This window comes from Furipterus horrens, unplaced genomic scaffold, assembly GCF_987537825.1.
Source record: "Furipterus horrens unplaced genomic scaffold, mFurHor1.1.pri manual_scaffold_5, whole genome shotgun sequence".
NCBI lineage: Eukaryota > Metazoa > Chordata > Mammalia > Chiroptera > Furipteridae > Furipterus > Furipterus horrens.
Genome location: NW_028327175.1, coordinates 96,487,661 through 96,558,015, shown reverse-complemented (window position 1 = coordinate 96,558,015; position 70,355 = coordinate 96,487,661). Strand labels below are relative to the sequence as shown.

Sequence of the window (70,355 nt, the reverse complement as noted above, 5' to 3'; positions counted from 1 at the left end):
GCCTCCAGACTGTGAGAAAATGAGCGTCTGTTGTCTAAGCTACTGAGTCTATAGTATTTTGTAATGACAGTGCATTCAAATACTTGTACATAAATGTTCTTTTCTAAAATATTTTTTAAAGATTTTATTTATTTATTTTTAGAGAGAAAGGAAGCGAGGGAGAAAGAGAGGAAGAAAAACACTGATGTGTGAGAGAAACATTCGGTTGCCTCTCATGGGCTGGTCTGCAACATAGAAACATGCCCCAACTGGGAATCAAACTGGTGACCTTCTGTTATACAGGCCGACACTCAATCCACTGAGCCACATCAGCCAGGGTGTTCACATGGATTTTTCTTAGCAGTACTATTCACAATAGCCAAAAAGTGGAAACAACCCAAATATTTATCATCTGCTGAAGGAATAAACAAAATGTGGTATACCCATACAATAGAATATTATTAAGTCATCAAAAAGAATGAAGTCCTTAACAAGCAAAATAGAGACAGACTCATAGACAGAGAGCAGGCTGACAGCTCTGGGTTGGGGAGGGGCAGCGGATATGGAGGGATTGAGAAAAAAGAGAAAGAACTTATGGATACAAGGAACAATGTGCTGATTTGTGGGGGTGGTAGAGGTGGCAGAGTGTATAGGGGGGATAAGTGGCAATGGAAAAAATATAATAAAAATTTTAAAATGGAAGAAAAAAAATGAAGTTCTGATACATGCTACCACATGGATAAACCTTAAAAACATTATGCCAAGTGAAAGAAGCCAGGTATAAAAGGACATGTGTTATATGATTCCATTTATATGAAATATCTAGAAGAGGAAAACTCACAGAGACAGAAAGTAAAAATAGAGATTACCAGGTGCTGACAGTATTGAGAAATGAGGAATTATTGCTTAATGGATACAGAGTTTCTGTTTAAGATGAAGAAAAAGTTTTAGAAATAATGGTGATGATTGTACAACATTGTGAATTTAATTAATACCACTAAATTGTATACTTAAAATGCTTAAAATGAACATTTTTATTATTTATATGTATATAAATAATATATACACATATAAATAATGTATATTATTCATATATAAATATATATTTACCACAATAGAGAGAAAGAGAGAGAGGGTGGGAAAGAGAAAGAATGGGAAGAAGAGGGGGAAGGAAGGAGTAAGGGGAGGGGAGAGGAAGTGGGGGAGAGATTGTGGGTGGGGGGAAAGAGAAGGAGGAAAAGAGAGAATATAATGAAAAACCTACAGCTAAGAATAACACTCACAGACATTAAAAATACTCACAGGAGAGGGACCATCGTGGGGCATAAGCACTGAGAACACAGGTGAGCAATGGGCCAATCTGACGCGTCCACGATGCCCTGCCTAGACCCCTCAGCCCACCTGAGTCCACCTGCTGCTGGAGAGCCCCTGGCATGAGGAGGGCTTCCCACCTGCACTTTTTACTTCTATCTTTCTTCTCTGCCCGGGGTTCTCTGACACCAGAGAACTTGCTGGGTGTCACCCCGAAATGCAGGGGACTTGATGACCCCAGGCACAGTCTCCCATTAGAGAATAAGTGCCCTGGCCTCCCAGGAAATACCCTACAGTTAATTAAAAGTAAATAAAAGTAGGAACTCATTTATTCAGTTGCCATAGCCACATTTCTAGTACCCAGTAGCCCACACTTGGCAGCAGCTAGCATATTGGACACGGTAGATTTAGAATACCCCCTTCATTGCAGAATATTCTATTGGGGTCCCCAGGAAATTAGGTCCCAGCTGCCTGCTATAAGCACACCTTTTGTTGGCTTTTCTCTCTCCCCTGCCCTCCTCTCCCCACAACCTTTCCTGTGCTTCTTGGGGTCTCCTCCCAAATAAAAGACCTACACCCAAGTCATTGTTTCAAGATCTGCTTTCAAGGAACTTAAATCAATGAATTGGAGACGTTGGTAAGAAGGCAGTGGGGGCGATTTAGCCTCCGCCACCTGAGAGCCCCTGAAGTAGCTGAGGGACAGTGTTCCTGAACCGTCCTGACCTCTCCAAAGGTGATGGGGGAGGAACACCCAGAGGCCAATAAAGAGGGAGATCGGGGCGCAAGCAGCCTAGTCCCTCAGTCTCTGAGTAATGACAGTCGGGACCAGAGCCCCTGTTTGCCCCTTTCTCTCTCCCACGCAAAGGTCCTAACCCTGACTACAGCCAGGCATTCGGGAACTTCCATGTTCCCAGTGAGGACCCATAGGCTCAGAAAGGTTAGGCAATTCCTCAAAGACCACACAGCTGCTGAAGAACTGAGCTGGCTCCCGAGGCCAGGTCTCCTGATACCCAGGCCCTCACTGTGCCCGACTTCCAGGGAAGATGTGGGGACCTTAGGAATTTGGGGAAATGCAGGTTCAAGCCTGTCTAAGCCAGAGGGGCTGGCATCTCTCAGCTGGGGGTCCTCTGGAGGGCCTCAGGCCCCTCTGGGAGTGAGCACAGAGCAGCTGGCCCCCCTTCCCTGGTGAGTAGCCTTCATTTGGCTAAAAGGAACATGCCTCTACCATTCCAGAGAGGCCGCTTCATGGAGGGAGCAGTCAGCACAGTGACAGGGAGTGGGGGGCCGTCCTGGGACAGAGGGTTCTGGCCACTTCACCCTTTGCCCCTACATTCCCTCATTCCCTGGAGTCTCCCTAAGTGGGCCTGGACCAGCTGGCAGTCAGAGAGCTCAGAGCTATGAGCGTTGTCCCAGGGCACTGTCAAAATTAAATTAACATTTTTTCCATTTCCCCTTTATTGCAAGCATATTGAATGCTGTTGCATAAACTCCATTTCTCTGCTGGCTCTTTCACCCCCTGGTTTCTCGGCCTGGGCTTCCAGGGCAGGCCTGGCAATGGGCGGGGGGACAGGTCTCATGCCACTTCCCCAGCTAAACCTTCAAAGGCCCTGTTGCCCCAGAGATGGAGCCAAGTGCCAGCTCCAGGCACGGGCGACACTCTGATCACCAACTCTCCTCCCCTGCCTGCCGGCCCTCCTGGCTCCCAGGCCCCCACTCCTCTTTGCCCCTCTCTCATAGTGTTAGAAACCCCAAAGGAAAAAAAGTTCCCACACGCACCAACCCCGGGGCAAAAATGCTCAGAATCAAACATCAGGGCCCAGAGCTGGGAGTGCAGCTGGGGTTCTGCCTGCATCATGTCAGCAGAGTCCCCAAAGAGAGCTAAGGCTCTGCTAGGGTCATTCATTTATTCAGTCAGTCAGGAGGTTCATGTTGAGCACTCCCCCTGCTTCGGGCCCATGGAGACATCCAGAAGGAACATGGGAAGAGTTCACCCTGAAGGGGAGGTGCAGCAAGGCATTGATGGCATGCAGCATGGTAAGAACAGGGTCCTGGAGGCCATCACCAAGGAGGAGACCAAGGAATTGGGCAGGTAGTTGGTTGAGTTGAGAGAAAGAAGTGCATTCCAGGCCAAAAGCATGGCTGGTAAAAAAGTAGAAGCAAGAATCAGTATGGTGTGATCGGGGGTGACGAACAGTTGCAGGTGAACAGAATATAAGGTGATGGTGTTGGACCTGGGTCAGGCTCCAGGGGAGGGAGGTCAAGGGCCTGGCCACAGAGGGCTCTGAGGATTCAGAGTGGGGAGCCAAGGGAGGATATTGGGCTGGGGAGTGGCAAAGTCAGGTTTGCATTTGAAGGAGTTCCCTGTCTCCCCGTGGGCCCACTGCTGGGGCAGAGACCAGTGATGTGGATGTTGCGATAGTCCTGGCCAGCTAGGATGAGCTCAGAATAAAGGCAACAGCAGTGAGGAGAGAATAAAGTCAAGAGATCTCATGGATCGGCCTTGGTCGACCAACGGCACCAAGGGTAAGGGTGAGGGTAAAGGGGAGGGAAGAGCCCAGGTGCTGCCCACATCTGTCCCCAGGAATCAAGTAGGTGTTGCGGCCCCTCCCTGAAAGGGGGAGCACTTGGAGGAGCGGGGCCAGGGAAGCACAAGCAGCTGAGTGTGAGGATCTGTGGGCCACCCCACTGGGCTTATCAACTTAATTCCAGACAAGCACCCCTGGAGCGTGTGGAGAGCAGGGCTGGTCATCCCTTCTGGGAACTGCCGGGACAGTCCTCAGCCAGTGTTTGGAGATCAGCCACTGGCCTGGGAAGAGGATGGTGAGAAGGGAAGAGGGCCTGGAACAACCACCAGCACAGGGAGGGGCTTAGGGGCAGGCTAGGGGCAGCAGAGGTGCAGGGGCGCAGGGCAGGAAGAGACCAGCACCAGCAGGTGGGTCTGAGACAGCAGGCTTTGGGGGCAGCAGGGAGGAGCAATCACACTTAGTGACAATAGCTCCAGCACCTATCCCTCCACCTGTGGGGGACTGGGGACAGAAACTGGCTTAGAGAGGGTTCCGGAGAGAGTGGATAGTGAGAAAGTAGGGAATGCGACATGTAAACAACTCTGAAGAAACTTGGCTATGGACAGATGGAGAAAGCTGGGGCAGGGGACCAAGAAAGATCATTTTCAGTTTAAGAAGAGAGGGAGTTGAGTATAGTGGTGTGCTAAGGGCTAGGAAATGTTTGCAGATGGGAGAGCAGAGGCAACTGCTGGGTAAGGTCTCTGTGTCCAGAGGACTTTAGCACTCAGTGGACAGCTTTTGGATGAGTGAGTGAGCAGGTACAGATGGTGGGAACAGGCTCAAGCGTCATACAGGCCCCTTCATGTTGGGGACAGAAGGGAATGGAAGGCCAGCTGAGCAGGGGGATTTTGTAGACAAGGACAAGACAGGGCAGGAGTTTCCACAGGGCAGCTTATGTGCTTGAAGTAAATGGGGAGCAGAAGGAGGTCCCCTACCACCTGTACCCCCGATGCTTTCTCCCTCTCCATCATCCAATAGCACATGGAATGTTGGGAGCAGGCTAGAACAGACACTGCTGGCTGCACGGGGCCGGGCAGGAGTGCAGGGCTGCAAAAGGCCTCAGAAGGAAGGCCAGAGCCTGGGCCCTGCCCGGCCCTACCTTTGACTCTGCATGTGACCAGAAGCAGACCACCTTGGAGCACCCATTCCCCACCTGCAGAATGAGGATTTGGTGTCAATGTGCGATCAGAGGAGTGCGATGTGGCATTCCATGAATCTTGTATTTCAGACCTGTGGAATTCCAAGAAGTCAATACTGTATAATTCCAGACTCCTAAAATTCTGTAACATAATTTCTGTATTGCCACCAGGGATGGGTCCAGCAGACATCTCTTCCCTCAAAATTGCTCTGTCTGCCCATCCTAGCTGCCAGCTCTCCTTTCCTCCCTTCTCCCCTTCAACTCTGGGCACGGCCAGCCTCGAACACAGCCCAAGTGAGCACTTGGCAGGCGGGGCCGTGATTCATGCCCCTCCAGCAGGCTTCGTGGCTAGCCCGCCCGCCAGAGTATGCAAGACATTCTTGGCCTCGCCTAGCTCCCAGGATTAGAGGAGCGGGGGCGGCTGGGGCTGGGGGAGACAGTGTTCTCTGTCCTCAGCCAGGCACGGGGCATCCAGGCACGAGCAAGTCTTAAGTGGCCGCCAAGCTGGCCAGGGGGGAACATCATCCCATAAACCAAGGCCACGTCTGAGACCCAGACATCAGGGTTGGGTGGGGACATTCAAGAAAGGCCGCCACCTGCTCCATGTCCAGGGAATGAAGAAGGGCCAGGAGTCTGGGGCAGGCAAGGCTGCTCACCCCAACCCCGTGCCCTATTTTCCTTCCTGCCTGTGGGAGCCTGGCCCACCCCACCCCCACTGTCCGGATCCCAAGCTTGGCTAAGAACATGAAACCTACTGCTGGACAGTCCAGGTTCAGAAGAGCTCGTGCACCTCCAATTTCTCTCCAGGTCCTCCCCATGCTTCTCCCCAGGGACGTGCCTCCACCCTCAGACCATCATTTCAGAGCAAGATATATCTCCCTAAAAGCAAGCCTCCCAAGTCACAGCTCTGTACACACACACACATACACACACACAGACACACCAGGTACACAGAGACACACACCAGGTACACACAGACACATCTGCACATTGAAACCAGTATCCCAGGACAAGGCCTTGCCCCCTCAGACCATCATCCTAGAGGAGGGCTATATCTCCCCCATCAGACTAGAGCCCCCAGGTCTAGTCTTTCCCTGAGGGGTGATAGGAGTGGGTGGCGTGGGGACCTTGCACAGCCCTGAGAACAGAGATAGAGGAGGGTGCCAAGTGCAGGCTCTCCTGGTCCCTGGAGGAATCTATGTGCCAAGGACAGGTATAAACAGTTTCCGACTCAGGGCAAGGGGCCTGGGCTAGACCCGTCACTAAGGGTAGCTTCCTGGTGAGGTGACTTTGAAGAAGGGTCTCTGGGCCTGGGGCAGGGAAGGCCAAACCTGAGCAGCCGGCAGCAGTTTTGCATCCAGTGGGGGTTCTTCCACACACACACCAGCCTATGGCTGAACCCTTTGAAATGCCTCCTGCACCCTCTCCAGGCCTTGACAGTGCTGCCTCCCAGGCAGTCTTCACCCCAGACCTGGGGCTCTGAGGCTCTGCGGGGACAGAGGAAAAGGGCTCAAGCTTTCGGTCAGACCACCTGAATTTAACTCCTGACACCCCCCACCACCACCACCACCACTACCATGCTATTCAACCTTTCTGAGGCAGGTTTTGCTTACCTAATTTATGGAGAACAGGGACAGTAACCCTATGTTGGGGGTCCCTGTGGTCAGCGAGATTGCATTTGTGAAGACCTCTGGCAAACAGGTGGCATGAAATCCACAGCATGTTCTTTCCCTTGATTGGCCACAGGTAACCCCAGGTAACAACAGGGTCAAGACACAAGAACAACTAAAGCAAGTCCAGCCTGTCCCTCGTTTCATGTCCAGCACCAAGTCCTCCGGGAAGTCACTGAGACAATGCAGACTGGTGGGGTGGAAAGAGAGATGGCTGGCCTCAGGTGGGATAACCTCAGTGGCCCTTGGGGGAGGACAGGGCCCCCTCCACCAGTAACTGGAATCCCTGGCACCTCGAGACTTCCTCAGGAGTTCGTTTTCTTCCCAGAGACTCAGGGTGGGCAGTCCAAAACAGAAACCCTGAGTTCCTGGCCCCAAGCCCCTGCTGGAGAGGGGAAGGGGTCCTCAGCCCCTCCCAAGAGGGGATGAAGAAGGGACAGAGGCCAGACCAGATGTGGCATGCTTTCAGCCCCAGTTCATTTCTGATCTAAGCACTGAGACCTCTCCCCAAGGGGGCACCCAGCCAAGCCCCTCCGAGACTGGGCCAAATCCGGAGGAGAGCTCGGCCCAGGGACAGGGCTTGCTCCCTGTTCAGTCCTTAAAAGTCCATTGAACCGAATGCTTCTCCCTCGGTGGAGGGGCCTGCATGTGCAGGGGCTGCATTCCCAACGTGCCATGGAGGGGGAGCCGATCAGAGGTGTCCCCAGAAAACACCTGGCTCCAGGCCAGGTGCTGGGAAAAGACCAGAGCACTACATCCTCAAGTGGGGGTGAGCGGGGTTGGGAGGAGGGGCTGTGCAGTTAGAATGGGACTTAATAAGAGAGAGGAGGACAGTGAGGCAAATGGGGCTCAGAGAGAAGGAAAGAGACTTATTGGGCTTACTGAAGGGGAGGGGAGGTCTCAATGAGAGGCCTCAGAGAAGGGGTTCACGTGAAGCTTGCTTGGCAGGAGACTCTGGCCCTGCCTCCCTCCCTCTCATCGGGCTTCCTCTTGCCCAGCTCTGCCACACAGCTCTCACTGGTCGCTGTCCCTAGGCCACACCCTCTGGCCTCCTGCCTGCCTGGGCCTGACCATACTACCTTGTCCCTCTCCATCCAGGGCTTCAGTGACATCCAGGACAGATGGCCCAAGGTTGGAGCCCTCTTTGAGGACATCTTGGAAAGACCTGGGTGGTCAAGCAAGTGGGATTTGGGCTCCAGGCCCAGTTTGGGCTCTGGTGCCAGGCCATTAGGCACAGGGACCTTTCCCTAGAATTGCCCTGGGGAGAGAAGGGACACAAGCTGATCCCTACACACACGGAGACCCAAGCTTACTGTGGTTCAGCTCTGGGTGTAAGCCAGCTCTGGGGGCAGTGGCCCGCTCCCTCTGGCAGCCCAAAGAAACCTGCCTGACCACCAGGCTGGGCTTGAAGGAGGAGGGGGCCAGGTAAAGAGGCCTGACCAGGGGGCGCTGTCCAGGGGCAAGTGTGTGGCAGGTGTGGCAGGGAGAAGGACTCGGTAGGGCTGAAGAAGTGGATGGGCGCTGTCACTCACAGCCTGGCGAGTGTTAGGATTTCACCTAAGAAGTAGTAACAGGGAACACACAGAGGTGTGTCGGCAGGGGAGGGACTGCCTGGGAGAGGGTCCCCAGTGCTGATATTCTCCCTGAAGAGCAGGACAAGAAAGAGGGGGCTGTTGGGGGCTGTTCACCCCAAGGTTGCCCCTCTGTCTCCTCAGGCTGAGGGAGCTTCTGGAATCTGCCCCCCGCCCCTGCCCCCCACACAGTTCGTCCATGGAGGATGCACTGTGAAGGAGGGATGGGTGGCTCGTGCACCATCCTCAGGCTCCCTGGAGATGGAGGTGAGATGGGCTCCCAGGCTCCGAGCCCATAAACCCGCAGGGTCCCTGGGTCACAACAGCACCCGTGCCTCCCCACCCTTCTCACCACCCACCACCCAGGAATGCACGTTGCCCTGGAAATACTGTTTAGGTACAAACACTTCTTCAGGAGCTATTCTGGGGGGAATGGGGAGGAACAGGCCTTGTGGGGAGAGGCCAGGCAGTGGGGGGCCCTGGTCCCTGGGGAAGGGCAGGCCAGGGATAAATCTGCCTTTCCCATGGCCCAAAGGGAGAGCTAGGGGTGGAAGGAGTAGTGACAGAAAAGGGAGAAAAGGCAAAGGAGAGCCCTGGACCAGGGTCCAAAGGACAGGATGGCACACCTTCTCTGCCTCAGCTTCTCTGTCTGTAAAATGACCACAGGGTCCCCATGGCTTCTTTGACTGGTTTTCCACCTCTCATGCTATCTGCTGCTGTCAAGACCTCACCTAAGGGGAGAGGGATCAGGGGCCCTTCCTGCTCAGCCCCTTGCAAAAGCCCCTCTCTGCTACCCACTTCTGTCTTCCTTGTAGCCCGTGTGAGAAGGAGCAGCTGGGTGGGTATATGGGGATGCCACCAGGGGGCCAGAGCTGAGAAAACAGCCTGGAAGGGCAGGGCGGAGAGGATTTGGAAATTTTTAGAACCTTGACAGCTGGAGCCCCGTGAGTCAGTGGGGCAGATGGAAGTGATTAGGGACTGGCAGGAGGAGCTGCTGGGTGGAGCCAGAAACCAAGTGCGGGGAACTTGGAGCTCAGAGTCCTGCGGGTGGCTTCCCCCCAGACTCGAAGTCCCAGGGACCTGGGGCTGCTGTGCCGGTTTGGAGGCACGAGGCCAGGCTGTGCGACCAGGCTGACAGGCTGGGAGACCGGGAGGCTAGAGGTGGGAGCCCAGGGAAGAGAGAGGACCCTAGGCAGGAGAGAGACATGGGACCCAGGGCCACGCCTCCTGCTCTCGGCTCCATCCATCGTGCTTTCTGTCTGCCCTTCATGTCTACTTCCCCTTCCAGAAGGTTCTAGGACCACCCCCAATGATAACGCAGACAGTCCTCCAACAGTCCAATCAGATACCCCACCCTTGGGAAGCTACTCTGTGTCCCTCAAATGATATCTCATCTCTGGGGCAGAGGAAAGCGAAGAGTGAGCCATTTCCCAAAGAATTCCATTTTAAGCCATTTATCAAGCCCCTTCTAGGCAAGGCCCATGGTAGGTTCTGAGGATTTTGAGAAAAGCCCACTGAGTCCCTGCCCTTGAGAAGTATCCAGTCAAGCAGGAGATACTGTTCATTACACATGGCCATGGAGAATCAGGGTGCCTGAGAATGACCCAGCAGAGCGTGTGTGGCAGCTCACAGTGTGGGGGTGGGGGGTGGGGGCTAGGAGGTGGGTGCTGCAGAGGACAGGGTCTGGGCCTGGAGAAGCTGAGGAGGAGGGTCCTTGAGGTGGAAGAGAAGCCAAGAGGAAGCAGGAGGGCACTGCTTCTCATGGCTCAGTCATTCAGATTGATGAACGGGGAAGCCCCTGTCTCCATGAAGCAGTGGGATGGGAGCTAAATCAGAGTGGACGGAAGGGCCAGGACAAGAAGCGAAAGTGAAGGTGACTGGAGCCCATCTACAGGAATGGGGCATACCTGACAGACGTAAGTCCTGAGAGGGAATGGTTCAGAAGGCAGGGGACACACATGCACAGCCCGGTCCAGGGCCCAGGGCCCAACCCATGCAATCACAACCCCATCAGCCAACTGCAGATCCTCCCCACAGACCAGCCAGCAATTCTGCAAACCTGCGAATCCTCACGGTGCTCAATGTGAACGTGGCTGTGGGCACCACACCTAGCTTTTTCCAGAGCATCTCATGGTTCCATTTCTCCTCAGCCGCCCCACCTATCCTCTTGGGGTTCAGCAGCCAACATTTACTGATGGACATTCTATTCCAGGCCCTGTTGGGCTCTGTGGCACAAAGATTCTGGCCTTTGGAGGGAGACAGAGGGTTCTGGGAGCCATGGCTGGTATCTAGAAGGAGGGATCACTCAACTGAGGAAGGGGGGACCCTATGGTGAAGAAGTGGCTGTGAAGGTGAGTCTGCTACAAGGAGAAAGAGTTTGCCATGCAGGCTGGGGTGAGATGCTGCAAGGGCACAGAGATGGGTGACTACAGGGGGCCTCACAGAGGGTGCAAGGCAGGCCCATGGAGCAAGCAGGGGTGGACAATGTCAGAGCATCAGCACTGAGGACCTGGAGGCTACAGGGGTTATCAAAAGGTTTTAAGCAGAGAAGGTCTGTGTTGTAGAGAGATCACCCTAGTGAACTGTGAGCAGTCCAGCATAAACCCTAAACTTACTAGCCATACCTGAACAAGAGGAGACAGACACAAGAGGGGCTTAGGAGGTAAAACATGTAGGATTTGGTAACAGCATACAGGGAGCCGAGGGAGGTAGAAGAAGGCATCTGGAAAACGGGGAGGACAGAGGTGCTGCAGGTGGGGAGGGAGGCAGTGGAGAAGGAGCTGATTTGGTAGCATCGCTGAGCCTCCCTAGAATCTGGCAGCTTTGCAGCATCTGGGACATCTCAGTCAGTGATGATATCCACCAGGACCATCGGCACAGAGCTAGAAACAGAAGTCTTTACTGAGGATGAAGGATGTTAAACAAAAGGCCAGAGAGCTCATAATGTTCTCATGGATACAATGGGAAGCCACTGGAGGCTCTAAGCAGGAATGTGACTCAATAAACTTTAGGGAATCATTTGGGCAGCAGGGAAGAGGCTGGGGCAGAAAAAGATTAGAGGCAGGGAGACCTAGGATGAGGGTGAAATGTCCCCCTAGAGGCCAGGCTCGCAACAGCAGCCAGGGTAGGAGCAGGGGTCATAGAGCAGGCCCTGGGAAGCAACTGGCCTAGGCTTACGGGTCACAATGAGTGTATCTCACTTTGTACATAAGTGGTGTGTTGACAAGGTGGGTCAGAAATTATGCGGATGCTGGTGCTTTATGTCAAATCCTATTTTAAATGACTCAATCCAAAACTGAAATGAAGAAAAGAATTTCATGTACAATTAACATTTTTTAAAAAATACAATACTTAGGAATAAACTTAACAAAAAAAGTACATCCCTGGCTGGTGTGGCTCAGTGGATTGAGTGCCGGCCTGCAAACCAAAGTATCACCGGTTCAATTCCCAGTCAGGGCACATGCCTGAGTTGCGGGCCAGGCCCCCAATTGTGGACACATGAGAGGCAACCACACATTAATGTTTCTCTCCCTCTCCTTCTCTCTCCCTTCCTCTCTCTCTAAGAATAAATAAATAAAATCTTTTAAAAATATAAGTGCAAACCTTATACAACAAAAGCTTCACATCATTGAAAGAAATTAAAGATATAAATAAATGAAGGCATCCCATGTTCATGAATTGGAAGACTTAATATCGTTAAGATGACAGTGCCACCAAAATCAGATTCAACGTAATCCCTAGCAAAATCCCAATGGTATTCTTTGCAGAAATAGAAAAACTCACCTTAAATTTATATGGAATTTCAAAGGGCCTCGAATAACCAAAACAATCTTGAAAAAGAAAAACAAAATCAGGGAATTCACACTCCCTAATTTTAATACTTATTACAAAGCTACGGTAATCAAGACAGTGTGACACTGGCATAATGATAGACATATTGCTCAGTGGAACAGAATAGAAAAATAAATCATTACATTTATGGTCATTCAATGGGGAGAGAAGAGTCTTTTCCATAAATGGTGCTGGAACAGCCTGGATACTCACATGCAAAAGGGTGAAGTTCGACCCCTGCCTCACACCATATACAAAAATAACTTAATTTAAGATAAACTTGAAGACCTAAATGTAAGAGCTAAACTATAAAACTCTTAGAGGAAAACACAGGGGTAAATCTTCATGACCTCAGATTTGACAATGGTTTCTTAGACAAGACACCAAAATCACAAGTGAAAAAAGAAAAAATAGATACATTTGACTTCATCAAAATTAAAAACTTTTGTTTTAAAGGACACTATCCAGAAAGTGAAAAGACAACTCATAAAATGTTTGTAAACATATTTCAAATGACTGAAGAGAATATGTTGTGTAAAAGACTCCTCTTGTAAACTCCATAGTGGGCGTGGAAGGGCAGCCCTCCTACCCTGCCCTTTATGGAGTAAGTTTGCCCAAAGGGAATCTGCCCATATAGGAAATTAGGAAAATGAGAATTAGGGGAGGGTGGGAAGAAGCGGGGACCCTTGCCCCCAGGGCAGTCACAGTTCCCTGGGAACTTGCTCCCAAATTCCCCAAATTCTCCCATATTAATTTTAGAACAAGTCCTCGAAATCCCGAGGAGTCTGGGGGATGACCTGGCGCCAGTTCGGGCAGCTCTCAGAAAGGGGACAGTGAGAAGGAGAGGCTGTCTAGCCTGGCCTCCTGTCCCAGCCAGGCCTCGTCTATGGGAAGGTCACGAGAGGCACGAGCCAGGGCCAAGCCCCATGCAGGGCGTGGGCCCAGGCAACCAGCCAGAAGGTCCTGGGGCCTGAGGTCTCAGTTCCCACTGACATCAGTGCAAGGTGTCAGGGGGCCTGAATCATCACGGCCGGGGCCCGGGGCCAGCCCTCTCCCAGAGGGAAAGCATAGCAGAGGTATGAGGCAGCCCCAGCCAGGCAGGCGGCCCTAGGCTGGGCTGGACACCGTGACTGTTTTATAGAATTAGCAAGTGGGACCTGCCACAGGGGGAGGTGGAGATGTCATGGTCCTGGATTCCAAAAGGCACCCCCCACCCCCCACCCCCTGTGGCCCAACCACTTCTGATTCACAAAATTAATTCCAACAGCTAGAGAGAGGGGCCTGTCAACAGGGCCAGAGGGTCATAAACACAAAGAATATTAATAGCTCCAGCCAGGCTGCCTGGGGGGCTGGGGGGCCTGCCAGAGGGACTGACTTATTTAGTCTCGTCATTAATGATGTGGAAAGAAGAGAGTTTACCCAAGCCTAGGGCGGATGCTGACCTACATCAAGGCAGGGATTGCCCAAGCTGAGGACAGACTCCAGGGGTCCATTCAGAGCTCCCTTTTGCCCAGAGAGGATTCCTCTTTGTATTACTAGTGTGCCCTTGGCCCCACGGCCCAGCCGGGTGTGAGTAGGTACACCAATGAGTACCTTAGCTGCTGAGGATGGCTCTTCTTTCTGCACAGGGAACCCAAATGTGACTCGTGTGCGTGCACATGAACACACACACACACACATACACACATACATTTCTGACAACAGGACAAGCTGTACCTCCCCTCTCTCCAGCTAGTTGGGCCCGACCTGGGCGTCTGGGACCAAGTTGGGATACAGAGTGTCTAGCCACTTGCAGAGGTACATGCTGACCAGGTGAGGATAGGCTCCTTCCTGAACAAGGCCCCCAGCCTTTCTTTCCAACCTCATCATGCAATTAATCAAGTCTAAGCGTACTCTGAACTGGGACCACAAGAAAACCCTGTTTGTACACATGTGTGCACATGCATACACACACAGTTTGCTACATCTCTGCACCCAGTCCCCCACACACTTTCCCTTTAGAGGGATGGGCCCACTCTGTGCATAGCACATCCCTCTAAAGGGAACAGAAATCAGTGCAGTTGGCGCACTCGGCCCCCTTCAAGACCCTAGATCCTAAGAACATTATTCCAAATAGAACTCAGGGCCCTAGTATCAGGGGTCATGGGCAAAGGAGTCTGTGAAGAGAGGCAGCTAGGGGAGGGTTTGCAGAGAAGGGGTTCAGAGTCATGCCCAGAGCCCACTGCAGATGGACTGGGAGAACCAGCCCCCCTACCCCAGGGACACCTTCAGGTTCCCAGCCGCATGGTTCCTAGCTGCCAGCGCAGGGACAGACACAGACTGGCTGGGACTGGCAGCATCTGGGACTGGGAGCCTGCCGAGTCCAGAGTTGGAATGAAGGAGAAACCTGTCCAGCGATGAGATCAAGGAGATGGCACCAGTGTCTCCCCAGGGAGCTGAGCTCCGCGTCCCAGGACATTCCAAACTCTGTGAACAAAACATGGGGTGGGAGGCCCGCCAGGTTGGGTCAGTGCCAGGTGGCCCCCCACCCTTCCCATCAGCAGGGGGGCCTGCCCAGCAGTGGGACCGGCTGGGAACATAGCATGAGCTGCCGGGAATGCTGCCCACACAAGTCGCCTGGGGACGCGGCGTCCAGACACCTGCCACGCTCCCTCGGCAGGGTGCCACCAGTGGTTATCTGCCCAGTCTCCTCTGAGCCGGGCCCGGCGTGGGGCTCTGTGAGCCGAGGCAGCACATCCACCTGCACGGAGCTGTTCCGCTTAGCAAACACCTTCAAAGCGACAGTGCACTTAACAACCCCTGGGGGAAAGCCAGGCCTGGCAGGTTTCCCCCATTCTGTAGGAACTGGGGCCCAGAGTGGAATTTGTTTGAGGCTGCACAGTTATTGGGAGGGTGACACAGCTTCTCACCCAGGACTGCTGCCTCCCACTCCCAAGATCTTTCAGCTCCACTTTGCTCAGGCAGAGGGAGACCACTGAGCCCCGGGGTTCAGTCTCCCTGACTGAACCCTAATTCCACAGCAAAGCCTGAAAAATCAGCAAGGTCAATACCTTTGCTCTACAAATAGGTAAACTGGTGGGGGTGGAGGGGACGGCAATCAGGCTTGCCCAAATTCAGAGGGCACTAGAGGTAAAGGTGAAATTCTGGTGATGAAGCTCACAGGAACAATGCCAGGAAGCTGACTGCAAGAGAGCTGAACAGTGACCAGTGTCCATGGCTCAGAGGGCTGGAGAAGGGGGGAGAAATCATGATGGCTTCCTGGAAGAGGTTTTCTCTCCAATAATCCACTCAGATGACCCAAGGTAGAGACAGTGAACAAATGAAAAATTGCAAAGGAGAATCAGAACCCACTAGGGTGAGCTGTAACTGCCTGTGTGACCTTGGGACTTGCCCTTCCCTTCTTCAGGCCCCCTCACCTACTCCAGGTCTCATCAATACAATGGGGGCAAAGGATACTGGCTCCCACAGCCACTTGTCAGCACTGACACTCATGGTGCAGTGTTCTGAGGGCCAGCCCAGGGCTGCCCAGATAGTAACCATCACTTAGGAGACCTCAAGTTTTGATATGGTGCCCGGGAAAGGCAGGGCAAGTCGCCCCTAGATTAGCTGGGATGTGAGGCCTGGGGAAGAGCTGGATAGAGGCTCAAAGATATGAGTAGTGCTGGCAGAAGCTAGGGAAGCAGTGAATGAACAAGAAATAGAAAGCATGGGCATGGGTGGCCAGGATTTGCAGCTTGGACCATATTCCATAAATGATAGGAAACCAAAAAAATTAAGTAAGACAAGGTCATGGTCACGTTGACCTTGGCGTGAGGGACACAGGCCCAGGGGAGGACTCATCCATATAGCCCAGCAGTGGCCTGGAGGCTGCAGCAGAAGTCAAAAAGACTCAGAGGTCGAGTCTTTCTCTCCCCATCCATTCTGGACTATGGGCCTCTCAAAAATAAGAGAAGGGTCTGGTCCCCAGGGCAGGCATCAGGAGGCAGGACAGGCCTGATGGCTGTGTTCTGACCCTCAGGAAGCCTTGTCATCACAGTCCTCTGCAAGGAGGGGCCACCCCAATGCTGAACCAGGTCATGTTGACCGAAGGTACAACTGACATCTGGCTCCCCAGGCTCCTCTCAGCAGCCACAGCTGGTGATACAGAGTGGTTTCCAGAAATTATGGTTCAAATGTCACATGAACAAAGATGGAGCCTCAAGGAAGAATGAGTCATCCATCCTGACCCAGCGAAGTCTCACTGAAGACCTACTATGTGCCAGGCCTAGGGCTGGTGTGGGGACAGAAATTAGGAAGGCACGTTCTGAGGCATCGGAGGGAGGGGTACGCAGAGATCCATAAGCCATGGAGCCCCAGGGAGACTGGTCAGTGGGCACCTGCTGGGGGAAGAACCCAGAAAATCAGGGCTTTGGCTGGTGGAGAGGAGATGGGAGGAGGAGAAGGGGCAGGAGGGCCAGGGGCAGGAACTGCCAGGGATAGCAGGAGAGCGTGGACTCAGAAATCTACAAGTGGATCTGAGTCAGGGAAGAGGGGAGGGGGCTCCATGTAGGGAGGGGGCTCGGAAGTACAGTCCAACTCTGGACTAGGACAGGACCCCAGAGCCCACCTTCCCCCAAACTGCCAGTCTCGCCGGTTTGGGTGGAGACACAGAAGCAGGGTTATGGGCCATTTTCACCTTTTAAAAACCACTGACATCCGATGCTGGACACCAGAGCCAAATTTCTGGGAGAGACAGAGGCCCTGTGGGCACTTCCCCTGACGTAAATCGGGGCTTCTCTTTTGTGTCTGCGGCTTTGACAGCAGGAGGCCAGATTAGGGGGCTGAGCTGTGAGCAAGAGAAGGGCCAGAGGCCAAGCATGGCCCCTATCCTTCTGTCCTGTCCTCCCTGTGCAAAGCCCTGGTCAGGGCACACGTCAACTACTGGACAGAGGCTGGGGGCATCTGAAGTCAGTGCCAGAACCAGGACACCTCACCCAGCCTCATGCCTGAACCCTGACATTAAAGCCACAGCCCATGCAGTCTGGAAGGCTCCCTTTTACTACAGAGGTGGCCCCATCAGCCACTAAGGGACCATGGATGTCCCCTCAGCTGCAGACTCTCCCCCAGAGGGCTCACCGGAAGGTCTGTGGTGCCTGCCCTTCCTTCCTCCCCCTGCCCAGAGCAGGCTCTCTCCCCAGGCCAGAGCCTTGGCAGAGCTGCCCTCACTGCCAGGGCCAGGGTTTTGCAGCAGAGCCCGACTCTCCAACACTGAGCTTTTTCAACAGGGAGACTGGAGCCCAGAGTACGCTGTGCACCCTGTGTCCCCAGTATCAGCACAGTCATTGGGACACATTTTTCTGAAGAGGGAGCTGGACTGAAGTGCCCTCTCCACCCACCAAGCCCAACTCCAGCCCTCAGTTCTGCCTTTGGGTCCCCTTATGTGTCTGCAGGAGTCAGGGACCACCTGGTTGAACAGCCAGAGAGAGAGAGACAGTGGGGAATGGGAGAGGGATCACTTTTAACACATACCTGCCTCGATCAGCCCCACACAAGGGTTCTGTCCCAGTAGACATTAAGTGTCTACTTTGACACCAGTTGGAACCTTGACCTCAAACACAGAGTGACCCCAAGTGAACGTGACCCCAAATTGAATCCCAGCTCCACTCTCAGACTGAACTCCAACCTGACACACAGGCCCACCCTGAGCTCAAATCAGACAGCTCTCACCCTAATCCCAGTGCCAGATTAAACCCTGATCCTGACCCCAACCCCAGATTGAATCTTGACCCGACTCCAAGGCAGAGTCCTGGCCCAGCAAAAACAGCCTGGGAAAGGCTCTCACAATGCCAGGGCATGAGCCCCAAGTTCATCTGAATGTTGGGGCTACCCAGGTATGGGAAAGGGAAAGATGTCCAGGCCACGGACGTATTGTGTCACTCTGGCCAGCACCACCCTCCCCGGCCTCGAGTTCATCAAATCGTTGAGCATGCCTGTCTCTGTGCAAGGTGACTCTGGTGGGACAAAAGGAGGCCTGGGGAGGGTTGTCCTGGAGGGAACACTGGACTCATACACCCCCCTGCATACAGGTCTTTCAGGAATAGTGGCTGGACCCTGGGGGCGGTCCTGTTCCAGCAGGGGCTGAGCTCTGGCATTGAGCCTTCCTCCCTAAGATGCTGACCATGCCTGGGCCAGTAGGACCAGGACTACAGTCTGCAGAGGGTATAACCAGAGTGGCTATGCATGAGGCTAGAGCACAGGGGCCAGGGTTTCAGAGTGCAGGAGCCCCTATCTCTGGGCCTCACCTAACAGCAGGAGATTCAGATGGGACAGAAGGCGGTCTAGGTTCTCAGGGCTGGCTGGGTACTGGGGAGCCCCTGGCCTAGCGGGGCACTCCTCTCTCCCCCCAGGTGCCCTCTGGTCCATGAATTCAGGGTCAGGACCCTGGCAAGGCCCACCTAAGCCCCCTTCCACATTGCCCCAGTCCCCAGCCTGTTTCCCGCCTCACTGTGAGAACATGCTCTTGCACCGCAAAGAGATCAGCATGAAGGAATGTGCTGTCCAGGGGCCAGCGGACAGGATGGGCCCTCTGGAGAGGGAGCGAGCAAGCGGGAAGATCGGAGCTGGGAAGAAAAACAGAGATGTGCCTAGGCAACGGGCCAGGCAGCACCGGCCCAGCCATTGTTCCCAGCCCCACAGGTCAGGTGCACTGGGCCCTCTGCCAAACCCCAGCCTCTGCTCAGTGTGGCCCCAGACTTCCCTAGGCTTGTCTGCTTCCCCCTGTCCCAGACCCTGACCTCTGGGGCTGGGCACAGCCTAGGAAGGAGACAAACCTCATCCTCCATGCCCCAATCAGCTCTGCAGACCCCTGTCCTCTGGCATACCTCCCCTCCCCTCACTGAGGTCCAGATCCTTCCCCACGCCTCACTCTGTCCAGATCTCCCTGGGGGAGGATGCTTCTGGTTTCAACGGTCTGCTAAGCTAGTCCATATGTGGGCATTAATAGCTGATAATGACTTAGACCTGTGCTCTCAACGTGTGGTCCCCAGACCAGTGGCAAAACGTCACCTGGAAACTTGTTAGAAATGCGAATTATTGGGCCCCATCCCAGACTTACTAAATCAGCAGTCTGTGTTTTAACAAGCCCTGCAGGGGCTTATGACACATACTCAGGTTTGGGAACCACAGACCTAGAGTGCGACCACAGTCGACTCCACAAATGTTGACAGAAATAATAAGTAATTGAATGAATGAACAACTGAGTGAATAAGTTTCAATGGGTCTGGTCTTGTCCCCAGGCTTGAGTAGAATGGTTCCTTCTTGCTGTCTTGTGTCCAATCCCCAGGGACAGTTGAAACCTGCAGACTGAACCAGGGGAGCACTGTCCAGCTGGACTCCCTCTGAGATGAAACAAGCTCTCAGACAGTGTCACCTACCAACGGCCCACGCAGCGAGTCAGGCCTGAGGCCCAGGCCTACTCAAAGGAGACCAACCAGAGAAAATGGGAGGAGGGAGTCCAGGAGGTCAATGGGATGTAGTGGCAGAGTCTGGGACCTGGAAACCAGTCAGGAAGGCAGAGTTATGGAAATCCAGAAGCAGGTAAGAGGATCCCCAGCACATGGTTGGGGTCCAGGACTCTAATCCTGTGGAAGAAATGACAAGAGGGACCCTGGGAACAAAACTGAGCCTCCATTATTAGAACCGGGACACAAGATTGGATGTCGGTCTCCTGAGCATTGAAGTTGGCTCCTTCAGAAATCCCCTACCTAAAGCCAGGCTGGGCTGCAGAGTCTGGGGCAGAGCTGAGACTGCCAGTGGGGTCCAGAAACTCCAATGATGGGGAAGGGACAGGGAGTTGTAGGGTGAAAACCCAGCATGTTCCAAGTCTTGGTAACATCCCAAAAACTGGTCTTGGGGTCAGATCTCTCTTGATGTTGGGATTGCCCTTTCCAGAACTTCACATCAGCTTGATGAGTGAAGTCCTTTCCCAGTTGCCTGGGTATTGCCCAACCTTGGCCATGGTTGACTGAATCATGGCTAATATTTTCAGAATAAGTTAGAGAGATGGACAAGATTTGGCCTGACCTACTTGTTCTGTCCACCTGCCAGCTCATCTCTCATCAGTGCCAAGGAAGAGAGGACGAATCCTGTGGCAAGATCTCCACACTGACACCAAGGAAGCTCCCACGGCCAACTTCATCCAATGTTGAAAGGGTAATTTTCCACTCGACATAAAGAGAGAAGCAGCTTCACTCACAGCTGCCATCTCTCCCAGAGGTGTCCTCTAAACCTGTGTGTCCCACATGTTCTGAAAGGCTCCATGGGGAAAATACTGCACACCAGGGCCCCTTCTTAGAAGACCAAAGTCCCTATTAACAATTAAAGGCTCTGAGAAGTCCTGCAAGAGAGAAGTCTGTCTGAATTTGTAGAATCTAGTACTTCCCCAGCTTATTGGACCCAGAACATTTTCTTTCTCTCCCAACACAATACCCCATGAAACACCATTTGGGTAACACATCCAAAATGCAAAGCAGCACCGGCCACTGCCACCTTGACACAAGTGAGCTTCTTTCTGGTGTTCCAGGGAGGGAAGGAGAAGTAAGGGTAGTGTCTTGTTAAAAAGCCCTGAGACAGAGATAGCAGGGATTCTGGAGAGTCACAAAGGCTTAGCATGGACATCCCTCTCTCAACCTCCAGAAGACCCCAGCTCCAGAGCCACTGCCCCAGAAAAGGTGTCATCTAGCCAATACCTCAGAGGAGGGGCACACTTAGTTGAGAGGGCAGGTTGGGTGTCTGCTGCTCATGGAAAAGGGGCATCATCAACAGGCTGGAGTGCCCAGCCAGAAGATGGATAACTGGCAGCTCCCAGCATCCCTGAAGACAAGTATCACCTCATCCTTTGGCTGGACTTGAACCAAAGACCAATTCATATCTCCCCCTGACTACCCAACACTACCCAGCTGAGCTCCCCATTCTGTCTTCTCCCAGTTCCTCTGCATCCCCCAGGACCTGAGACAGCCTCCCAACCCCCACCTGTGAGCTTTGAGGCTCCTGTTCTCTTTGAGGTGAAGGGGAGCAAAATCCTGCGACAGCTCCCTCCCTCCCGCCTAGACTCTTGGCTGCCTTCTGAAGCCAGACAATACAGGGAAATGTGTGCACCCAAACAACCCCGCTGCTTCAGGAACTGCCTGACCCTGCCCAGGAAAGCAAACTCCTGCAGCTCCACCCTGCTGCCCCCTCAGTCTGGGACCAGAGACCAAAGCTGGAGGGGTGGCCCAGCAGAGAGGTCACCAGAGCAAAAGAGATCTTAGACCTCCCCAATGCAGTGATAGAGGAGCTCAGGGGTTGACTCTCTCTGGGGACGGGAGCTCTGTCCCTGTCTGTGGGTTACACAAAAGCCAGATTGTCAACATTTATCTGGAGAGCGTGGCTCTGGATTAATATGGCCTAAAGATAATGGAAATAGCACTTTGATGTAATTTGAGACGTATATTAATTCATCCAACAAGCATTTGCTGCTCTTGGGTTCTGGGTCAAGCCCTGTGCCAGGCACTGTGGATCCAGGGGTGGATCAGTCCCCAGTCTAGGGGAAGAGATGGACACCCAAAATGGTGTAGGAGGGCAGGAAGGGGGACATGCTCTGACCCGGCTACAGTTCCTCCTGAGAAACGCCAGCCTGGTGTTGGCTAAAGTATGGGCTTGGGGGATCGATGCACGTGTGGGTGGGCTGGGCTGGGGTGCCATCACCAAATGCACCCGCAGCCATGACTCGGTAAGCCACAGGGTCAGTGCAGTTTGTAAAAGCAGAGGTCTCTCTCCCTGAGTTTGATAAAGACTGAAATGCCCTCTGGTGGCTCCCCTCCCAGCAGCCCTTCCCCGATCCCCTGGCCAACCCCAACACAGCCCTGAGGTGAAGAACTCCAGGTGCCAGCCAGCAAACGCTGTGAAAAGCAACAAGAAGAAAAAAGCAGACTGGCTTCTCCTTGATTGTTGCCACAGATGCATCTGCACGTGACACTGCCATGGGGTAACCTCCGGGCATTCCTGTGCACAGAACTTCGAGGCACGTCAGCTTCTTGTTCCCAGCAGCAGGGGGTGGAGGGGAGAGAGTCAATGATCCCAGGCCCCAAAGTGGACCCCACTAGCACATCGGCCTGCCCCTTCTTACTACCTGTGAGAAAACAGGCTGAGAGCAAAGGAGCAGGGAACATGGGGGGCAGGCTGCTGGGGACAACTCAGGTCAAGGCAGCCAGCCTGCTTGTCACAGCCCCTCACGCCCACCTCGACCAAGTGCCAGAGACTGCGTGTTTTTGTCTTTCTTGTGGGGGGAGGGGTGCGGCTCAGAGCCTTGAGTGATGAGTTAAGTGACAATGAATTTGAACCACATGGAGCCCGGGCTTAAGGGGAAAGTGTTTTGGTGAAATGCAGCTGGGATTTCATCAGTCCCCACCCCCCAGACAGTACAAAAATAGTGCGGGCCAGGCAGGCTCTGACCCACAGGCCTGGCCCAATTTCGCCACCCCCTGTGCTGGAGAGGCTCAGAGTGGCCTCTTTCCCTGAATCTGGATTTCGTAATCTTTCCTTGTTGTTTTGGTTGCCTGTTTGTTGACTGGCCTGGTTTGTCTGGGAGAATTTGCTCCCTGACAAGCTTTCCACTGCTTGGCCCTGAAGAGAGGGGAAGGCAGGAAGACCCTCTCTCACTGTCGGTAATAAGGCCCATGGGGGGGCCTATGGGAGAGGCCAGAGCTGGGCTGTCTGGGAGCCTGCCCAGGAGAGACTGTCACAGTCACAGCCTGGGGACTGGTCAGGGAGCCCCGGTGCCTTGGGAGTACGGGTGGAAGACGGGCACTGGACACTGGGGCGAGAGGCGGGCTTCACCCATGCGAGAGCTGGAAGGTCCCTCAACACCGCAAGTCCATCCCCACTCCTCAGAGGGGGAAACTGAGGCCAGAGGCAGGATATGAGTGATCTAAGGCACCTGGTGAAGAGCACAACCAGAAGTCACCCCAAGAAGGACTTCTGTTTCCCAGGCCAAGCCTAGCTCCAGAGTGTTTGCGGATTGAAAGAAGGATCAAAGCCCTTCACCTCCAATCCTTCGCTCAGAGGACGGAAATAGCGGGGAACTGGGTCCCCGGACAGACCTAGAAGAAGGTCCACCCTGAGCATCTATTAGTAATAATCTTCCTCCAGATGTGAATGGTGAGAGCTGCTCCTGAGGGCCCTCCTGGGTGTGGGGTGGAAGAGGGAACAGCAGCTCCCAGAGGGCACGAAATGTGCCCACAGTGAGGCCAGAGGCTATTGGCAGAGAGCGAGAGGGCAGCACCCCAGGTGAGGGGCTCCGGGCAGAACTCTCAGCCACAGCATCCCTCAGATGGAGCGGCTGACCTCACAGTCCAGAGTCACATCTGGAAATCTCAGCTCAACCGGACGCCTAGACCAGGGCTGAACCCTGCCATCCTGGGGGTCAGGGTAATGAGTGATGGCCCTGAGTGAGCACAGTGGCAGGGCCACAGGTGTCTAAAGGCCACTTTGAGAACCAGTGTCCTATCCCAGGCTCAGGCAGGACACGTCCTCTCAGGTTACTGACCAGAGCACTGAGTACCAGAGAGACCCGGTCCTGAGGACCAGAATGAACACAGAGCAAACGATCTGGGCTCTTCCCCCAGCTACTAGCTGGTCATAGCTGCCCCATGTATAATTCAAATAACATAATGAACATCAAAAGACAGCACTAGGGGCAGTGAGGTGGGGCATGAAAGGCCAGGAAGGGCCACAGGAAGGTCAGCTGGAGAGACCATAGGGACAGTCAGGGCGGCCAGGGGTCAAGCCAGGGACTTCTTCGTGGTCTGAGGCTGGGGCACTGAGCCTGCCTGCCCCCTCCCAGCACTCCCGGCCTGCTGGGCGAGGGGATGCAGAAAAGTTGCTGTCAGGGCTGCACCAACAGCTTCCTACTCTTGCCAAACTCAGCAGTGTAAAGTCAACTTAATCTGGGTCTTCCCAGAACCTTCCTCCACTTCCTCCTCAGGCTGGGGCCCCCCCCAGGGAGAGCCAAGACCCCTAGCACCACAACACAGGGCCTGTGTCAGTCCTTCCTGCCTCAGTCTCCCCATGCAGGGTCAGGCCATAGTACCTCAATCACACACAGGAAGAGTGGCCTGAACATCCCCTCCCCCAATGCTGCCCCTTGCCCTGTGGGCCCAGGGACCCAGCCTGATTCGAAGAAATCCTTGCTGGCCTGTCCTCTCTCCCCTTCACTTCAGAGAACATTTCTGCTCCTTTCACTTGCATTGTTCTCCCCCTTGGCCCTGAGCCAGCCCCCAGCCCCAAGGCCAGGCTGAGCCCCATTGAAGCCAGCCAGCTAGGGAATGGGGGCGTCAGGCTGGAGCTCTGGGAAGTCTGGCCCTACCCCAGGAGTTTGGGGATACAGGGTTTCTTCTCAGCCCTCTTGGCAGGGATGGGAATTAGGGGCTCAGTGAAGGGGGTTCAGCTGTGTGGACCAGTGATTTCCCTCTCTGAGCCTCGGTTTCTTCATAAAATGAAGATGACAATGACAGCTTCCTGTCACAGCTGTGGGATGAGATATTATTCCATCATGGCAAAGTCCTCACCAAGTTGCCAGGAATGAAGGAAGTATCCAGTGAGGGTGGCTGCCGTGTTCGTACTGGGAGGGGTGGGGAGGAGGGCGGCGGCTCTGAGTGGTGGGAAGGCACCTGTGGGACCAGGAAGGTCAGTCAGAACAGTCCAGAGATGATACCAATAGCCCCCAGAACGCCCTCTCCTCCTTCTGTCCACTTCGTTCCTCGGGCAGATCACATGGCAACAGAAGCAGAGGGAAGCCCCCCCAACCCCAACTGACACACACCTCTAACCCTGGAAACCCTGAGCAACACTCCAGACAGTGTCTCAGCCTCGGGGCCAGGTGTTGCCCAGGAGCCTGGGCACAGAGCAGATGTGCCTCACAGCCCCCAACAGCTCCATACTCCTGCCTTCCAGCAGAGCCGGGGGAACCAGCTCTGTCTCTGGTCAGTGAGACTCAGACAATGCAACGCCTATTTCCTTTGGAATGCTTGACAAGATGAGGGACTACACTTGGATGACTGGACATCTCATCTGAAGGCCTGGAGGACAGGACAGGGTGGCCCCTGTAACTCAATCAATTCTGCTTTACCTCTTGGGCTTGGGACAGCAGTATCACTTGTCAAGGGCTGAGGCCCATCTCTGTCTCTGCCTCGCTCTGCGTATCTCTCTCTCTGCTCTCTGTCTCCCCCATACACCCTGCTTGCAGAGAGGTGATGAGGAGCAATGGTTAAGGACACAGATTTTGGAGGCAGACTGCCTGGTTTGAATTCCAGCTCTGCCACCTAATGGCTGAGTGGACCTTAAGCCTCATGTTCCCCATCTGTAAAATGGGTTTGTGTTAACAACGGTACCTCCCTCATAGGGAGGCTGGAATGAGTTAATACAAGTAAAGCCCTCAGAAGGTATCCGAACCACAGTGAATACTCAATAAATACCGGCCCTCATTATTTTTTATTTGTGTCTCCATCTTGCATGTTTGTTGACTCATATTTTCCATGGGCAAGGGGGTGCAGAAGGAGGCATGAAGTCTGTGGTTTAAAGTGCCTGTTGCTCCAGGGAGTCCAGGCTGGAGGCTACAGCAATAAAGGATTCCTTTCAATCAGGGCCAGTGATGCTCTGATAAAGCTTGACCACAGATGCAGAACAGTGGGCTCTGTGCTCCCGCTCCAGGCCTTGGAGGCTGGGCCAGCACCAGAGCTGAAGCCATTCTGGGCAAGGAGGCAGCAAGTTTCGCAGCCCCAGGCCATAAGCTGGTGACACTTCTCTGGGTTCCCACTGCCCCTCTCCCCCTGCTCCCTTCACCATCCTACACACTAAATATGTGGCCTCCACCCTGTGGATCTTTGTACCTCCTGTCACAAGAGGTTCAGGGTCTAAGAAGGCAACTTCTCAGAATCCTTGAATCTTGGCATTGTAGGGCTTGCGTGTAGTGCTAGAAGGTTGTCTAACACAGCTTTGGGCTCCTTGTGAGACTAGCCTCAGCTGTCTTCCTGATGGTAAACAGCCCTACCAACTTTGATTCCCCTCATGATGGGGAGCTCACTACCATAATCACAGTGACTTAAGACTCTCATGTGATTTCACTCATTAAGGCCCCATATTGCCAGTGAGGTCAGAAGGGCAAGGTCTCTAACCCCATTGGGGAGGAATCAGTCCAGGCCACTGCTGGGCAGTTCTCTCAGCTCAAAAGTTTCCTCCAGCCCAGACCTGCCTTCTCCCTTTGTTGGCCCATGGTGTGTATCTGCCCCAGCAGTCCCTTGTCCCTAGGTGGTCTTTCCCATAGGTCAGCCCCAGTTCCCTTGGACACCTTGCTTTTCCAGGTTCTCTTCTCTGAGTCTGGGGCCTCAGAGGAGATAGCTAGCCCCCATTCTACTAAACACATGTATTGGTAGAGAAAGAGGGAGAAGGAAAGTGACTTCATGACAGGGACCCAATGCAGTCCCCTCACAGCTGGTGGCATACCCTGTAGAACACTCAGCATCTCAGCAAGGGGTGGGAAGGCAAACAATGCTGAGGTCCCCCCAGAGGCTATTTCAAGCAATGCCAAGGGACTGCTGGGTGAGTTGGTGCAGAGTGGCAGCTGTCACAACTCCTGGCAAGGCACATGTGTCTACGTTATGTCAAACTAAGCTATTCCCAAGGCAGCCCCTGAGAGAAGCCCTAAGAGCTGTGTCATCCAGAAAGGAAGAGTGGGCCCTCTGCACACAGAACCCCCTCCTCAGGGTAGGGAACCCCTGGCAGCATTGACTCCACACCCAGCAGGGCAGAGGGTGAGGCAGGGCAGCCAGAGGGCTTCAGCCATCCAGATGTGCAGCCAGCATTCCGCTGTGGAGACAGTCAGAGCAGCAGCCAGGGGCCCAGATGGGCCGCATTAACCTGGGAGCAGGCTCTTTGGGGCCCAGATGCTCTGTGTTTAGTCGGCTAGCCGGCTTTGGGCTCCAGATGTGGGCCCGGGTGGGGGTGGGACACAGCTCCAGATGTGTGCAGTCTGAGCAGGAGTGGCTGCAAGGCTCAGCTACAGCACCGGGGCTCAGGAGGGCTGGGCCAAGGAACCTTTCCACTCATCCCCTTTCCAGCACCCCAACCCCGGCCCACAGGCCCCATGGCCAAAAAGGGTTCAAAAAAACTTTGACTCAGGAACTGCAAAGTCCAAAGGCTTATACTTCATTGCATGAGCAGGAACAAAGCCTAGGTACCCGCCCAGGGTCACACAGCCAGGGCAGACAGGAGCCCCAATAGAGGGCCTGTGGTCCCTTAAACCATAGGCAACTTGTGGGGGGCACTTGGGGGCAGATGCCCTCAGCCACGCACAATTAGGGAACCTCAATATCCTTGGCTGAGCAGTGGAAGAGGCACTACCCTGACCTTCAAGGCAGGGTCCAGGAGATGGGGGACAACCCCCAGAGAATCTCAGAGGATGCAGTCTTGCCCTGGCCACCCCTTAGCATCTCTCTAATCCAGACAGTGCTTCTCCACTTGGGAAATGGAGAGGCAGGAGCCCAGCTACAAAGGGCCCAGGCTGACGCCCCAACCCCAGGTGCTCAGCTGCCAAGCTGTGGTGGTAAAAGAGGCACTACTACTCATTGGGCACCCTTACCTGCCACATCAGTTCCCCACAGCTCCTGTGTGGGATGTGGTGTCCCCATCTCATACATGGGCAGCTCCCAGAAGAGCCAGTCTGTTAAGGCCACCCAGCCAGGCCAGGCAGGGCCAGGCAGGACTAGGGACCTGCCCCTTACCTGGGCTTTGTCTGGGGGCTCTGCTGGCTAATTGTTCAACATGGTGTTGGGGGAAAGCATTCACAAGGGGACCCAGAGGAGGTGCCCTCCCGAGGGCCAAGCCCTTCTGTCTCCATAGAGCACATCTGTCCCATATGGTGTGACAGATTAGAGAAGCCCAGAGACCCCTGCACTAGCCCTGGCAGTCCTGATATGGCAGCAGCCCCTCCCACCACCCAGGGAGCCTACAACCCAAAGAACTGGAAATCTCCTAACAGCCCCCTCCTCAATGTCACCACCCCATGCCCCCTTTCCACCCCCTTCCACCAGACTTAGAAGTGTCGCTGAGAGGTCAGGAATGAGGGCAAAGAGAAAGCCCCTCCTCCTCTACACTTCAGTCCCCATGTCTGCACAGTGGCCCCAGCTCTAGACTCTGAGCCAGGAGGGCATGGTGGCTACAGTGGGCAGAGGTCAGAGGTCAGGCCCGCAGGGACCACGAGGCAGCTGCCAGCAGCCTAAAAGAGGCCTCTGGGTGGATAGCATCCCTCAGGCCCCAACAGAGGGCAGAGGTGAACAGGCACCATTACCCCCTAGGGTGGCTGGGCATCCTGCAGCCTCCTTCTAACCTTGTCTTGGCAAAGCAGCCCAGGAGAGGGACAGCAGGACCAGCACAGTCTGGTCTGGGCGGGGAAGCTGGCTGGGGGAGCAGGCTGAGGCGAGAAGCACTAATAGGTTATGTCAGGCGAGCGCTCTGGGGAGGGGGCCGCGCCTCTCAGCTCTGGCAGCCCCACCTGGGGCCTGCGCCCAAGAGTTGGGGCCTGGAGAGAGATGCTGGCTTGCTTCTGAGTGCAGAGTGAGAGCTGGAGAAGGGGCTGCTGAGCCCCGAGCAAGGAACCCTCATTTAGCCATGGTGGCCAGGAAGGCAAGACAGGGATAAGCCCCCACCCAGCCAGGCCCCTGTTGAGTGATAAACACAGGGACCACCTCCATGGCCTGGAGGGTCCCATGGGGAGGAAGCTACAGGTTCTGTCCTCCATGTAGCTTGGCTTGGTGGGGAGCAGAGCCCAGGGACAGCCCCTAAGCCTCAGGAGGGCCCTCTCATGTCCTCTCCCTTCACTCCTGCCCAGACTCCACCCCAAGGCTCCAGGATCCCATGCCCAAGTCAGGGGACTCTGATTTCTCACACCTGCCCATAGTTTCCCCAGCAGTCCCCACCCTGCACCCTGCACCCTGCACAGTGGCCGTCCCTAACTCTGCCGTCTCTCCTGGGGCTGGGATGGGGTCAGAACCTAAGGGATTGGGAGAGGCTTAAAAAGGAGCCTCTCTCACCCAGGACTGTGGGCTCAGAGCATGAACAGGAGCTCAAAAAAGCAGAGGGGGGCTCAATGCAAAGGAGGGTCAGTGAAAGGCCAGGGACTTAGGCCTGGGACTGAGGAGGGGGCCATTCACAGTCATCTAAGGGCAGCCAGGGCCCTGTGTGTCTTGGCCCAGCAGGACCCCTGGGCCGCCAGGTATGTAACAATTCCAGCCATTTCCTGCCCTATTAATGAGAAAGGGGCTGATATAAATACATGCTCAGCATAAATAAATACAGGCCAGGCCCTGGACTGCATAGCAGACAGATTGCGTGGAGCTGCTGGCCAGCCCTTCAGCCAGTCCCCCCCACCCTGCTCGCGTCCCCCACCCCCACCCCCAGCAGTCCAGGGCCCCTTCACACTCAAAGGCCTGAGACAGATAGACTGACCACTCTCACCCTTGACCTCAGAACAGGGTCCCCATAGCCGCTGGGGAGGTGGCAAGCCCAGGAGAGGGAGCTGGGGTTCCCAGCACCTCCCACACCAGGCCTGGAGCAGGTACTGCTCTGCACAGACCTGGCAACAGCCCCTGACACCCCAGATGCTGTGATTGTGCCTGTTCACAGGTTGGGGAACTGAGGCTCCCAAGGTCACACAGCCAGGGGGCAGTGGGTGCAGGATTTAGACGCTGAGGCCTTCTGATCCCGAGGCCTCTGACCTGCCTGCGGTGCACAATGGACAGCCAAGGGTAGATTCTCACCCTCCTCCCCTCCTCCCAAGCCCCAGCCCCAGGACACAAGGTCCTTGGGAGGCCTCAGAGAACTGACATTCAGGGCCTGGAAGCATATGTTTCATGGAGCCAGATCTCAGCTCCTCTAAGGGTCCCACAGACCCGCACATGCAGGCCCGGCTCCTTCCAGCCCCAGACCACCTCCCACCTGGGGCATTAAGGACAGTGGGGTCTGTCAAATGCTGACTCATCAGGGATACCTGGTCACCCTACATTGGAAACTGAGGGCCAGAGGGGGCAGAGCCTCATCTAAGATCACAAAGAGAGATAGGGCAGAGCCATGGAGCCCAAGCACCTGTCCACAGCCCAGGCCTTCTCCTCTGGCCACTGGCTCAGGGAGGGAAGGGCCGAGTCCTCTCACTAGCATCTCCTACTCAGTGCTTTCCCCTCTCCCCAGCCTGCACAGTTCAAGACTTATAGGTCTCTCAGCGGGGCCTAGCTTGTGGTCGGGCTACAATTCCCGAAACCACGCAGGGTGGTCCCCTACAGGGATTGACTTGGAAGTGGGTAGGTGGTATATTGTCAAATGCAAAAAAGCAATTCGCCTGAAGATATGTGTAGTATGATAGGATCTCCACCACACAATCGACAGGTATATTATATGAGCAGGCATGTGGGTTTGCATATATGCAAAGAATCATGGCTGGAAGAATATGCAGGACACAGCTGACCCCGTTTAAGAACCAGGAAGAAGGAAACATTTTGACCTTAACATCTCTGTATTTTTGGTAATTTTTAAAATATGTTTACTGATTTGAGAGAGAGAAAGAAGAGAGAGAGAAACATTGATGTGAGAAACACTGATTGGTTGCCTCCCATACACGCCCCAACTGGGGAGTGAATCTGCAACCTATGCATGTGCCCTGATGGGGAATCGTACCCCAAACTTTTGGTGTATGGATGACACTCCAACCAACTGAGCCATACCAGCAAGGGCTTTTTTTGGTAATTTTTTTTTTTTTTAATTTAGTAGAAGGAGAAGCTACCAGTATCATATACACAGCCTGGCCTCTAGTCCCACTACCCAGAACCTCCCCGCTGGTCCTGGCCTCAGCCTATCCCCCAGCTTTGTCCTGGCTCCTGTCCTCTCTCTCCATGCACAGCTATTTGCCACCACCCTTCCTCACCCCTCTGAGGTCCTCCTCCACTTGCCCCCTCCTTCCATCCCTCAGGCCCTGCAGGCCCCAGCCTTGTCAAACACCAGTGTGGTCCCTTGGCTGCTCAAGGTCCATCCAGCTCCACATGCTGCTCTGGGGTTTCCTTCCCATCCCCACAGGCCCCATACTTCTGCATCAGCTTTCCCTGTAAGCTGGGTGTGTGCTCTACCCCTTCACCAGGGTCTTACAGGTCCCTCCCCAGCAGGTATTCTGCCTCGTTGGCCACATGGGAATCCTTCACAAGTCTCCCCCCAGGGGCAGGCTGGGTCTGCTCCTCAAACTTGGAAGACGGGCCTGGAAGTTCACCCCACACCCACCCTGGGCCATCAGCAGGTGCATATGTGATGCAGGGCAGGAATCTGGCCCTGACTTGCCTGGAAAGCAGAATGGAGAAGGGGAAAGCAGGGCAGAGCTCTTTGGAATGTCTTCCCACACTCACACCACCCTCAGGCTTGGGAGTGAGTGGAAACTGATTTCTAACTCTCAGGAAACCACCCCTAACCCCCTAACAGTATCACTCACCTAAGCAGTGTCTTGAGATCTGACCACTGCAACCTGAACCATCCCTCAGCAGGACTGGGCAGCTAAGGGTGAATGCTGAGATACTAGAGGTTTCCCCTCTTCCAGGAGAGGATGATAAATGGATCTGTGGATGGATTTGTGGGTATGTAGATGGGCAGAGAGGATGGGTGGGTGGATGGATGGACAGGTGGGTGGATAGATGGGTGGGTGGACGGATGCGTGGGAAAGTGAGTGGCTAAGTGTATAAATGAATGGATGGGCTAGCTACAGACTGGCTCAGAAGCAGCTATTTCTCAAAGGAATTTTCTAAATCTCCGAAATGTAAAGCCCTGGCACCCCCCAAAGGCCAGAGTCTCTAACTACCCATTCCCTCTACAGTACTGGACACCCACAATCCTGAGAACCAGGACACGACCAAGAGAAAGTTAGGGGTTCTGGGAAACAAAAAATCTAAAGTCCAGTGCTGGCTTCTCCCCTGATTTGCTCTGGGACCTTGGGATTGTTCAGCCTTCTGAGGTTCAACTTGCTGGAAAACTGAGTTAATCAAACCTGATGCCTGTGTTGTTATGAGATTTAAACAAAATTACATCTGTAAAGAGTCTGAGATGCTTATCTGGCATGTACCAGATGCTCAATGAATGTGATTTCCTTCCCAGGGGCAGCCCCAGGGCATGCACACATGATTGCGCCTGCACACACACGCACACACACACACCCCTCCAGCACAGCAGGAAAGAGGGACAGAAGGTGAGACTCTAGGCCAGACCAGACCAGACCTGACCAGCAGAAGCTTATAGAGACATGTTTATTCTCCAAGGTTTCCATGCTCTGGCAGGACTGGCCCATCCTTAGTAGCCAGGGACTCAAGGAGTGGGGACTCATACAGAGAACTTGAGGCCTCCTGGGGCTCATCCTCCTGGACCTGGGCCAGCTGTGCTGTGTGCTCAAAGGCAGCCTGCAGCAGATGGGAGGCAAGGCAGGTGGTCCGAGTGACAAGATAGGCCAGGTGCCAAGAGGTGAGCACTATAATGCTCCCCACCCACCAGTACAGATGCTTCAGCAATGCCAATAGCTCCAGCACCACGTGGTTCTCCAACAGAGCCTGGAGGGGGCAAGAAGATGGGCAGGTGGCCACCACGAGCTCACATGGCTGCACTGCCCAGCTGCTAGCTCCCCTGCCCCAGCCCAGCCTTGGCCATGCCCAGTGCCCCAGGCCTGTCCGCAGCAGCCTGGCCTGCCCCCTGCCCACCCACCTTGCTGGGCAGCCAGCCCAGGCTGCAGCGGTGGGCCTTCCAGCACAGCCTCCAGGTCAGCAGCAGCAGCAGCAAGGCTGCCAGCATCATGCTGTGCAGACATGACAGGAGAAGGTCCATCCAGGTGGCCGCAGACAAGCCCAGCCGCTCACAGGCACCTAGCCGCTTTGGGTCCAGGCTGAAGGCCTGGGCACAGGCCAGCATGCCTGCCCCCACTAGCCTGGGCACCCTCAGCACCAGCCACACAGAGACCTCTATCAGTGCCAGCCCAGCCCACAGAACCTGGTCTACTGGGCGGACTGCCAGCCTGGGCAGCGGGTGGACCTACTGGCCACAGGACCCCTGGGCCTCCTGAACCAGCCCTGACAGCCAGTGATTGAAGAGATGATCTTGAGGAGCAGGAAATTGTAGAGGTGGACCTGGTTCTGGACCAACTGCAGGATGAGGGAGAGACAACCATCACCCATTGTCACTCACGCAGGGCAGGAACCCTACCTGAGTTTTATTGTAGGGGTTGGGGATGCCGGGTCACCTTGGGCCATGCCCCCCTCGAGGCCACAGTTTCCCCACATATAAGAATGATCTTTATCTGTTCACTCGAAGGACTCCAGGAGGGACATTTAGAAGGTGTTTCATATTATATTTGGTTTTCTTTCTTATGGATTTAAATAATTATTTATAGTACTCCAGACTGAAGGAGGTTGACTGATGATGATGATGATGATGATGATGATGATGATGACTATATAAGGAGTGACCATCCCCTTCAGCCCTTTCTAATCTTGCAGGATTTGAACCCAGATCAGTTTCTTCTCCTAAGCACCTGGGCTTTCCTGCACATCAATTGCTTCTTGGTGTCATGAGGACAGCTGGGAGCAAAGGGCATGTCATTAGAGACAGAGAGATGTGAGGTGTAGGAGATGCTGACAGGATTAATGACTGACCTACTAAGAGGGGTGAAGGAGAGGGAAGGACCGGTGTCCAGGTTTCTGTCCTGGGTGACAGGGGGGATATGATCTCTCCCATCCATTGGGAGGAAGAGTGGGGTTGGGTGAGGAAAGAATCTGTAAATGAGAAAGTTTCCTTGAGTCCTGGAGCTGAACGGCCCCTCCTCAGAACCCTGAAGCCCCCAGCCCCTGAGTCACAGCAACCTGCCAGTCTGGACCCCAAGCGTCCCTGTCCACTGGACCGTCTGGAGCCCTAAGGGACGGGGTGAGAGGCAGCAATCTGGGGTTGGCTGTGTGTCCCACCATAGAGGGGATCAGCAAAGCTGAGGGTGTAGGGCTATGCTGGGAAAGACGGGGGATCCAGGGATCCAGCTAAGGGAGGTATTAGAATGGAGATAGGAAATGGCAGCTGCCCACCCCTTACTTCCACCAGCTGATAATTTTGAGAACAGAGAGAAGCCTATTATATCCCACATGATCCTGTAAGATCAGTTATAGGAAAGAAAACAGAGGCTCAGGGACGTAGAATAATTTGCCCAAAGCCACACAGCTAAGCAGTGGAGCAGCCAAGATTCGAATTCAATTGTCTGTTTCTTTAGACTGCACCATGTAACCTCTCCTTTTTATGCCACAGCAGCAGACCCAGGGGACCCTTTTCTGATAAGTCAGCCCACTTTGCATGTTTTAAAGACAGGGATGAGAAAGGCTATGCTTAACCCACAGGAATGATTCTCTATAGAGGAAATTCTGGCACTGTGGCATGGGGTGGGGTTGCTGGGAGCTGTTAGGTCACTGCAGGAGGCAGGCAGTCACCTAGTCCCACTGTTCAGGACAGGTCACCAGGTCCAGCAGCTCTGAGGTAGCTTGTGAAGGGCCAGGTGTGTGGCCCCCGCCCCACCCCTCCCCATCCCCACTTACCAGCCCTGAGAGCTTCGCCACCAGCAAGAGTCCCAAAAGGCTGATCTGAAGGGAGGGGCAGCCTCCATGCCTGCCCTCCTCCCCCTCCTCCAGCTGGGAGAGGCAAGGTGACCTCACAGATACCAAAGGGTGGGGGCTGAGTTACCATGGGAACCCAAATACCACAAGAGACTTCCCTTTACCTGCTTCCCTCCCTGTTCACTGTGAGAAAACTGGGGTATTTGTCTTCCTGTATCCTGTCCACCCCCCGGTTGGAGACCGGCCCTAGGGACATCAGCTCCACAACTTCAGCAGCAGCACCAGAGAAGGACCCCAGGGCCTGCAGCAGTCTGTGCGGACAGAAACAGGCTGCCCGCCCCACATTCTTCCAACTGCCCCAGCATCGAAGGCCTGGAAAACAGAAATCTTTGCCCCAAGGGCCACAGATGACAAAATGTTTGCAGGTAGAGGGAAGCCTCAGCTGCTCAAACCTGCAGCCCCTACCTAAGTCCTCACTCCCATTCATGATTCTTGTACTTCACTAGAGGTTGGTGCCCAGTCACAAAGCAGAAGGATGAGGTTGTGACCTTTATTCTCAGATCTCAGTGATACTTCAGAGATGTTATAGAACAGTTTGTTTACCTGGCTCTGGCTGAGCCAAACACTAAACACTGGGAATTGCAGTGGAGAAATATTGGGTATTTTATTATGAATGGAGCCACCCAGGAGATGGGAAGCTAATGCTCAAAGGATGAGCTCCCGGATGGCATGCAGGATACAGATTATAGAGGGCAAAATCACAGGACACCATTGTTTAGAGGTCTGGGTCCTGCTGGGAACTTATTGCTTGGAGGTGAAGTAAGGGTAATAATTCATTTTCTCAGGTCTTAAGGACATTTCTGAGGTCTTTCCCCACATTCCTCTGTCTGGTTTCATGGGAAAGTAGCCAGGGGATTGGTCCACCTTGGGGCTCAGGGACTGAACCATAACTTACGTCAAAATGTTATCTTTAGTCTGCCAGAGGTCAGGACCCTTCATCAGGTCCTGAGCTACTACTGTCTTCTGCTGCCTCAGGGGTGGCTGATTGAGGTGGGGGCTGGGCTAGGTGTTAAGGGAGAGGGAGAGAGAGAAAGAGAAATGATTTCTAGAGCTAGGGTGTATAATTAAAGTTAATCAAAGTCATAAGGACCCTCGATTTCTGAGGGTGGGGAAGAGAACAGGTGCTTCAGAGTGACCCGGAGAGGGGCAGGTCCTGGGGGAAAGAGGGCAAATCTGCTGAGCGAACCTCCTCAGGGCCACATCAACTCCTCAGGACGTCAGAAGGGGTCAGGAGAATCTTGGAGACATTGCTGGAGTCATTAACTAGCGTCAAAAGCTTAGAATTCTGGAAGAATCCAGAACCTTAATCATTGCTTCTCTGTCTGGGTAGCAGCTGGTGGCCCCAGGGAGCTGCAGGATGGGGCTCTCACACCTTAGAAACCTTTAAAAACTCACCTGCACAGGCAGGCCACGTGAGTGCAGGGCTCCGTGAGGAGGCGGCCCCTCTGAGCAGATCGAAGGGCGGGTGCCACCCAGCCCTTGCACACTGCGTGATTTCAGTCCTCACTCCCTCTGTTGGCCAGGCACCCTTACGCAGGGCACAACATTCCCAACTGTACATGGCAGCCTGCCATCTGAGTCCCTGGATTGGAAGTGACGACCTTCGCCCAGGGCAGTCCTGTTTGCCCACTGGTTTATCCGCTGGGGTCTGGAAGGTGCAGTGTTCAAAGTTCCTCCACTCTGTCCTCTGCCTTTGCACCTCCCCACCCACTCACCCTTGGTGTCCCAACACTATGGCACTGAGAGGTCACTGGGCCTCAGAAGGCCTCGTGGAGATGAGTTTTGAAGAATGGGTAGGACTTTTCCAGAGAAGAGAGTGTGAAGGATGGTGCAGGCAGAGGGAATGGCTTGATGTAAACGATTCAGTGTTAAGAGAACATACAGTGGGACGTTGGGAGGAGCACAAAGCAGGTGGTAAGGTTGGCAAGGGCCACATGGGTCAAGGCATACTCTGTTAAGTGATAGGAGCCACTGAAGAGCTGAGGCAGCAAGGCAACGGGAGACGGCTGTGGGCTTTAGGATGGGCCCTCTGGCTGCATGAGGAGTTTAGACAAGGGGGCAAAAGGAATGAGGGGATCAGATAGGGACCCACAACAATAAAGTTTCCAGACCTGAGATGGCGGGAGTCTGGACTGGGGCTGTGGTGCTGAGAATGGAGAGGAGTGGACAGAATCCAGACACGTGCAGGAGGTGGAACTGACAAGGCTGCAAGCTGTCAAGAATGGGAGAGGTCCAAGACTGTACTCTACTTGCAAGCTAACCAGTCAGTCTGCCAGAGTTTCTTGGATGCTGGCAGAAGGCACGAGACTCCTGGATCAGAGATGAAGGACAATTTATTACTCACAGCATTAGCAGTAAACTAGAGTATTTTGCGTTGATTCTTTGAATCCCAAATCCCACAGGGTGACGGGCTGGATGACACCTGAACACCCTGTGAGTGATCATCAAAGAGAAACCCTGAGCTTAGGGAACCCAAGTCTTTTATAATAGGCAGAAAGCAAGCCTGTTTCTTGTCCTGAGAGTCATATTATCTTTCTCATGCTGAACCATGCCTGTGCTTTGTTCCAGAAAACATTATATATTCAAAGGTTGTTTGACCCACAAACATCCTAGAAAAGGTCATCAGAACAAAGAGCAATTAATTTCTTTGCAGAAACACAAGAGACCTGAGGAAAAACTGTCTCCCAACTGAGGACTGAATAGGAAAAAAGGTAAATTGAGGCAGGGCTCAGAATTCCCCTCAGCAGGCTTGGGTGAAGGGTGGGTGTGGTGCTGCCCCCCCCCCCCACGGTGGGGTGGGAGTTGAAGTGAGTTTGGAGAAGAGCCTGAGAGATTGCTGGGAGTCAAATGGCAAGGGCTGAAACTAAGACTGGCAACTAGCTTCCCTTCCTCCCTCTCCTTGGCTGGCTCCCCCCATTAGCCAGCATCACCATATTCAGAGCTTGTCACTAAGGCTGAGTTGATGGTCCTCAATCTCCTATTGACCAAACTCCCTAGACCACATGGCCCAGACACGAGGAGTTGAAGAGACCTCGCCTTGCCCACTGTCCCCAGGGCACCCCCTCAGGGTCCCTCTCAAATCTCATTAGGATGCCAGGACCAGGTATGTCTCAGTCTCAGCTCATCAGGAAATGCTGCAGAGGAGACACCCAACTTGAATCCTTCAGCAGGGAACCCACCCCTCTCTTTCCTATTCAACACCTAGGTTCAATGCCATCCCTGCACTATTGTGCGGTGTGGTCTTGGACACGCAACACCTCCCCTCCTGGCCCTATCCTCACATTGTAGGGGAACTGGGAGAACCGGGTGAGCTGACCTAATTATCAGTGGCCGCTGCCTTGCACCACGCCACAGGGTGCCACTTCCCAGCCCGCACCGTAGAGATTCCCCTCGCCTGCCAGGACCAAGGGCTAAAGTAAAGGCAAGGAGCCCGCCTCAGACTCCTCCCAACCCCAGCGCCCAAGAGCTGTCAGGTGCGCTCTTCTACGGGTGCAGGACCGCAGCACAGCCGCACGAGGGCAGCAGACACCGGGGGTTTCAGGACCCGGCACAACTGGACGAGCTGAGCAAATTGGTGGAGTTTTCGGTCGCTTCTTTTGTCCCTTAGCCTGCAAGGCCTGTTTCCCTACGACAACAATGTTGTATCATCTGGAGGAGCTCGTCATGTCTGGGTTCCTGCGGACAAAACCACCGAATGATCAGGACATTTGTTTTTCCCTTTTTTCTTTCATGTCTAATATTAAAACATCACTTGATTTCAAATCTTCATTTTTACTTTCCCCAGAAGTACACAAAAAAACATAAATATGCCTTCTCACTTTTTGGAACTTTTTTTTTCCTTTCTAAAGGTGGCTTTATCGAAGCCACTTTAAATGCAAGAATAATGATGAAAAACTTATAAAAGCATGAGGGACATATCCTGGTTAAGGAGACAGGTTTGAACTGATCTCTGCAGCTTAATTACAAGTCTATGCTACCAGCCTTAGTTTCCTTATATGTAAAACTGGGATATACTTTGCAGAACCCACCAGGTGAAGTAGTCGGAGGAGCTGATGAAAGAGGGTCTGCTTTGAGCAGTACCTGGCCCCACACCCATGCTTGGAGCTGGTGGGTAAGTGAAGTCATCATCTGTGGATGAAAAGAAACTCAAGATATTAGCAAAATGAGCTACAAGTTGGGCAAAATGGTTATAAAATACATGCAAATTTATAAAAATAATCATCCCCAGAGCACACAAACTTTATTAATTCATAAATCAATATGTGGATATATTCATTTCAATCAAACTACTTTCAAGCTATTCATTTGGAGTCTGAAATTCACTTAATTTTGAAATTCAGAAAACAACAACAACAAAAAAACAAACTTCCAAATATAAACAAAGGTCATTACTACTGTAAAATTAATAGTAAAATTTTTAACAGAAAAATGAATGAAATGTTTTAAACGTGTTTTTTAAAGTGATATAAAGTTGCCAAACCACCCCATTGTTCAAAAACATTATTCATCCCCCAAATAAAAGTTTGGATAAACATACAAAACACATAAATGCCAGCAATGGATCATAGTCACATCCGTGAGGTACAAAAATCAACATAAAAAACCAGCTAATGATAAATATTATTTTTGCCAGTTCATTTATTGATCAGTTTGTTCAAAACCCATGTGTTTAGTGCATTTGTTTTCTGCCAGCTCACCTAGACTTCTCTCTGGGATATTCTCCCACCCAGCAGCCACCCATCTTCAACCATAACCACCCCTTTTTCTCTGCTTGCTCTTTTCTCTACAGTCCTGTTCTGTCCTAAAGAAAATGTTTCTGCCCTGACCCGGTGGCTCTGTTGATTGGAGCATCCTCACATACACCAAAAGATTGCAGGTCTGATTTCCCGGTCAGAGCACACACCTGGGTTGTAGGCATGATCCTCCCGTCTGCACACATATGGAAGGAGGCAACCGATGGATGTTTCTCTCTCACATCTCTCTCTCTCTCTCCCTCAGATCAATGATAAAATATCCTCAGATGAGAATTCTAAAAAAAGAAAAGAAATAAACAAACAAAAAAAAACTGAAATAAAATGTTTCTCCGTCCATCAAAAGACATTTAGGTCATTTTTATATGTTGGCTATTGCACAACAAAAAACAAAAACAAAAAAACCTGCTGCAATGAATAATAAATGAATGGGACTATATCAAACTAAGAAGCTTCTGCACAGCAAAAGAAACTGCCAACAAAATAAAAAGCCAACCAGTGGGAAAAGATATTTGAAAACAACAGCTCTGACAAGGGATTAATATCTAAAATATATAAAGAACTCATACAACTCAACACCAAACAAACAAATAATAATTTCTAATTAAAAAATGGACCTGCACAAACACTTCTTCTAAGAAGACATACAAATGGTCAACAGATATATGAAAAGGTACCCAACTTCACTAGCTATTAGAGAAATGCAAATCAAAACTACAATCACTCTTCCTATAAGCAGCCTGACCTGGCCTCTGAAAATGGTTCCCAGCTCACTTGACCCAAAAACCCCACAAAGTCATCAAATCTGCCACGGCCAGTTAGCTCAGGTGGTTAGATCATCTCCTCAATATACCAATAAATATGAGAGTGTGGATATCTCTTCAGAATCCTGATTTCTTTTTGTTTTTATGATTTTATTTATTTACCTTTATTTTTGTTATTTAGTTTTATGTCTTTATTGATTATGCTATTGCAGTTGTCCCCAGTGGTGGGGCTTAGAGGGAGTGAGTCTGAGTAAGTCTGTGTGTGTGGGTTCTTTAAGAGGAACTGCTTGGGACTCCAGAAATTTCTTCCACTGACTAAGTCCCTACTAGTTTTTACAGCCAGAAATTATGGGGACTTATCTTCCTGGCACTGGAACCTTGTGCTCGGGCCTGGTATGGGGCTGGGACTCCTCACTCCCAAGATATCCCTCCCAAGTTTTTATCCACCACACACGGGTGTGGGACCAGCCCCTCTGCGTCTCCACCCCTCCTACCAGTCTGGATGGATGTGGTTTCTTTAGTTCCGTAGCTGTCAGGCTTCCATTCAACTCAATTTCTAACAGTTCTGAGTAACAGTTTTCTATATTTTAGTTGTAATTTTGATGTTGTGCGAGGAGGCGAGCCATGTTTGCCTATGCCGCCATCTTGACCGAAAGTCCTTATGATTCTGATTTTAATTCCTTTATATAAATACCCAGAAGTGGGATTGCTGGATCATAAGGTAATTCTATTTTTGACATTTTGAGGGACTGCCATACTGTTTCCTATAATGGCTATACTAATTTACATTCCCACATGTAAAATATATATGATGGAATATTACTTAGCTTTTAAACAGAAATCCTGCCATTTGTGACAACATGGATGGAGCTGAGGGCCTGATGCTAAGTGAAATAAGCAAGACACAGAAAGGAATCCAAAAAAGCTGAACTCTTAGAAATAGAAACTAGAATGGTGGTTGCCAGAGGCTGGGGCTGTGGGAAATGGGGTGTTATTGATCAAAGGGTATGAAGTTTCACTTCTACAAGATGAGTAGATCTAGGTGTTACCATACAGGTGTCTGACCCTGAGTAGGTCTGCCTAGGGCAAGCTATAGGGTGTGGGTTCTTGACTTTGTGTAGGAAAGATTTCACAACATGAGTCCAGGTGACTATGAGGATACATTTCTTAAAGCTGGGGACAGTAAAAAAAAAAAAAGGTGAGGGGCTTAGCATAGAAGCAACAGGAGAACCTAGTCTGGGCTACCTTAGCTCACTGGGAAGTCAGAGAAAAGGGGGCTTTGGGGACAGGTTCAGAGGGTTAGCCTGTGACAAGCTGCTAGCTGCCCGTTGCCTTAGAGTTTAGGGAGGTGCATGCCGGTGAAGAAAGAAGTGAGGGAAGAAGAAGGGAATGGTGCAGGCTGCTCCCCAGAGGAAGAGCACAAGCTGGGAACTTTGTCATGAGGCTTTTATCTCTTTCTTGCAGGTGGGAATCTTAGGGGAGGTCTCAGGGGAGGGTTTCAGCAAAATATTCATCAGTTTTCCAGGTGTGCCCTTTTAAGGTCATGGTCTCCACTTATTGGTCAGAGAGAGGGCAGGGGATCTTTAGTCACTACAGTTGGTCCTGGCTTTGCTCACCTGGTTTTGCTGCATTCTAGGCCTGGAGCTGAAATACAACTGAGGCTTAGATGTTATCTCTAGGGAGGTGACTTTCCGTATCTGGCTGAAAATTGCTTGGCCATTGTGTTCAGCCATCTGTCTCAGTTTCCCCATTTCACTTGCCAAGGAATTTTCCTAGCTTCTTACTCTCCTTCTCATAGAGATCTGATGTACAGCATGGTGATGATAGCTAAGAGGATAGATCTTATTAAATCTTCTCAACACACATACACACAAATGGTAACTATGTAGAGGTGATAGATATGTTATTAGCTAGGTGGTGGTAATTATTTCACAGTGTATATGTATATCAAAACATCAAGTTGTACACCTTAAGTATATATAATTTTTATTAAAAGAAAAAAAAGAGAAAAAGTTCCTTGGTGCCTCCTCACTTGCCCATTTAAACCATGTTGTTGAAAGGTGTCCTGTACCCACCTTATCACCCCTGCCCACTGCCAGCCAACCATCTTCTGCCCCCACCTCCCCACTGCCACTGCCCTGGCCTATCACTGAAAAATGTGTCATTGCAGAATGTACTGTGGGGACATCATGATCAAAGCCAAAAGGTAGCGGAGAGCCTGGGAGAAATGGTTACAATCCATGAAACAATCCAAAGACCAGTATCCAGAATATCCAGAACATCTAAGTGTTACAGGTATAAGGTTCACATGCCCGATACTTCACAAGAAAGGCCAATATTCAATATGTCAGAGTTTGGAGTAAGGAAAGGTTTATTAATCAAGAAGGCCCAGCTTGAGAAGACGAGGGTGCCTTATGGCTTCTGCAAATCCATCTAAAGAGAGTCTAGAATTTTGGCATCTTTTAGGTCAAGGCAACAGAAAAGGAGCCAAGAAAGAAGTGGGTAGGTGCCTAGACAGCTAGACAACTAGGAGGTGAGAGGGATCCAAGGAAGAAATTTCTAAATCCCTTTGTTCCCAGTTGGTCTCTTGTCCAGGTCTAGAGACTTGTAAATCCATATGCCAAGGTGGCAGGGTTTGATCCCTGGTCAGGGCACATGTAAGAATCAACCAATGAAGGTATAAATAAGGGGAACAACAACATCATGTTTCTTTCTCTCGCTCTCTTCCTCTCTCTCTCTCTAAAATCAATAAACAAAAATGAAAAATATAAAAAGAGTCACTACTTTGTGCATATTTCCCCACCCTTCCTGGAAAGGCAGCTTCTAATAAGGGGCTGCTCAAGCCTCAAGCAGAGTTCCTCTAGCTAATTAGCATATCTGAGGCAGGAGCTATTAGCCTGAAGGTAGTGGGAGAAATACAGGCTAGACTTAAAATAGAAAGAGGGAGCATTTCACTCTGCTACACAGGGAACTCCTGCAAATACAAAGATAAATAAGATAAAATCAAGGGACTCAAAAGAACACATAGGCAATGGCAATTCTCAGAAGAGGAAACCCAAAGAGCCAATAAACTTATTAAAAGATACTCACTAGTAATGAAGGAAAATACAAATTAAAGCTACAGTGAGATATTATCTCGTATGCATTTGCAAAATCAAAAAGTCTGACAATACACTGTGCATTGATGTGTTCATGGGGGAAACAGCATCAGATAGGTTCTTGCCCTCAGCTGGCAATTCCATGGTTTTCCTATCCTGACAGCCACCCAAGGTGAGAAATGTGTTGTACGAAGCCACCCATTATAAGCACATGAAATGAAGCAAACTGTTAACAAAACAATAATTACTCTTCCTACTTGCAATACGCTTTTATTTTCTACTCATTTGATTTCACAACTGTCTAAATTGTTTTCACTACCCCCTAATGCATTGCAAACCTCTATCTGAAAAGCACTCCTTAGAGAAACATTCACTTGTGAACAAAGAAACACGAGCAAGGCTATTTATGGCAGCTATTTATGAGCATAACTGTCTAAGGAATGACTAAGCAGTGGTTAAAATGAATGACATCTATATGCATCAAAGGAGAAAGATCTCAAAAACAGTGTTAAGTGAAAAAGGAAAGTTACAGAGTAACAGCTATAAAATGATAACATTTACATAAAGTTTTCAAACCCATTAAGCAATATTATATGTTGTTTGGATACATACATAGTAAACCTACAAGAACAAGATCTCGAAGGTCCCTGCCCGTTGCTGGCTCCCTGGAGCAGCAGGTGGGGGGAAGAGGAAGTCAGAGGGAATGTCAGCTTCATTTGTAATGATTTCTTCTTTTTCTACTTTCAAATAACTTGAGGCAATAATGACAAAGTGCTGACATTTGTTTTTTGGGGCAGTAGATATCTGAGGGTTAAGAATGAGCCAGTCAAGCAAAGATCTGAAGAGTGATCCGGGCCCAAAAACAGCAGTGCAAAGGCCCTCAGGCAACTGAGGTAACCATGGCATGTCTCAGAACAACAGAGGCCTGATGGGGAAGTGAGGAGGAGAGAGATTAGGAATGAGGTTGGTAAGGAATTTGGATTTCAGGTTTTACCCAGGGAAGAAAGTTCATCAAATTTATACTGTAAAAACATCATTCCAGTTGGGCACATTTTGTCAACTATTGAAACTGAGTGATAAACAAATACATTGAGGGGCAGGGGGATATTGTACTACTCTCTTCTTTTGTGTGTGTTTGAAAGTTCCTAAAAATCTTTTTAAATAATAATCAACACCACCTCTGGCTGCTATGAGGAAAATGAACCATGGGTGGGGGCAAAGGAGGAGGCTGCTGCAGGGGTTGGGTCCAGAGGAGAAGGACGATGAGACCAGACTGGCAGAGGTGGAGGAAAGAGGCCACAGGACGTGCTGATGAACAGAATGTACAACAAGAGAAAACTGGCCTGGGCTGAGCTCCTAGGTGCATGGGGGTTTGCAGGCTCTGCTGGAACAGGGGCCCAAGGAGGGGAGGATTGGGAAGTATGGGAAAAGGGAGCTGAGTTCCAGCATGTCGCCAGCAAGAGGTCTTTGGCCTCCAAGGGAAGATGTCAGGTGCACAAGTCCAGAGTTCAGGAGAGAGTCGACTAGGAGTCACCTCATTGCAAATGATTGGCATATAAATACTATTTAAAACCACGGGACTAGATGAGATCATCTAGGAAGTGGGTGTAGATAGGGAAGAAAAGAGGACCCAGTGTTACCGGACAGGGGGCCTGGCCCTGAGTGGGTCTGCCTAGGGCCAGCTGTGATGCGTGGGTTCTTGGCTTTGTGTAGGAAAGATTTCACAACATGAGTCCAGGTGACTATGAGGACATTTTTATTAAGGCTGGGGACAAGGAAACAAGGGAGGACTTAGCACAGAAGCAACAAGAGAGCCTAGGTTGGGCTGATTTAGCTCACTGGGAAGTCAAAGAAAAGGGGGCTTTAGGGACAGGTTCTGGGGATTAGCCTGGGACAAGCTGCCAGCTGGCCTGTTGCCTTAGAGTTCAGGAGACACGTGTCTGTGAAGAAAGAAGTAGGGAAAGAAGAGAAAAGGAATGGCAGGTGATGTTCCCCAGAGGGAGATAGAGCGCTGGGTCCTTTGTCTTGAGGCTTTTATTTCTTTCTTGCAGGCAGGAATCTTAGGGGAGGGTTTCAGTAGACTCTTCATTCCCCAGGGTTCCCTTTCAGGGTCATAGTCTCCACTGATTGGTCAGTGACAGGGCAGGTGTTTAGTCACTGCAGCCAGTCCTGGCCTCCCCCACCAGGTTTTGCTGCTTTTCTGGGCCTGGGCCTGGAGCTGAAATACAACTGAGGCCTAGATGTTATCTCCAGGGAGGAAAGGCCAAGGGAGGAGAGGTTACCCTGGGGGTGAGGTCCCTGTTTTCCCAGTTTTGCCTCCTGCCAGGCACTGGAGGCCTTCTGCCCTGGTGACATTCTGCACCTGGCTGTAAAGTGCTTGGCCATTGTGTCCAGCCATCTGTCTCAGGTTCCCTATTCCACTTGTCAAGGAATTTTCCTAGCTTCTCACGATCCTGTCTCACCAGGACTAAGCTCAGGGAATTTCTTACCTCAAAGTGGAGGGGTGGAGAAGAGGAGGAGGAGGCTGCAAAGGAAACAAAAGGAGCAGCTTCTGGGGTAGGAGGAAACCGGAAAGAAAGGAAGTTGCTCTCTTGTCGCCCCCAAACCCCACAACCCGTCAACAACCCCAAGGCAGCCCCTCCATGGCAGCCCCTGAGCTCGCTCAGGACTCCAGCTTTCACTATATTGCAGCAGCCTCGGTACTTGACAGCCTGTCCGCTCTCCACACTGCCTTCTGGGGCCATCTACAGAAAATGCAGACCTGTTGCTCTAACTGCCCGTAGCTCACTCAGGGTTAGAAACCAAATCCCAGCCTGGTGACCACGCTCCTCAGAGCCTGGGTCCCGCTCACATCAGCAGCTGTACCTGTGTCTCAAACACAGTCGCAAGCATAGGGGCCCACGTTCACACCCCACCGGGGGCAGGCAATGCACCCACAGCTACTTCCTCCTTCCTCCTGCCCAAGGCAGCCTTCCCTTTCCACATGGAGCCTGGAGGTGCAGACCACACTTTCCCAGCATCTGGGGCTTCTGGAAAAGTATCTACCACCACCACTACCCCCAAAGAAAAAGAGAGAGACCGAGAGACAAGGCCCCTTCCCAGCCTGCCTCGGGGTTTTGTATGTGGTGACACACAAGTGGCTGAGCTGCTGCCACCATCCTGTGACCAAAAGATGCCAACAGGGCTGTGGAAGAAAGGGGGCTGCTTTTATTTTTCTTTTTTCTTTTTTCTTTCTTTTTTTTTTTTTTTTTTTTTGAGCTACAAAGTGAGGTGTTTATTCACAAGTATCTAAGGGGGCCACATATTATTAACCTGACAAGCTCAGGGAAGGCCTGCGAGGTAGCCTTACAAACTCAGAGAGCTGAAGTAACCACAAAGGATGATCTAAAATTAAAACTTATTAACTAAAAGCAGCTCAGGGTGGTTAGTCCTGTCCTAGGCCAGTATTTTTCCCCAACAAAGGTCAGTCTTCACCTTAACTGAGCCTGTCTATTGTATTTTTGCATCTATGATAAAATACCTTTGGAATGTCAAGTAACTTCCCCTTTTCCCACACTCCTTGGGCACAAGCTGAGATCACAATCCCCTCTTTGTTGTTGTTATCATGTTCATTGTTGACTGTTAACTATCCTTTACCCACCAAGGTAAAAGAAGTATGTGTCCATCATTTCACCTTTTATCCAATCCCAGAGGTTTCCCTGCTTTGCTTTCCCCAGCCTCTCTTGATCTATCGTCACCAATGGACTTCTGTAACCGCCTTAGGGCTCCTCCTTTGATTCTAATGTATAAAATAAGGTGCTAAACTGCCTTTCTCCCTAGCATTTCTCAACCCTTAAGATGTTGCTTCCTAGTGTGAATAATGCTCACAATAAAACACCGGGACACAGGACTTCAGCAGTAACCGAAACCGTTGTTTATTCACAGATCTGCAGCTCTGGGCGCGGCCTAAAAGCCAAATCAAGGTGTGCACCGAAAAGGTGGCTCAAGTATCCTAACACGAGAAAACCCCCCCACTTCCCCTCTCCCCTCCTTCTCCTTATCCGTTTTTCCACGCTGGGTACTCCGGAGTTACAATCTAACGTGATTAACTAAATTAACTGAAGGTGATAATTAACTGAGGGTGATCTGGTATAGGTCTGTCTCCAGCTTTTCTTTGAAATTTATCTTGTTTGCTGGGCTGTCTGGCTACATTTTCCCACTTCCTGGAGTTTGGTGATGGCTATCTCCCGGACCTCTTTGATCTCAGATATTCTTTGTCCTCAGAAGCATTTGTGCTGAGCTACGGAATGCCCCTTTTCTTTTTTCCTTTCTTTCTTTCTTTCTTTCTTTCTTTCTTTTTTGTTTGATTTTGTTTCATATTATTTTATTTAGGGGGAAGTTCCATTTTCAGTCCTCAATAGATTTTATGTATTTCTCATATGCTTCTTCACTCATTAGTTCATCTAGTTCTGAAGGGTTACGCAGTGTCATCTTGATCAGCCAACCATCTTCATAACAAGATTTGTTGACAAGCGCTGGATTTTCTGCAAGAGCTTCATTAATTTCAGTTACTTCTCCTGTTAGAGAATAGAGTTCACTAGCAGCTTTCAACACTTTCCAGAGCACCAAACTCATCTTGTTTGTTCAATTTTGTCCCCAACTCCAGGCAGACTACAGTAAACAGCATCTCCCAACGCTTCCTGTGCAAAATTGCTGATTCCCACTGTTCCAATGCCATTTTCTGTTGTTATCCATTCGTGTTCCTCTGTGAATTTACGCACCGAGAGTAGGTTAGGGCCGGTGCACAGCGCCCGGACGCCCCGACAAAGCACGCAGGCCGCAGCCCGCACACCCCGCGCCACTCAGAGCGCCATTTTCACAGGCGGGCCGGAATGCCCCTTTTCTGATTTGTAAATATGCTAATACTGTTAACTCTGGCTCAGAGACCCTCTGATTACATTTGCCCTTTGCTGCTAATTATTTTCTACTGGTTTGGGAGTCACCAGTTTCCTTGTCCCTTACACTAGCAATTGTCAGTTTGGCTCAAATAAACTCACCACAAATTCTCTACAGGTTTGAATGTTTATGTTGACAGAGCAAACACAGCATGGCAAAGACGTTCATACTGCCTGTCACCACCAGGCCCAATAAGCAGAGACAGGAATTGAATCTTTATGGGTGCTTTATTCAGATGGCTGATGATCTGTGAAGAGTAGGGGTTACGTACCCTAAAACATCTTACATGTCCTTTCAAGCCAGCCTTTTTTATAAGGAGGAAAAAAGTGTAGGTAAAGGATTTGGAACTCAGGAAAGAAGTTAATCAGATAAAAGCTGCAGTCTGGCAATTTCCCTAGCATCCTTTCATCCACTGACTGGTGATTCTTTATCTGTCCTGGGCACCTGTGTCCTGGGCTGCGGGATGTCTCTCCCTGGAACACAACAGCTCAGATACTGAGGCAAAAGATAGGATAAGAAAGAACTCTGAGACTGCTGTGCTGCTGTTACTAGCCAGCGTCTAGCGTTCTGGCTGCCAGGAAACGCCTTTTAGCACTTAGGTAGGATGGACAGTAAACCAAGGCAGGGAGGAGGAGTAGACACGTCACACCCACTAACTCAGCAGTCCTGAACCTGGTCCGGTGATATTGCCAGGTGTTCCTGTTACCGAGAAAAGTGGAGTTGTTGACATGGCAGCTTGGAGTGTGACCTAACAATTAATGTTGAGAAAAACAGGTGTTTATTTGCAATATTCCAACCTTGGGGAAGCTAGGAGCACTTCAGCTTGGAGCCCTGTTTTCCCACAAGATGCAGCACTTCCCTTACTCCCCAAAAGTTTATAAACCAAAACCATGCCCAGAAGTTCCCCGTCCCTTATCTGTCAACTCTTTTCTTCAGGATCTGGGGTACGTTGTCATCAGCCTCTGTATAATAGTCCAGAAAAGCATGTGCTGTATTACACTGGATCATGGTGAAGTACAGGAAAGGCACAAGTTCTAAGAGAGTGTCCTTTCCATATGTCTCAAGTTCCAAGGTCCAGATAGAGTCTGGATCTGCAAGGCAGAGTCTTTGCTGGCTTTGGAATCACTTGGAACTGGTGTGATCAAAGCAGCAGCATGCCAGCTTTCTTCCTAGCCCAGGCCGCGTGGTCGAATCCTGACTACAAACTGCATAGCTGCTTCTTCCTTCTCACCGAGGACCAGTTTCACTACGAACTGCCTAGCTACTTCTTCTCTACAGGCAGTATGGCTGAATCTCCTTCCGGCTCACAGCTCCTTCCTCATGGCTACTCCTCTTCTACACTCACTCTGCCCGCATGGCCCTCTCCCATGGCAGACCACCTCTTCTGCCTACCTGCTACATCATGGCTTTCTTCCTACACTCCTCATGGCTCTCCCTAATTTTAAATGCTGACCCACAGCACCTTATATCATTGTTATGAAAAGTATCTTAAGCCTATCATCTGCCCTTTTACCCTGGGCTGCAGCACAGCTATTATCTAGTTACCAGCTTGCCATAGATATGCAAAGTACCTCAAAAGCTGTATTATCTCCTTTCCCCATCCACAAAGCCAGGAGCTGTGGGGACTTTGGGGAGGGCCCCTGCTTTGTTACATTCTGACACCACAGGAAACACCATGCTAACATGGGAAGAGGGAAGACCTTAAAATTCTATGTATCCTGTCCACTATCTGGGAAAGAAAGCCTTTGAAACTGTGTATTCATCCCCAGATCTAGAAGCAGACAGAGGAGGGGGTCCCCAGCACTCAAAGAAAGGGCCCATGAAACAACTTTGGTTAATTGCCTACCTCTGGTCACTATTTGCTTTACAAGAGAGTCCCTAGTGCTTACAGAAAGAGCCCATAAATAACATTGGGCAACTGCCCCAACTTTAATTAACTGCCTCCTGTCACAGGTATGTGACAAATGGGGTCTGGAGCAAGATAAGGATTCAGGCTAACAGACCCTCACACACACCTAAGTTTGGGCATTCACGTCCTACCTTTACCCATTAATCACTATGTAACTTCTTCACCCCCATCCCACCAACTATATAAGTCCTCAGAACAAAGGACCTGGGGCTCTTGCCGCCCCAGCTCTTGCCACCCTTGCCCTTTCTTCTTGCTGCCCTTACTTTGCCATGCCGTGAACCTATGCCTTTCACCCCCACCTCGGTAAGGCCTATTCTCTTCTATGAGAACATAACACTTATAAACCCTGCTTACATAGTAATGGACTTACTGATCTGTAATTCTTTACTGCATCGGCAAGAAGAACCAGGTTTCTCTCGTTAACATAAGTAGTGCCAAAACACCAGGATCCTGTCTCAGATACCACCCTTTGTCTTCTCCCATAACAATACCATCTCCATTGCTTATAGTCCTCCTGGGGCATAAAGGAAGAATTGCTTGTGGTCTCCTGGAGTCAGGGTGGGCCATATATTCATCTTCTGAAACAGAAGCTTTCTTTTTACATGCATTAACTACTAAGCTTATTAACCATTACTTAAAACTAGAATTTTCCAAGTCTTGAGTTCTCCCATCAAAACAAGAGAATGGAATTTGAGTCTGCAGTGAAGTCATTGAGTCAGTGGGCTAAGGGCTGGCCTTGGTACTGCTGACCACTGGACTTCCTGTAAAAAAAAAAGCAGCAAACTCCTACTATTTAAATGACCATGGAGTGGGTTTTTGACACTTGTATTGAGAAGCATTACGTCCTCAGACATGCACACACACACACACCCTCACAACCTGGCCTTCTGAGAGTCATGCTCTCCCCCAGAACTCATGCCCACTAGCAGCGCGCGCCATGCCTTGACCTGGCAGGCCCTCATCCTTGTCCACTCACTTGGGCACAAGATGACTGTCGCCTCGCCTCAACCCCACAGCCATTGACCTTTAGCTTATACATCTGTGAGCCTGGACAATAGTTTTGAAACATGAACTGCTGCTTTTACTACCTTTCCTCACCACGAAACTATTTTGTTACCCAACCCTTCTCCCCATTATAGCAACAGCTTGACTAGGTACTATCCACTGCCTCAGAGGAGGATCATTTTCAGCAAATGGCAGAAAAGACTGAGGATTAGAGGAAACCAAAACACTTGATGAGCTAGGGAAAAGCTTCCTGTCCCAAAGCTAGAGCCACTTCCTGGGCTCAGGAGGGAAAGAAATGAAGTTGGCTATGTGGAGAGAGAAGTTGGTGGGGCCTGGGGTCCACGCACAGAAGGAGCAGAGCAACACCCGGACACCACGAGCCCCCACTAGTGTCCCGCATGGCAAGTCTCATCCTCCATCAGGGTCTGAGAGCCATTTCCGTAGGAGCCATGTTGGTGCCCACAAACTGTGCAACCCCCATCAGTGAACGGGACGCCATTGCAGAACTAAGAGGACAGATATGCAGGCATCCCAGGGACCCTCACCAGGGCCTCTCCTGGAGCAACCAACGCCCCTCCCCCCCGATGGTCCAACAGGACCACCATTACTGGGGCCATTCACCTTACGTGAAGGGTTATTCCTCACTACAACGTCTCCATAGCAACCACACACACCCCCCACCCCAACAAAGGAGTGGTCCTGGACACCCAGAGTGGGGGTGGTGGCTTAGAAAGAAAAGCTTGCATATGGATACTCAGGAGATAGTAAACAGAGCCTGAACAGAACACACACTTCCCACACCTGCCTCACTAGACCAGGTTGGAGTAGGGGCTCTTTCTGACTCATCTCTGTGACTCCAGTGCCCAGCCCAGGGCCTATAAAACAGTAGATACACGATAAATGTTTATTGGCCTATAGGAAATGAGAGTCTTCAGGGATAGGATGGACCTACACAGTTAGTTGGCTGAGCTAACCCCCAGCCCCGCCTTTCAGTGAGGACTCACAGGTGGCCACATAACCTACTCTGGCCAACAGGATAAAACAGAAGTCATGGGACAGGGCTTCTAATAAGCTTTCATGATGATGAATAGACTCAGCTGGCCTAGCTTTTTGCCCTTTCCCCTTAGTCCTGTCTGGAGGTGTAGCAGCCAAGACAAGGTGACAGCCATGAGGGCAAAGGCCTCCATCCAAAGGGTGACAAAGAAGAAAGATGACAAAATCCCGAGTCCCTGATACCATAACTGAACCCCAGAACCCTATTGTCCAGTCTCAGCTTACTTGTTTAGACCAATAAATCTTTTAGTCACTACTTTGCAGATGTTCTTTTATTTGCAATTGAACACAAAAGGTTCACAAGGAACCAACAGTAATGTGGATGAAGCCGAAAATCAAATCAATGATTTGGAACATAAGGAAGCAAAGAACAAGCAATCAGAACAACAAGAAGAAAAAGGAATCCAAAAAAATGAGGTTAGTGTAAGAGGTCTCCAGGACAACTTCACACTTTCCAACATTCACATCATAGGGGTGGCGAAAAGCAATGAAAAAGAGCAAGAAATTGGAAGTCTATTTGAAAAAATAATGAGAGAAAACTTCTATAATTTGGTGAAGAAAATAGACATGCAAGTCCAGGAAGCACAGGGAGTCCCAAACAAGATGGATGCAAAGAGACCCACTTCAAGATACATCATAATTAAAATGCTGAAGGTTAAAGATAAAGAGAGAATCTTAAAAGCAGAAATAGAAAAGAAGTTAGTTACCTACAAGGGAGTTCCCATAAGACTGTCAGTTGATGTCTCCAAAGAAACTTCGCAGGCTAGACAGGATTGGCCAGAAATATTCAAAGTCATGAGAAGCAGGGTCCTACAACCAGCTTTGCTCTACCCAGCAAAGCTATCATTTAGAATCCAAGGGCAGATAAAGAGCTTCCCAGACAAGAAAAAACTAAAGGAGTTCATCATCACCAAACCATTCTTATATAAATGTTAAAGGGACTTACTTAAGAAAAAGGAGATCAAAACTATGAACAATAAAATGGCAAAAAAAAAACAAACTAAGCAAATAAGAACAGAGACAGAATCATGGATATGGATAGCGTTTTGATGGTTGACAGTTGGAAAGGGGTGTGGGGGAATGGGTGAAGAGGTGAGGGGATTAAGAAATATAAATAGGTAGTCACAGAATAGCCATGGGGATGTAAAGCACAGTATAGGGAATGGAGTAGCCAAAGAACTTATACCCATGACCCATGGACATGAACAATGGTGAGGGGATTGCCTGAGAGAGTGGGGGTGGTGGGTGGAGGGGGGCAAAGGGGGAAAAATTGGGACAACTGTAATAGCATAATCAATAAAATATAATTTTAAAAAGAAAAGACAACAGACAGGCTTAGTTTAAGTTTAAGACTGACCTTTGGTAGGGAAAAATGCTGCCTTAGAACATGACTACCTGCCATGAACCGCTTCTAGTTCAAAAGTTCATTTCATACCATCCTATGTGGTTACTTCAGGTGTCTGAGTTTGTAAGGATGCCACGCAGGTCTCCTCTGAGCTTTTCAGGTTTAGTATGTGGCCCTTTTTGCCCACACAATAGCTACTGTAATAGACAAATCCTTGCATCTCAGTGGCTTAACACAATATTTTTTTTGTTCATGTTGTTAACCTAAAAATAAGAGGCCAATGCTTGAGAGGCACCAAGCACTTATTAGAAATACAAAAAGTAGCTATTCAAGAAGCTGTGAACCTAAGAAATAGCCAAGCCTGTAGAGAATTTTTATAACAGTTTATTTGAGCCAAATTGATGACATATGCCAGGAAGCAAGCTCTCAAATGCTCCCCAAAATGGAAGCTTGCATTTTCTTTTATGCATTTGGGATTAAGGAGAGAACTAAGGAATATTGCATGAAGGTAGAAGAAAGCAAGGTAGGCATTGGATTACAGGTAATTAATGAGATTATGTGTTTGTTTGAGGGTGGTTCCTGTTGGAAGAGGGGGCTTGAAAGGATGGTCACATATTAGGAGCAGCTGAAAGGGGGGCATTTAACCTACTTACATACACGGGGAAAAAATGGACAGGACTTGCTTAAGGCAAAGATAAGACTTTTACTAAAGAAGTTTTGCCTGGGGCATGACCTGCCCAGTTAGGAATTTATGCTCACATCACCCAGTGAGTTTACTTTCCATAGAACCCCTTTTTTTCATCCACAGAGCTATTGTACACTGATTTAGGCAGAAACTCAAATAGTGCTCCAATTAGGAGGTGAAGTCAAGGGGTATTTGTGAGAAAGTGAAGGGAAATAATTACATGAACAGAGGGAAGGAATTTCTAATAAGCTAACATAATGATGCTAATGCTGAGGAATGTCTTTAATTTTCAGTCCAGTAGTTATGTCTGCTTTCTTATTAGCTTTCCAAACAGTTTGGAATGCAAAGTTGCTCTAGGCCCAGTTCAAAAGTTATTTTCCCCACTTTTAACATACCAAAGGTTTGAGCAGTAAGACCTACAAGGCAGTACCCCTAGGACAGTAGCTCCAACTCCAAAAAATAGTTTCATTTGCCCTGGCTGGATAGCTCAGTTGGTTAGAGCATCATCCCAATACACAAGGATTGTGGGTTTGATCCCCAGTCAGGGCACACACACACACACACACACACACACACACACACAGTAACTCTGCTTATATTATTTTTCACAATATTACAGTCCAGTGCAGATTGGTGGGGAGGGCACTGCTCCACACAATCATTTAGGGTCCCAGACTCCTTCATCTTGTAACTCCACTGTCCTCTTGGTGCTTGGAGCCCACTCCATAGAGAATCATATAGTAGCTCTTTCTTTATTGTCCAGGTCTAGACATGGAATACTTCAACCCTTTTAAAGAACATCAATTAACCAATTAATAGAATGTCTAATTGGCTTTATTAAGTGATTCATGAATGAAGCAGCATCCTATCCATCAACTAGAAGTGTTATCATCAGTATTTAGCTTATTATTAATAAAGGAAAGGGAGCAAAGGGAACAGGCATTGAGTTTAATAAACCGGGGAGCATGAGCCTGTTGGTTTCACCAGGAAGCTACAGCTTCACACCCCAGGGGATTATAGCATTGCTCCGCCAAGGGGAATGACACTTCTCCTTTCCTCCTTCCAGTAGTGGATTGTTGCAGGGAGCAGGGAGAGCTGCTGAAACAAGGAAGGGCCTAGGATAGATGAAGCAACAGAAGAGAAACTAAGCAGGGCTGCTTCAGCTCTCTAGAAATATTATGGGAAAGCAATCAGCCAAGATGGGGCTGCTATCTGCTCAATGGAGTCAGAGAAAAGGGGGCCTTCAGGACAGGTTCAGGGATTTAGTCCTGGATAAGCTGCCACTGCCCTTTTCTCCCATGGTTGCAAATCTTATGGGGTCCCTTAAAGTTTAGGAGATGAATGCCTGTTGGATCGGGGGTCTAAACCACATGACCAATGACATGCTAGGGGAGGAAAGGTCATTGGGGTGGGTTGGGGGTGGCATAGGCACCAGGGGCTTTCCACTTTGGGTGACCTCCTGGACCTGGCCTATAGTCCTTGCTCTGCTCATGTCTATCTAACTGCCCACTGCACAATGGCTCAAGCAGAAGCCTGGTGCCACCCTTGACATCTTGTTTCCCCATGCCACACACTCTCAATCATCAGAACCCTGCTACTTCTACCTCCTAAACTGCTCTGAACTTTATCCACTCCTCTCCATGGCCATGACCTCTACCCAACTTCATGCAACTGCGAAAAATATATACAGTCCTGTGTCACTTAATGATGGTGATATATCCCAAGAAATGTGTCTGTAGGCAATTTTGCCATTCTGTGAACATCATAGAGTGCACTTACACAAACCTATATGGTATAGCCTACTACATATTGTCAATGTAAGAAACATTCAAACATGTAGAGAATTTTTGTGAGTTGATTTGAACCAAACTGACAACAATTGCCAGGAAGCAGTATCTCAACAGATTAAGAAATGCTCTAGAAAATCGCATTTTTGCATCTTATTTTGTACATTACAATCAACAGATGAGGCATAAGTGGATCACCTGAAATCTGTTGGTCATAGATTAGAGAGGCGGGAGGAAGCTAAGTGGGGAAACCTCTGGAATTGGATAAAAAGTAAAGGATAGGCACATCTTTCACATAGGTAGGTACAAGACAGTTAACAGTCAACAATTAACATGATAACAATAACAATGAGGGGATTCGTGGTCTCTCCTTGGTGTGGTGCCTGTGCTTTGAGAAGTCTGGAGGAAAAAGGAAATTTGACATTCCAAAGGTATGTTATCGTAGATGCAAAAGGACAACAGACAGCTTAGTTAAGGTGAAGATTGACATTTGTTAGGGAAAAATACTGGCTTAGGACATGACTACCCACCATGCACTGCTTTTAGTTAATAAGTTTTAATTTCAGGTCATCCTATGTGGTTACTTCTTTTCTTAAAGATTTTATTTATTTATTTTTAGAGAAAGGGGAAGGGACGGAGAAAGAGAGGGAGAGAAACATCAATGTGTAGTTGCCTCTCACACATCTCCAAGTGGGGACTTAGCCTGTAACCCAGTTATATGCCCTGACTGGGAATTGAACCAGCAACCCTTTGGTTCGAAGGATGGCATTCAATCCACTGAGCCACACCAGCCAGGGTTGCCTTTGCTTTTTAATAGGAACACTATTTGGATTTCTTCCTGAATCAGTAACTTCTTTTTTTTTAAATCTCAGATCAACACTTGTTGCCTCTCACTTTGGTCTTTTATTTTTAGGTGAACATCTCCTGCCTGGACAAGTACAACAGTCTCCCAAACACTGCCTAAACTGATTCCCTACAAGGGACCAAAGGCTAGTGCTTCTGAAACTAGCTGCATAGAAATCAATTCAAGAGTGATCTCTTCAAGAGTGATTTCTAGGCCCAGCCCATCTCCATACTCCAGGAATCATATTCTGATTCCGCAGAACCGAAGTGGGACTCAAGAATTGCCGTTTTTAACAAGCTCCCCTAACGACCTCCCCTGGGGCAATCCTAGCTATACCCGCTGGCCAGATGCTGCAAGCCTGCGGACCACCAGACCACTCATTGCGCGGTAAGGCTCCCAGGCTATCATCAGCCATTAGCCACAGAAGGCTATTTAATAAAATCTGAAAGTCATTTCCTCAGTAGCACTAGCCAAATTTCAAATGTTCAACAGCCATATGTGACTAGTGGTTAACATACTGAACAGCACACATTATAGAACTTCTTTATCACTGCAAAAAGCCCTACTGTACAGTGTTGCCTAGACCTTGGTGAGCGTTCTAAAAATAAAGGCTAATCCTAGCTCCCTCTCTTACCCCTAAGAATTCAGGGGCTCCCATTGTCTTAAAGCTCATTTTTTTAGGAAGCCTAAAGAACATGGGGAGCCGCGAGGGGACAGAGAAACTTGTAAACACACGTACTCAACTACCCAGAAAACGTGTCAAACGGATCTTCCCATGCTGCACGGGGGCCAAAACTTTGAGCTCATTGGCTGGTGGTGGAGGGGCGGACGGCCAGCGCCTTTTATAATTGGGTAGTTTTTCTTAGAAGAAAGCCAATCGTGGGGGGCGGGGGGGGCTCCGCCAGGGTCTGGGCTCCTTTGTCGTTCAGAGTTCCGGCGGGTCAGACTGGCGGTGAGTTCTGAGCCCCTCACGTTCGCTCCCCCTACCGCCCGGGAGAACTTCCGTCCTGGAAACCCGCTCACCGCGGCCGGAGGTGGGGAGGCCGGGCTAGGCCCTCCCTCCCGCTGCGAGAACACCCCGTCTCCAGCCCTAAACCCCAGATGTCTAGTCCTTTGCTTACTGTCTCTTCCTGTGAAATGGGATTGTCCCGGTGGCCGGGAGGGCCTCTGCTGGGCGTGGAGGGTGGGAGAGGTTGGGGGTGGAGATTGACAGGGATCTCAGGACACGGAGGTCGTGTCCCAGCAGGAGGATGGCTCAGGAGGAGGGCGGGAGGCTGTCCGAGGTTACGGCGCGGGTTGGGGCGTTGCACCGCATCACCGACCTGGCCGAGAAGCTACCGTTCTATGACCGCTGGGCTCCGGACTATGACCAGGTAAACCCGCCGGGGGTCGTCCGCCTCCCTTGCTCGCCCAGCCTCAATTTTCCTATCTGTACGGCGGGAAAAGACAGCTTTGCATCACAGGGCGGCTTGTGAGAATGAAGTGCACCCTGGGCACAACCTTGCAGTCCTGTCGCCTCTCCCGGACTGGCCCTTCTTCTGCCCACCCACAGCAGCCCTGCTCTCTGACCGGCCCCTTCACTCCACAGTGCCAGCTCCTAGAGATCAGGGGCCAAGACCTCCCTCCCCACTCTGGGACTGCAGCCCAGGCAGCAAGACTGCCATTGAGGAGTCACTATGGACTAAGCAGAGAGCACTGCCTCGGCCAACAGAGCGGGTCTCAGCAGTGGGTGGGGGATTGACTCTCCAGTCCTGTCCCCCCACCACAGACACACGCAGCTTGGTCTGGCTGACTCCTAGACCAACCAACACTGAGGTCCCCTAAACACTAGGGCACAGGTTGGTAGTCAGCTCAGCACTCTGTTCGCAGGATGTGGCTGCCCTGCAGTACCGTGCCCCCCACCTTGCAGTGAACTGCCTCACCCAAGCCCTTCCAGGCCCACCCCACGCCGCCTTGATCCTAGACGTGGCCTGTGGCACTGGCCTGGTGGCTGTTGAGGTGAGGTCAGCCTGGATCCCCTGCTCTCTCTTAATCCCCCTACTTGCTCAAATTTCTTGCCACTCCTGGCCCAAGACTCACTGGTTCCCAAACACTTGGGCTACATCCTCTGCAGGGTCCACTGTCCTCCTTGAGGTGCAGGGACCCGGCTGGAGGTGGCAGGTGTCACCTGTGAGTCCTCCCATCCCAGCTGCAGGCTCAGGGCTTCCTCCAGCTTCATGGGGTAGATGGGAGCCCAGGGATGCTGGAACAGGCCCGGGCCCGTGGCCTCTATCAGCGCCTCAGCCTCTGCACCCTAGGCCAGGAGCCTCTTCCCAGCCCCAAAGGTATGTCCCCTTCTACGCTAACACCCCAAGGCCCACCCTCTGGCCAAGCCTGCCTTGCCAGGTCCACTTTCTCTTACCAAGCTTCCACTCCTCTTGCTGAGCCCTCCATGAGTTCCCCTTTCACAATGAGCCTTCATTCACCTCTGAGCCCCCCAATGCCTCACTAAGACCCTCTCTGAGGCCCCGTGAACCCATTTCTCTGAGTCCTCCATCCCATGATCTGACCTCAGCCCATGACTGTGCTACACCTGCCATAATCCCCCATGAGATCTGGGTCCTGCATACACTAATGGCTGGCCTGGTCCCTCCCTACACCCCACTATGGGTACTATCCTCCAGAGTGGTGTGAGGCCACACTGAAGACAAACCACCACACCACATCTGCACACCTCACGCAGGGATCTATGACGCAGTGCTGATGGTGGGCGCCCTCAGTGACGGCCAGGTGCCCTATAGTGCAATTCCTGAGCTCCTGCGAGTTACCAAACCAGGTGAGAAGCAGCCCATCCAACCCCACACACACCTTCCCCTTTCCACACCCAAAGTTACAAGCCTCAGAATCCCTGAGGCCAAGCAAGGGGCATGGCCCTGCCCAGGGTCACACAGCCTAGCCTAACATCCCAGCCACCAGCTGCCAACCCAGGCAAGCAGGCAGAGCCGACAAGAGGCCCCTTTGCCTCTTATTCATTAGGTAACCAGGAGTAACTCCACCCTCCTCTTCAGCCTCTGTTCCTCACCTGTAAGCAGAGTGGTGTAGTCCCTTCCTAATAGGATTAATGTAAGAACTGGGTGAAATAATGTCTCTGAGGCCTTTGCTTTAGTCTTGGCATGTAGTAGGGTCTCAATTCAGCTAGCTCCCTCATCTTCCAGCTTCCTCACTAACTCTTGGATCACTGTTAAGTGAGTCACTCTTTCCTGGTCCCAGTTTCCACATCTGTGGAATGAGGTTGATTACTGCATTCCTACTGTGTGTCTTGCCCTGTGCCTGCCTCTGCCCTAGGGAGAAAGTGTACACCCTGTTCTCTGGGCTCATCACCCCCCACCATGCTCTGAGTTCCCAAACACTTGGGCTACATCCACGGCAGGGCCCACTGCCTCCCTGAGATGGGCTCACAAGGGCCGTGAGTGCTCAGGACTCCAAGATTTCAAAGAGAGGCATCTCCCAGGGCTGGAATGGGGAATGAGGGCGGTCCACACAGGGACACAGCCAGAGTGAAGTCGCAGGCAAAAAGGAGAGTAGTGGAGTGTAAGGATCAAGAGGCCCTGACCCGGCAGCAGGACATGAGCAGGAAGCTCCGAAGGTTGCCCTATCACAGCAAGATTACATCTCCCTGCAGGGGCTGTGGTTAAGCCTGGACAGGTGTGGCCAGGCCTTGGAACCAAGGAAGCTGACATATGTAAGGACCTTGTGGGGTCAGAGAAAGAGGTGGTGATTCGGCTTAGAACAGGAAACTCCCGTTGCCTAAACCAGAAAAGACCAGGCCTCTTAGCCGGGCCTGTTTCCAGATCCTGCAGCGGGCCAGAGCCCTCTCTGCCTGCCCACATGTCACAGGCTTCCCTGCTTCAGAGTCCTTCCTCTCACAGAGCCCCTCTCCACCAGCAGGGCCCGCTTCTCTTCACCCCTTTCCCCAAACAACCTTTCAGATACAGTGTCTCCTAAGTGTATCTGAGCCTGCACTGGGCATACTGTAGTGCCTGGAAATGATCTGAAGTGCTTACTGACTGCAACGGCCTTCCTGAGAGAGTAATTAATTAACCCCATTCTGCAAACGGGGAAGCTGAGACTCATGGAAGTGAAGGGACGGGTCCATATCCTCAAGCAGAGGGCAGAGTGAGTGGTGAGGCAGGAGCTCCCTCTGTCCAGGGAAATAAGAATTCCCAGCATAAAAGATACTTGGATCCTAAAGGGTATGTAGGAGGCACTCATGCTGGAGAAGCAGGGGGTATTCATGGGAGAGGGTACAGTGAGTACCAAAGGCTGAGAGATGTGAAGAGGCTGACCTGGGGACAAACTGGGAGAACTTATGTCCTTGAGGACAGAAGCCGGAAGGAAAGGGGACTACTAACCTGAAACTTCAGCTCCTGCCCCTCCCCCACTCACCTCTCTTCCCCCCACCCCTCCCCAGGTGGGCTGGTGTGTCTGACCACCAGGACCAATCCATCTAACCTTCAATACAAGGAGGCACTGGAGGCTACCCTGGACAGGCTGGAACAGGCCAGGGAATGGGAACGCCTGGTGGCCTGGCCTGTGGACCGGTGGGAACTGGCTACCTCCAAGCTGGAGGAGGTGCCTGGCACTTCTGACAGTGATGGCTACATCTCTGGCATTGTCTACTTATACCGAAAGCAGGAGGCGATCCAGGTTGAGGGAGTGAGGCCCAGTACTCAGCCACTAACTGGCCTCTGACCCTCCAGGTGCCCTCAGTCAGGCCTGTCCTGGGGCCTTCATCTGTAAAATGGGGCCACTGCACCAGCCCTGCTCCTCAGGAAAGCCCTGCCTATTAAATGAGTCCCAGAAGGGGCAACAGGATTTTGACTCTGCAGTTCTTTCACCCAGGAAAGAGTGACATTGTACCTGTGGAGGATGGAAGTGAGAAGAAACTGGATAGAAAGGGCCCCACCCCGGGGTATCCCCGAGTCAGGCACAATAGGGCCACAGATGGGACTTTGACTCCTCCCACAGTGATGGGCTCTCTTATCTCTTAACTCACCAAACAAGAAACCCATACTCCCACATCTGGGCTTGGCCAAACACTTTCGCATGTCCAGGACTTGGTTTATTCACCTCCAAAGAGATTGGAACTCAGGGTGAGGCTTGGAGGCTGCCCTGTGAACAGGTGGGAAGGCTTCATGGGGGAGGAGGCTCTGAGCTGGGTCTTCAGGATGAGCAGGATTCAGAGGGGTGGAGAAAGGAGAAAGGACATTCCTCGCCAAGGGCAGGGAGGGATAGCCTAAGCAAAGGCCAGAGGTGGGGCCTGGAGGGTGAGCAGACCAGCCTGGCTGCCCAGACAAAGCTGGGACAAATGGAGAGGACAGGGGGCCCGTTTTCCAGAGCTGGATGTTTTCATCAGTGCCCCCTCTTGGAGTCCCCAGCACTTCACCAGGCTTCTGGGCACACACTTCCCTGTGTTGGGGCTTTACCCTCTAACCAATGAAGAGCTTGAACATGGTGATTCCCAAGTGAAGCCAGTTCCAATTTTTTCACAAAATCTGTTTTTTAAGTGTTCCCATCCAGGCCCAACACAGTGGTCCTGTCCCTCCCTGACCCCCTCCAGCCCCGCCCCGCCCACTGCCACAGCTGAAATCAGAAACATACAGTGTCTTCCTGTGCACAGGTCCCATTTATTGTAGAAAATAATAGTAATTACCGTGACAAATCGATCTTAAATTATAAAACAAACCAGAGTCAGGAAAAAGCTTCAGGACTTACTAGGATGAAGACCAGAGAAAGATCATCCTGCCTGCCTTCCCCAGGCGAACCAATGACCTTCGAAGGATGGAAGATCCAGAGGGGGCCAGTTTCAAGGGGCCCAGGGTCCTCCTGCTGAGGCTGCAGGGTGGGTGGGAAGGAGTACCAGCATCCAGGGCCTCTTCTGAGGCCCCGGGCCTCCCCCGCCACTACCCAAACCAGTTTGCAGCACCTTTACCCCTCCCTCCTAAACCCGTCTGTCAACTCCGCTCCACAGGCAGGTGGATGAGTGAGGCCGCAGCCGTCTTCGTGGCCACAGGTTTCCACTGATGCACTCGGAGCGAGTAGGGAAGATCAAAGAAGGGAACAGTGGCCAACACAAGCATGGGCAGGCCACCCACTCAGAGAGTCCAAGCAGCAGGGCTGAGCTGTCCTGGCCAGCAAAAGCCAGCTCCCCACTCCACTGCCGTGCCCTGTTTCGGCCAGCCCCTCCCCTGCACCCACAGACCATTCAGAGGAGGATGGCTCAGAAGTCTTTCAGTCCATCCTTGCTATTGTAGAGGAGGCCGTAGGAAGGTGTCCAAGAGGGCCAGAAGGGGCTGAGGGCTGCTGGCCAGTGACCTGTCTCAGTCCCTGCTTGCCCGTCCCCCAGCAGCCCGAAGACCATGGCAGGGCGATCCTGGGTCATAGTCTGTGCTGAGCTCAGTCCAAGGAGAAACAAAGCCAACAGGGAGAGTTGAGTGGCGGCACCTTACACATAGTTGCTGGCGGGGACAGATCGGGCAGCAGAGTACTTGGCCGAGTAGGGCTTCTTGGTGCGAGGGGGGCAGTTGCAGCAGAGCAGAGCCCCACCGAGCAACATCAGACCTGCAGCCGCCCAGCCGATGTACAGCGAGGCACCTATCTCCCGCTTCTGCCCAGAGGCCACCAGCGGATTGTAGAAATCGCGGATGATGGTGTTGGCAGTCCAAGACACGGGCACCATCACCAACAGGCCGGCCAGGAGAAACACCACACCCGCCACTATCATGATCTTGGCTTTGGCGCTCTCATCCTCCACGCAGTTGGTGCACTTGCCCCCCACAACAGACAGCAGGACGCCCAGCACAGCCACGATGATGCAGACGACAATGAGGGCACGTGCCGCCTGCAGGTCCTGGGGCAGCGCCAGCATAGAGTCGTACACCTTGCACTGCATCTGGCCGGTGCTCTGCACCACGCAGTTCATCCACAGGCCCTCCCAGATGGTCTGCGACGTGACGATATTGCTGCCGATGAACGCCGAAACCCGCCACATGGGCAGCGCGCAGCTCAGTATGGCGCCCAGCCAGCCCAGCACGGCCAGCGCAATGCCCATCACCTGTAGCCCCATGGAGGCCATCTTTCGGTGTCTGCTGGGGTCTAGGACTCGGAAGTCTTTGGGGATCTGGCCCTGGGGGCTGCAGAAATCCAAGTGCTGAGGATGGACACTCTGTCTGCAGGGAGGCCTCTCACTGCAAGTCTGAAGGCACAGCCAGCTGGAGCAGTCTCGGAGCGTCTCTCCAAAGAATCAGAAGCACAAGCCCAGTGAGTGTGACCAGACCGGTTTCTTCCTGCCGACAGCTGCCACAGGCTCACAAGCTAGAGCTTGGGGCAGTTATATGGCTCTGTGGAGGGGCGGGGGTAGAGGGAGGGGTTTCATTCCCTGAGGCCTTTCCCTGGACCAGTTTCTCCAGATTCCTGAGCCCAGGCCAACAAAGACACAAAGTCCCCAGCCCTGGGCCCCTGAGTCACGATCTCATAGGAAACTGCCCTCTTCCCTGGCAACCAGGCCCATGCTGAGGTCAGAATCTTGAGTCACAGCTCAGGAGCACCTGGAAGTGCCCAGGACAGGGGGGCAACCAGGCTTGGCCAGGTTCAGGATGTGAAGACAAGGGCCCCCACACCCCGAGGATCCCTCATTCCAGGCTTGGTTAGGCGGACAGGAGTGGGGACCTTCAGGAAGGCTGAAGGTGAAGATGAAGCCCTAGAAAAGTCAGAGCAACCCCACCTTGATTACTGATGTTGCATCCTTATCACCTTCAGCGCTGGCCTGATCACCACCATTAAGATCTCATTGAATAGGCATTTGCCTCACCAGTCTTCTCAGCATTGGCCTGATGAGGTCCAGTTTGGAGGAATGAGAAGCTGGGAGACAGGACTTCTGGGTCCATCACCCCCACCCTCCCTGTCTCTCACCATCACCACTGGCTTCTCAGCCCTGCCAGAGCAGGGGCCTTGGAAGTAACACCCTTTCAGGCAAATAGAAGGAAGCCTGTCCCTGGCCATGAAAATTTCAGCCAGTGGGCTTCATTCCTGCCAGGGCTGACCTGCTTGGCCAGAACTGGGTAGGAGAGGTCACCAAGATCAAGCCATGGGCCAGACACTGGGGACAACAGCCCAGCAAATGGGTGTTTACTCTGTGAAGAGACACAGAGTGGTGTTCAGATAAAGCTACAATGGGTGCGAAGTCCCATGAGACTTCAAGGGGAGAGAAAACTCAGACCAGGGTGGAGGTGGGGTTCTGAGGAAGAGGCTTGACAGGGAAGGGGCGCCGCATTCTTGGGTTATACTACTACAGAGGGCAGAAATCTTCATGAATGGGTCCCCCTGGAGTTGTGCAAGGCAGCAGAGCTGGGTGGAGGAGGACATCCTCAAAGAGGGAACTTCAAAGCCACAGTTACCCAAACAAGGGAAAATGCAGCTTTTCTAGGAATGAGAGGAATCCAGTCTGACCAGAGACTGGGGGAGGGGTTAGAGTGAAAGAGCCAGAAACCTCTGCCTCAAGCATCACCAAGCCCTAGGGCTGTGCACAGAGGCACTGGGATGAACAAGGGCACTGGGTTCCAGTTTGAGGTCTCCACAAACTTTTTAGAAAGGTATCTCTGGAAACAAAATGGAGATGAAAGCAGGGTAGGGGGTGAGGGGACCTAGAGGAAGATGGCATTGTGGGGGTGAGAGAGAGTGGCTGAGCCTCATCCCAGCTGTATCACGGGAATCCTCTACCCACATGGTCACTGCATGTTTCTCTCCCCCATCATGCTGAGGGGTAGGATGCCTCAGGGGCCAGGGCTCCAATATGTCCCTGAGCCCCCAGCATTGTCCAGCACCTCGCCTGGTACACTGGGGTGACTGAGTCTGATGGAGACAAGAGGGCCTTGAGCTTCCTGCCAGAGAACCATTAAGTTTGCATGACTTGGGTTGAAGCCATTTGTGAGCTTCAGCGGGAGGCACTTGAGACACCTGTTGAAGCACAAGGCATGCTGGGACAATCTAGCATAATGGGGGAGTTGAGGTCTTGTATTATGGTTGACTGTAAACACATCTGTCTCCCCTGTGAGGCTGGGGTCTCCTGGAGGACAAAAGTAATGCTTCATTTAACCTCAGAGCTCTGCACAGGAGTTGACACGTAGTAGGTGCTCAATTAATGCTCCAGGCACTCAATAATGCAGAAGTCATTCTCCATATTCCCAATGCCCTCCTCCACTCTCCCATACCTCCTCCCCGACACAGCCTAGAACACACACCAACACAAACAGGGATGGTTTCTCCCTGGACCACACCTCCCTGCATTTTCCTTACAAGGTTCTGAGAAACTGCATGCACTGAGGCCTGTGGGCTGAACAGCAGAGATAATTACCCTTAAAGACTGACAATAAGTGCTTTCCTGCAATGAATTCATCACAGCCTCCCAATCAGTAAGCAGGGCAGGGAATCTTATTGCCTTTGCACAAATGGGTAAAGTGAGGCCCAGAGAGGGCCAAGGACTTGCCATCATTGGAGCCTCCTTACCCAGGTGCTCCTTACCTGTTGTCCCAGCCCTTCAGCAAGCTTTCTGATTACAGAAGGGAGTTGGCCAGATGGCCCAACCATCCTCCCCCTTCTCACTACCTTCCTGCTCTTGTTCTCCTGGGAAACAGCCAACTGGCACATAGAAAAGCAGGAGTGGGGGAGGGGAAGCATGCAGGCCCTGTAACTTTTCACCTGTGTCCCAACAGAAGTGACTAAGAAGTTGTCCTTTCCTGCTCTGCCCAGCCAAGCACAGCAGAGGTGGGGGAGGGGCAAAGGCTGGGGGAGGGCAGGTGCAGGAGGGGATCAGGCAAAGGGCAGGCTCAGGGCAGGGGAGGTCTGTGGGGAGCTCAGGTGTAAAGGAGGAGCAGGAGGAGCCCTGGAGGAGCTGTGAGCAGCTCTGCACATGAGTGGAGCTGGAGAGAAATTTGTTGATGCTTGATTATTCCAGAAGCCACTGGCTGAGTCCCACCCACCTGCCGCAAGAAAAGTACCAGCAAAGCCCAGACACTTACTTCTCCTGCACCCACTCTGGCTCCCTGCGCCTCGCCCTCCCAACAGCTCAGACAGACTTTTACTGTGACACTTTACAATGTGTCTGCCATTCATCACCTTTGCTCTGGGGCAGAGAGGGCAGGCTTAGCACAGATTTCTTTTTCTTCCTGCAAACATACACTGTATAATCTTATGCCAATAGAATTGTATCATACATGCTGGTTTTTATCAAGAACAACCCTCTCACCCAGCTGATGAGTGCACCCATCCCTGCCCACCCATAACCATCTTATTTATCTCTGTAAAATGAGGACATGACTGCCCCTCCCTATCTAAGGCAGATGTGAAATGAGGTGAGGATGTGAAAATGCTTCGTGAGCTGAAAAGGTTTTAGCATCATGAGGAGGAAGGCACCCAGTTCGAGGCACAAAGCAGCTACCCCGAAGCTCTGATCCTGCTCACACCAAGCAAGAGCTAGAACTTCTCAGAGCCCTGTCCCCAGAACCCCTGGGCTCAGCCAAATCCTTGATCACAACACAACACTCTCTTCAGTGCCCTGCACCCTGCTCCTCGGGCATCCCTAGGAAAGGCGCAGATAAACTCCCCCATCCAGCCCTGAGCCATCCTGCTGCCTCCTGAGCCCAGAGCCAGTCTGGGCCTGCCAGACATCCCCGCCCCCAGGGTAGCCAGGAGAATCTCAGAACCTGACATGAGGTAGGGGGATCAGGGGGCTGGGTGGGTGGGAAGGAGGTCTCATGTCTGAGGCCTAGGATGGAACTCTGAGGAGAGTGGCTGAGCAGATTCGCGTCTCAGGACCTTTACTCTTCATCTTCTGGTAACAGGAAGTCTAAGGCCAGGGGAGCTGGTGCCAACTTAAAGTTATTCCTCCCCACCAAACATAATGTTTTGATCCTTAGAAAATCGGAAGAAAAATAAATATTATAAATATATTTAAGGATATAATTATTATCTTTATAAAATCAGAGGAAAAAGGGAAGCAGCCTCACTCCCAGCTCAGAAATTAGTCTACCTGGAAATTGGTCCAAAACCATTGATTTTTACAGAAGTTCACTAACTTCTCAGACTACAGCCACAAGTTAAAATGCCATTACATTATAACATTTTTAAATTTCAGTATATAATCTGCAATGGGATGTCATAATCTCCTGGATGTGTAAAGATTGTGTCACTGGGTCACTTCAGAGCCATCTCCCTGAATTGTTCCAGAAGGAGAACCTCCTAGAATCTCATAGCAAGCAGGCAGAAAATTCCAAGCCCAGCCACCTCCCACAGGGCTCCCGCAGCAGGTGGGGATTTCCCACCAGCCAGGAAGGCTGGGAGGGCTGGGCCCAGGGCTACGACTTTCAGAGTCTATAGGAGGATGAGGTGACCCTTTCGTGACTTTCATCTGAAATGACCCCAGCCCTCCCTGAGTCGAGTCCCAACTCTGCCACTGCCAGTTCTGTGACACTGGGCAATAGGATTAAACTCTCTCAACCATTTTTGTCACCTGGATAAGGAGGATGACAACACCTCCCTCCCAGGCACTGGGAGGCTTGGTGAAGATGTGCAGTAAAGGCCCAGGGAGCTGGGCCCACTGAGATACCTCTGGCTGCCCTGACTGGGGGTTCTTTCTAGAACCAGCACAGGTTCTAGAAAGCCATGGGCTTTGCACTCAGAGTGGAGGCCTGGCCCTAGGGTAAGCAGGTAGCCCCTGGGACTTCGGCCCAGCAGGCAGCCCCAGTAGCCATTCTCTCACTTGGCCCTGGACAGGCTAATAACAGACCTGACTGCAAAGGAGGCCTGGCTGCCCAGCTGGCCAGACTGGCTGAACTGGTGCTTCCCCCAGGCTGGGCCCCACGTGGGCTGAAGGAAAAGGTGGCGGTAGGGGTGGCCATGGCTGGGGAGTCTTCAAGGGAGAGAAACAAGGTCACACTGCTGCCTGCTGGCTGGAGTCCTACAGTCCAGGCAGAGAGGGCGCCTCTGAGAACAGGACAAGACAGGAGATGGGTTCAAAGAGAGAGGGAGCGGCTGAGCGAGGGGTTGAGAGCTCAGTGAGTGGGCTTAGAGTGGAGCTCAGGTGGAGGCAAGGGGAGAAAACTTAAAAGAGAGGAATGGAGTGAATTTTTAAACTAGTGCATCCAATTCCACCTTCTCTCTGGTGGTTTCAAAAACCCCATATTCATTCATGACCTCAGCTTTCCTCACCATCCCACCCAGCTGTCCAGTCTTTCCCAGGCCACTTCCCTATTTCTCACAGAGGTCCATCCAGGCCCCAGACATGAGACCTCCTTCCTACCCATCCTGCCCCCTGCTCCCTCTACCTCACTTCAAGACAGTCCTCTTCTCTGATGGCTGTTTCTTCAACTTCCCAGAAGCTGTGGAAGGAGAGGTCTTGAGGCCAGGGGATCCCTGAGGACCTTCTGATCTGATGTGCGGTCAATTCTCCCCAGCCCACCCCTTCTCAGCCAGGGAAGTCTCCTTTCAGCTGCTCTCAGCCAGCTGGTCAGCACACATTCTCTGAGCACCTGCTATGGGGCAGACACTGACTTGGCTAGCTGCCTTAGTATTAAAAGAAATAATTTTATCTTAGTGCAAAACCATGCAGGATGTTATCACTCCCATTTTAGAGATGAGAAAACTAAGTCTCTGGTTGCTGATGTGACATTCCAGGGCCACCAGAATAATAACAAGACCAGGATTCACACTCCGCCTTGCCTGACTCTGGGGCTGGACTTCTACACCCACCCTTCATTCATTACTCTTCATTTGTTTCTTATTTTATTCTTTCAGAAAGGATGTACTGAGGATCTGCACTGGGCCAGGCCCAGGGCTGGGCATGGAGCTCAGCAGGGAGTTGGGCTGGTGCCCGCCCTCAAGCCCCTCACTCACCATCTAAACAGACAACTCCTGACACCAGAGAAGCCAGCTCTGTGCAAACTCTGGAGAGGAAAGAGTCAGCTCCACCTGAGACCCAAGGCAAGCTTCCTGGAGGAAGTGGCAAGTGGAAAGGAAACCTGACGTGTAAGTAAAAGCTTAGAAGCTTATATGGAGAGTTCTGCCAAACAGGGAGTGGCAGGGGTTACAGACAGTGCCTCTTTGGGGTCCGGAGCTGGGCAGGTGATGGAGCTGGACTGGAAAGCAAGTTGGTCATCTCAGGAAAGGCCGCAAGCATCCAGCCTAGGAGCCCGGGGACACCAGGGAGTGATGGACAGGCTTTTTGCAAGGACAGGCCTGGCCAGCTGTAACTTGTGGGGAGGTACCTGTACCCGTGTGGCAGGAAATTGTAGGGAAAGAGACAGGAGGGCTGCCCTGCTTTTGATTGGACGATGAAGCCTCAGAACAGA

General features: G+C 51.5%; 3 protein-coding genes, 1 long non-coding RNA gene and 1 pseudogene across 4 annotated transcripts; 1 reads left to right on the top strand and 4 right to left on the bottom strand.

Annotated features, from left to right (window-relative positions):
• Positions 1-32,406: 32,406 nt before the first annotated feature.
• TMEM270 (transmembrane protein 270) lies at positions 32,407-35,736 on the bottom strand. Its single transcript, XM_090279346.1, is given in 6 exon segments — positions 32,407-32,703; positions 32,855-33,240; positions 33,243-33,288; positions 34,720-34,812; positions 34,922-35,048; positions 35,693-35,736. Coding segments are annotated over 6 exon segments (993 nt in total).
• A 9,413-nt stretch (positions 35,737-45,149) lies between these two features.
• On the bottom strand, positions 45,150-46,150 carry LOC150009110 (uncharacterized). The gene is made up of 3 exons (XR_016511356.1): positions 46,092-46,150; positions 45,900-45,934; positions 45,150-45,350 (listed from the first exon to the last, which is right to left on the bottom strand). It is a non-coding gene; the product is annotated as an uncharacterized LOC150009110 (long non-coding RNA).
• A 1,646-nt stretch (positions 46,151-47,796) lies between these two features.
• On the bottom strand, positions 47,797-48,513 carry LOC150009109 (glycine cleavage system H protein, mitochondrial pseudogene; annotated as a pseudogene).
• A 9,354-nt stretch (positions 48,514-57,867) lies between these two features.
• Positions 57,868-61,827, top strand: METTL27 (methyltransferase like 27). The gene is given in 7 exon segments (XM_090279119.1): positions 57,868-57,925; positions 58,217-58,346; positions 58,843-58,971; positions 59,162-59,297; positions 59,696-59,788; positions 61,424-61,544; positions 61,546-61,827. Coding segments are annotated over 6 exon segments (729 nt in total). The 5' UTR covers positions 57,868-57,925; positions 58,217-58,223; the 3' UTR covers positions 61,673-61,827.
• A 792-nt stretch (positions 61,828-62,619) lies between these two features.
• On the bottom strand, positions 62,620-64,341 carry CLDN4 (claudin 4). Its single transcript, XM_090279118.1, has one exon. The coding sequence runs from the start codon at positions 64,085-64,087 to the stop codon at positions 63,458-63,460; it is 630 nt and encodes a 209-aa protein (XP_090135244.1). The 5' UTR covers positions 64,088-64,341; the 3' UTR covers positions 62,620-63,457.
• Between the last annotated feature and the right edge of the window lie 6,014 nt (positions 64,342-70,355).

What these genes read in the sequence shown, in the direction of transcription:
- CLDN4 (XM_090279118.1), bottom strand. Translation starts at nt 64,087, where the DNA reads ATGGCCTCCATGGGGCTACAGGTGATGGGCATTGCGCTGGCCGTGCTG.